Below are 72089 nucleotides of genomic sequence, written 5' to 3'. Positions count from 1 at the left end.
GGTTCAATTCCAGCCAGGGGCACGTATCTCGGTTGCAGGTTTGAATCCAGGCCCTGGTCGGGGCGCCTGCGTGAGGCAACCAATCAATGTGTCTCTCTCACATCGATGTCTCTCTCTCTCTCCCTTCCACTCTGCCTGAAAAACAATAGAAAAAATATCTTCGAGTGAGACAAAGAAATAAATAAATGAAGGAAGGCAGGAAGGGAGGCAGGGAGGGAGGGAGGGAGGGAGGGAGGGAGGGAGGGAGGGAGGGAGGGAGGGAGGGAGGGAGGGAGGGAAGAAGGAAGAGTGAGTTTCTCTTTCCTTTTAGTTGTAACAAAAGTCACGGATTGCACCTCCTTAGTCTGGTATGACTCATTGACCATCCATGAACCAGTCGCTGAGGCCCAGCAGGTAGAATGCTGTGATTGGTGAGACAAGGCTCGTATTCCCTTCCCTGAAATTGGTGGACTAGGATCGGTCTCATCTAATCACATGGATAAATATAGGATGGTGGCTCCTGAAGAGTGGGAGGTGTATGATGGACCTGCAGCCAGACTTCTAGCAGACCACTTAGATAGCATTAGTCATTCACCAGAGACATCGTTTTGAGAAAAATAATGAGATGAATTTTAGACACTGGGAGTGTATCATTTCAGATCTTCAAATCATGTCACAAAAAGTAACAAGTAGTTTACTTGGTGACTTTGAGAATAATATTATTTTTCCTGTTCTATAAGTAAGGAATCAAAGACAAGACAACAAAGTATTTAAGAACTTGACATGGTCTCCAGAATAAAATGAAGAGCCTTGTTTCAAAGGTTCTGACCATTATGGACCCAGCTTACATTTCCAGACTCCCCTCCCAGAGATTCCCAGCAAAACTACACATTCATTCTGCAGTTTCACTGTCTAAGCAGAATTGTTTGGTGTTGTTGGGGACTCTGGGTAAAACTCCCTGAAAACATTCTTTCTTGTTCAAATTCTGCCCTTCTTCTTACAGTCATAAAACCACTAAAGGAGAACAGATGAGCACAGCAGGAGAGAGAGAAATAATAACTACAATAAAGCTCCCCTCTCAAAATAAGAATGCACTCCAAATGCCACAATAATTTTAAAAATCTAATCAAGCCAAAATATAAATTCAATCAATTTTTGTAATTGTTCAAAAAGACCAAATTAAGTATAAGATGCTCATCAAGATAAATGCAAAAAGCTTTATTCTGAAATGAACACCTATAACTCTAAAATTATGTTGTAGATATATAACATAATCTGCTCAGAAACTGATATAACAAATAGACAAGATTAAGTCTTCACTTATTTTTCAAAGACTTTCTATCAAAGATATGAGCAATCAATATGAAATTGGATCTATTAAATATATTAAATGTATTAAATATATATTAGACTACGCATACACACACAGAGCCAATGAGGAATATATGCTTTTTGGGTACACATGGAACATTTATAAAAATAAACCATTTTAGGTTCTTGAAATAATCTCAATAAATTCTAGAAGCTCAATATATAATTCAGACTATTTGCTACAACTGTATTGCAATAAAATTAGAAATTAATGCCACAAATATAGCTATTAAGACATTTTAAATGTTTGAGAACCAAATAACATATGACCAAACAACCCACAGGGTTAAAAATAAATCCTAAAGGAAATTAAGGTCTACTTAGAACTGCATACAGATGAAACACAGCGCATGTAAAATTTTATTTGACATAGCTAAGAGAGTACTTAGAAAAAACTTACTGTTTTACATGCACTCCTTAGGAATTAAGAAAGGCTAAACATAGACATCTTTATTATTTCTTTCCTTTTTATCTCTTTGGATGTGCTTTGTTCCTCTTTTTCAACTCATTGAGTTAAATGCTGTGCTTAAATGACTAATAAGTATATGGAAAAAAAAGTGCTCAACCTCTTTAGCATTCAGAGATAAGTAAATGAAAATGAAAACAATGAGATACGAGGCTGGTTTGTTACATGCATCTGTTACTGTCGTATTTGCATTCCAGCCATCAGAAAAAGCAGCAAGGACACAGAGAAGAAAAGGCACCCCTTCCTTTTAAGAGGGCCTGGTCTGAAAGATGCATGCCTGACCACAGCTCGAGCCCCAAGGACCAGAACTCGGTCACGTGAGGACACCTCAGGGCTTTCAGTGTCTGGGGGGGGTGTACTTTGTTGCAAGACTCCCATGCACTGAGATGGAAACTGGGGTTTCTATTACCGTAAAAAGAAAAGAGAATGGATACTGAATGGATAGCCAGCATGCTCTGTCACATACGATAGGCTTCAGTCTTACACTTCTACGGAGGACCCAGCCCCCTAGTATGTTCTCAGACAGTTCATTTGATTGTGAAAAAGTCTTTGCTGCTCAGGATTTGGAATTTCAAAAATAGGCTAAAAGTAGCTTTGGAAAGAAAAAAAAAAGCATGCATGCAAACCTTTCTTTAGGAAACTCTTATTAACTTTATTAAGTTCAGTACTTAATTGAGACTTTAAAAGCATGTACCTTGCCATGGCTAGCTTGGTTCAGTGGTTAGCGTGTCGGCCGGTGGACTGAAGTGTCCTGGGTTCAATTCCAGCCAAGGGCACGTACCTCGGTTGCAGGTTGGATCCCCAGATCTGGTCAGGGCATGTGCAGGAGGCAACCAATCAGTGTGTCTGTCTCACATCAACGTTTCTCTCTCTCTCTCCCTCCCACTCTCTCTGAAAAGCAATGGAAAAAAATATCCTCAGGTAAGAATTAAAAATAAATAAATAAATACATAAATACATAAATAAATGAAAGCATGTACCTTTCTTGGAGCTTTTGCAATAATGCTATCTGTGGCCTTATAAAGTGGAAGTGATCAATAGTCAAACCCTGGGGGTGATGGCAGCTAAGTATTCATAGTTAAAAATCAGACTGTTTACATTCTGTTTATGATATTCCATGATTTACTAATAGTTTTATCTTTTCAATTCTTTACACACTCTAAGAGCTATAAGCAATAAATTATAAAAAGGAGCTTGAATATAAACCTCCTTGAATGCAGTGACATGGATTTTTAATATCTCTTGTATTGAGAGCACAATCTCTGGAAAATAAGTGAGCATTTGACAAATCAATTAATTTTTTAATTGAATTCAGAGTAGAATATTTTCTTTGGAAGAGACGACTTCTCCCAACTGATGAAATGTCATCATTTCTTCTTACAAAATAGTTCCAGTTATTTTTCAGGAAACAGGATGACCCAGGGTTATCGATTTATAAAAGCCTAATTTCTTTATTCAGAAATATTTTAGTCTCCAACCTTCAAGGCAAAATCAAAGTTCAGTCAAACACTGAAAGAATCAAGAGGCCTGTTGACACCTGATTCATGACAGAAGCAAGCAGGAGGAGAATGAATGGGGGGGGGGGGGAGTAAAAGCCAAGAGAGAGAGGGTTGTGATAAAAGGCAAAGAGCTGTTATGCTCCGGGTGCCAGTAGTAGAGTTTAAGATCATTGTAATCACTTCAAAGTTCATCAGGCCCAAGATCCTCACCCCACTGTCTGAACAGGGATGAAATGCAACTTTCTGCAACATCCCTTCCCTGCATCCCAACCACTCAAAGAAATGCAGTAAAATCAATCTAAAATGTATATTTGTTCAGAAAAATGTGCATAAAAGGTAGAAAAACAAAACGGGAGGTGGCAACACTGTCTTTACTGGGGTGTCATGGGCTGCTTGCCAGAGCCAATGCCCCGTGCCAGGGTATAGCCAATGGAAAGTAGCTTCTTTCAGATGACACATACACTCTCCTGTGTCCGAGCTCTGAAAGGTGTGTTAGTGTGCGTGCATGTCCCCCTCAGTTGTCCCCTCTCCCACTTCAGAAGTCTTGGGAGGGGTTAGGCAGGAATGCGCAGGTATGAGATGCGCAAAATGGAAAATGATTAAGAGGAGCTCTAACAAACAGTTATGCCTGTGGTAATTATATTGTGCCTTGTACTGGATTGAATAGCAACCCCCAAAGGTATGTCCCAGATCTAGGCCCTGCTACCCACCCTCTCTCACCACTTGTACCTGTGAAGGGGATCTTTTTTGGAAATAGGATCTTTACAGAAGTAATCAAGTAAAGATGAAGTCATACTAGATCAGAGTTGACCCTAAATCCAAATTTATAAGAGGGATATTTGGTGACACAGACACACAGACATTTGTAGGGGTGAAAAGGCCACGTGAAGACAGGGCAGAGTTTGGAGTCACCCAGCTACAAGCCAATGAACACCAAGGCTGGGGAAAGGCAAGGAAGGATTCCATGAGCCTTTAGAGAAAGTGTGGCCATGCAAACACCTTGATTTCAGACTTCTAACCTTAAGAACTATGTGAGGGTAAATCCCAATTGTTTTAAGCCACCCAGTTCATGGTAATTTGTTAGAGAAGCCTTAGGAAACTAATACAGATGAAAATTATATTTCTAAGTTATATTTTTATATTGCATCATCAGGAGTTAGTTGCAGGAAGTAGACCCCCAGGGAAATGGGGAAAAAATCTGGTCTTGGTTATTGGGCCTGAAGGCAGTGAAAACCATGTTAATGCTCGGAAATGAGACTTCAGCAGCCTGTAGCATGCTGCGGTGAGTCACCCAATTAAACTAATTCCTGGGCCACCTGGAACAAATTGACCTTTGAAGAAGATTTAGGGGAACTGAACTGTTCTCTGGCCATAGAATAATATGAATAGCACGAGGAATTCAGAATTGTGGGGTGGATGCTTCTAACAAAACCTGAAAGCTTAAATAGGAAGAAGTTCAATTCCTTAAGTTCTTTAGACTGGGACGAACTAAAGGCTGTTATTATTCAGCATCAAGGCTGAGTTAACTGAGGACCAAACTCCTTCAGGTTGTTGACAGCCTCATGATTTCTTACATGACAGTTATAGCATTTGTCACAAAGGAGTGGGATACCAAGAATTTAACGGACTATAGATAGCAGGATTTACAAGATTTGCACTACCCCAATCCTTCAAAACCCCCTGCCACACTCATGAACCTCCTCAGACAAATGAATCAGCCTCTCTGCTCCCCACCTTCTTAAGGACACTGTCACTCCCTTACATGAGTGAATCTCTTTGCCAAAGGAAGTCATTTCTCCACATATATCCCAATCTTTCCCTCCCTCCACTCCTCGTAGTCTTCAAATATTAACAGAGAGCCTGGCCAGGGTTGCTCAGTGGTTGAGCGTTGTTCCGTGCATGAGGTCACTGGTTAAATTCCTGGTCAGGGCATATGCTCAGGTTGTGCGCTTGATCCCCAGTAGGGGTCGTGCAGGAGGCAGCCCATCAATGTTTCTCTCTCATGGATGTTTCTCTCTTCCTCTCTCTGTAATCAATAAAAACATATTTTTAAAAATATATTAACTAGAGAAAGATACAGTATATGCTAGGGGACTAAACCCAAGAGGGAAAAGTGTAATTTAGTATGTGAGTTAAATTTCAGGAAAGATACTGTATCATGGTTGTTAAGAGCACAATACTAATGTAAGACTGCCTGGTTTCAAACCTCCCCTGTAACACTCACTGTGTGACCCTAGTCATGGTCCTTTACATATTTTGCCTGTTTCTTCATTTGTAAAATTATAATAATAGTTTTACCCTTAGGGTTTTTGCAATAATTAAAATGAGTCAATGTATATAACAAGGCTAGAACAGTTGGCACATAATAAGTACTATGTAAATCTTAGCAATTATTGCATGTTACATTAAACTACCTTGAAGATACAGACCACGTCAGCTCCCACCACAATCACGCCTTCCTGAAGTTAGACTCAGGCCCTTCCTATTACTCAGGCTCCACCCTGGTGTGTTTCACACCTTTGGATCACCGGTACCCCCAACACAGCACACAACCTTCTATCCTGAGCAGGTGTACATGGCTAAGGAAAGAAAGACAATGACAGAGCTGTATGTGCTGATACCAGATTCATTTTACATGGTCTGCGTCGTGGAAAAGAAGTAGAATTATACATGGAGACTGAAACCATGAGGCCCAGGCTATCGCTTCCCCTTTACATGTAACTGTCATTTACCAAGGATCTTTGGTGTGACAAACACTGCGCGCTTCCCACTTTACAGGCCGTTATGGACTAAACGTTTTTGTTCCCTCAAAATCTGTATGTTGAGGCCTAACACCCAACGTGATGGTATTTGGAAATGGGGTCTCCGGGAGGTAATTAGGGTTAGATGATGTCATGAGGGTGGAGCCCAGGATGGGATTAGTGTCCTGAACAGAGACAACAAAGAGCTCTTTCCTTTCTCCCTCCCCCCCTCCGTGTGTGTGTGTGTGTCTGTACACACACATGCATGCCTGCATTTGCCTTCACTTCTGCCCTCACCTGCTTCAAAATTCTTGGAAGAGGCTGGACCAGGAATCCCCAGTATCCTGAGGTGTGACCGTCTCGCACTGCTGAGTAAAGGCAGTTTCAGGACCAAGGACAGCGCCCGAGCCCCGCCTCTCCCACTGTTTTCTACCTACACTTAGGAAGCGGGTGATCCAATTTCCCCAAGTCACAGGTTAGGTCAGGTCTCTCACACATCACTCTAAGAAAATAATACTAATGATAAAATAATAGAAGCAACGCATGTGTTATTTTACTTAATTCTCATAGCAACCCTGTAAGGTAGGTATTTTTATTACCCCCAGCCTATAGTTGAGAAACAAATTCAGAAGGAGGTCAAGTGTCTTGCCCAAGAGCACATGCATAGTAAAAACCAGAGCCAGAACTAAAATCTCAATTAGGCATTTGCTATTTTGATTCCATTTGACATCTCTAGTTACATAACTGTTTGCCAAGATTATTGTTTCTCTGAACAATTTTTCTGTGATAAAGCACGATCAGAATTATGTGCACTTTACCATATGAACGCTGTTGATTAAAATGCAATTAATCTTGAGACATTGAGCTCCCATGAACCCAGGCAACAGGTGGAGTCCCCAGCAAGGAGTCATACTTTAAGACTGAGGCAGGATTCCCCACTTAATCACTGCCTTCGATCTTACCCTGTGAGTTACTGCCACCAGTAGGGAGGAATCCAGGAGGGGAATGATAGTGATGGAAAATTACTATCTTTCAGGGACTTTGCTAGGCATTTTTGCAATGTTTTAAAATTTAATATTTATTTTTTAAAATATTTTCCATTATAAATATATGTTCAAGAGAAAAATAAAGCCAAAAGGGAATATTCACTCATTTTCCAATACCCAAAGATAAACCACTCTTTCTATTTGTGTTTATTTAACCACAGTCATTTCAATAAGGTTAATTACAATAAGTGTGGGAGCAAGTGGGCCAAGATCCTGACCCCTTCCCCCCCCCCCCCATCCCTGCTTCAAACAGAGTTGTTAAGCATTGATCAGCTAAACATAGTGGGGCTCCAAGTAAACTCTCACTTGAAGAAAATAATCATTAGTTTTTTTAATTAAAGCTTTAAATTTTTATCAGGTAAGGATTTTAGATAAATTTGTGGGTATTTTCAAGTTGAGCTTCAATTATAAAGCATAAATATGTATAGCTGATCTAGAGACCCCCTAGAAAGAATCTCAAGTCTGAGGATTTCAGGAACTCTAATGTCAACTTGCTATCTACTTAAGCAACACTAGGTGGTACTAGGTGATTTTTCTTTTCTCTTCAAGTAGTAAAATCATCCTTTTTTCCTCCCTCAGGCCTGTCAAGAAGAGTGAAAAAAATGCAAATAGCTTGGGAGAAACTGGGGGGAGGGGTGGATAGAAAAGTTCTAAAATTGGATTGTGCTGATGGCTCACAAATTTAAATCAAAAACTTAGTAAAAAGCCTTGAATTATACCGAATAAAAGTATAAAAAGAAAAAAATGCTAAAATAAACTTTTCCATACATGGTATATCTTGACAGCATTGTTATGCTTTATATATTCAGAAGAAAGCTCTTCACTTAGCTACAAGTTAAAATTTTTAATTCGTTTATATAATCTGAAATGCTCCAACCATTGTACTTTATTTCTTTAATCTACATCTTTTCAAAGTTGCAGAAAGCCACCATAATGATGCAAGTAACTAATTAACCAGTATAATTAAACATATATTTAACATCTCTTTTCCTGGGTTATGTAGTACTATACAAATTGCAACAACCCCATTTTTAGCTCAGGCCTTTCAACATCTTTAACATGCGGAATATCTTCCTGAAGGGTAGGAGTAAACCCACATATTTAATTGTGATAATATTTCCAGCATCCAATTTGATTGCAGACGTTTTTCTACAAAGACAGTCCTTGGTGCAACACATTCTCACTAATCCTTTGTTTGGGAAGCAAGAAAATCTAGTGTGGTGGTGAAGCACCTTGGTCTCTTAGATCTAAGATGAACTTGTAATAAGCTCTATGTACTTGGACAAGTTACTGAAAGGTTAAGGTCGGTGGTGCTTAGGCAGGCTAAATAGCCATCTCAGGTGGTGAATAAAGAAAAATTGAACTTATTTAAGGAAAAGGGGATGGGGAATGGGGATATCCAAAGGGAAGGCTGCACAGCACTGAGCCAAAGGGTATTGGGTCCCTGATGGCAGCAAAAATATACCTAGGACAGTGGAACAAGGAAGGTTCATGGAAGAAGCAACAGGAGAGCCCGGGCTGGGCTGCTCTGGATCACTGAGGAGTGAGAGAGAAAAAGGGGACCTTGGAGACAGGTTCAGGGGGTAAGCCCAGGACAAGCTGCCACTGCCCATTGCTCCCCTGGTTTCAAGTCTTGTGGGGTCCCCTCGGAGGGAAGAAAGGGGAAGGAGATGGCACTGGCAGCTCCCCTAGTGGGGAGCGTGAGCTGGGTCCTTTGTCCTGAGCATGTTTATCTCTTCCTTGCAGGTGGAAATCTTAGGGGAGGGTCTCAGGGAAGGGTCTCAATATAATATTCATCAGTTTTCCAGGTTTGCTCTTTCCTGGTCATGGTCTCCACTGATTGGTCGGTGCCAGGCCAGGTCATTAGTCAATGTAGCTGGTCCTGAGGCAGCTACGGAGCCACTTGTCTGGTTTTGCTGCTTTTCTGGGCCTGGAGCTGAAACACAACTGAGGCCAAATGTTATCTTTAGGGAGGAACTGCTCAGGGGGTCTAAAACCACATGACCAGCCACATGCTGGGGGAGGATAGGTTACCCTGGGGACAAGGTTCTTGTTTTCCCAGTTTTGCCCCTTGCCAGGCATCCAGGGCTTTCTGCCCTGCTAAGTCTCTGTACCAGGGTTTCCGTACCTGGGTTTCTGTACCTGGACCCTCTAACAGTTACTTAACCTCCCTGGACCTTTACTTAATCTTTAAATTTGGAATAAAGCTTTCTCATAGAGATTTTGTGAAGATTAACTGGGTTTTATGTCAGTAACAGAAGAAAAAAATGTTACTAAAACTACCACAGCAATTATGCTTCTCAAAGAGTGGCTATCATAATTCACTTTAGTAAAACTAAATTTCTTTTCTCTGTTTACAGATGCTATTGGGAAAGAGGAAACTAAGTCTGAAAGCCTTGGCCAGTGATGTTAAGATTACAATCTGAAGTGGGCAAATAGCTTTTTTTTTTTTTTAATGTCTTTGATTTGAGAGAGAGGAAGGGAGAGGGAGAGAGAGATAGAAACAGCAATGATGAGAGTCATTGATCAGCTGCCTCCTGCATGCCCCCTACTGGGGATCGAGCCCACAATCCGGGCCTGTGCCCTGACAGGGAATCAAACCGAAATCTCCTGGATCCTAGGTTGATGCTCAACCACTGAGCCATGCCAGCCAGGCTAGCCTATTATTTTTAATAAAGATTCAGATACAGCAACTATTAAGAATTCCAGGAGCTCTGGTGGAGGGACTAAAGCACTCAAGTTTAAGACAAGGATGTTTCACATCCTACTCTAATTTGTTTGATACTGCATTGTAACCAAGCTTTCTATTCTCAAGCCTCCCCTGAAGTCTGCTATACAAACAAAAGCCCTGTGTGAGTAGTTTGAGAGAAAATCAAGGCAAAGAAGCTGAGTCCCACCCCTGGCTTTGTATGGAGCAGAAAGAGCAGCTGCAGAGACAAGATCAAAGTCCTAGAAGGACAATGAATTTGGGGCTAGTTCTTACAGAACACAAGCCCCTAGGATTTCACAGAAATCTTGGGAAGCACATTGAACTTCTTATGTAGGATATAAGATAGATGGTTTTGATCAATTATGTTTAGATCCCAAACTAAAAGAATTGGTTACAGATGGGATAATATGTAAATTATTCGTACAGTGTCTGACAACACACACACTATATGTATACAGCTGAGCCTAATTACTCATGGGTTCTATATTTGTGAATTCATCTATCACTAGAATTTATTTGTAGTCCCAAACAATACTTAAGGCATTTTGCAGTCACTTGCAGACATACACAGAGCAACAAAAAAATTGAGTCACCCAATGCATACATTTCTGGCTGAGGCTGATCACGGCAATGCTCTGCCTTCTTGTTTTAGCTCTCATAATATAAACTTCTTTTGCAGTTTATTTAGTGCTACGCTTTCCACATTTTTGTGCCTTTTTTGGTGATACTGCTGTTTAAAATGGCCCCCTAAGTGCAGTGCTGAAGTGTTCTCGAGTATACCTACGTGAAGAAGGCACAGGAGGTGGGACACAGAAAATACATGTTAGACAAGCTTTGTTCAGGTATGAGTGACAGTGCTGTTGGCCATAATTTCAATGTTAATGAAGCAACAATACATATTAACTAAGGTGTGTTTAAACAAAAACACACATTAAGATACTACAATTCTGACACTGACCACCCAGAGTTAGTATCAAGACTCCACCAGTTAAGAGGGCACAGTCCCCAACAACAAAGCCATTACCTCAAATACCAGCCACAAGTTTGGGGGGCTCTGGGCCATCCACACTTCTACTAACTGGTTACAAATTTAGGGGTTCAAATGACCCCTCAGGTTCAATAATTCACTAGAATGACTCACAGAACTCAGGAAAGCACTAAGGTCTGATTAGTTTTATTATAAAGAGAAACAAAGGGCAAGATCTGGGTGTATGTGTGAGAGGGAGAGAGGTGGGGGAGGGGAGGAGGGAGGGAGGGAAAGAGGGAGAGGGAGAGAGGGAGAGAGAGAGAGGGAGGGCCTAATTGGAGTGGATTAGCAGAGACTAGGAGGAGAATTGCAGGTAAATTGAGGGATTTGCTAAATAGAGACAAAGGGAATGGGTGGTAGATGAAGGAGCAGGGAAGAAGTCAGTAAGATGTTCAAGTAGGGCCATTACATGTATGGAAGAACTCACCTGTATAGTGACGGAAATAACACAGCAGAGAGCGACAAATTCAAGTTTCAGGAGGAGGCACAATTGCACCAGTGGAGTTTTCTAGTACATGTGTTAGATCTGAGGGCAACAGTAGAGGCGTTGACCTCAGAGAGAAATTGGCAGCGTTCATCCATTCTAGCAGTAGGGAAGGAAGGGTGTATGGGGCCTAGGAGGCAGGTTGATAAACTTGAGAGGAAAGTGAAATAAAATTTCTTCTAATTGCTACCACTTCCTTAGTGAAAAAGTAAAATCATGAGCTAAGAGCTGGGAGAGGAGGCATGGTGGTCGGCTGTCTGGAAGATGGCGGAGTGAACAGGCTGGGGAGGTGTAGGACTGAGCGCCTTGACAGTGTTGAGAGACACCTGGAGTTTGAAGTCACAGATTTCAAGTGGGACCAGTTAGATGGCTGTATTTTTCTCTAACCATTTTTAGCTCTAATGTACAGATACTGAGCTGGTGGAAACACTGAAGGCAACTGGTGCTGGGAATTAGCCAGGTAAATACGATGGGAGGGAACTGGGCTAGGGAGTTTCTGGCTGTGTGTATGGGAGTGTCCATAACGAAAGGGTTCTGGAATCCAAGTTGTGTAAGAATGAAACTGAGGACATGAAGATTACGGACAAGACAGGATCAATGCACCAGAGCTCCTAGTGGAAGAGAAAAAATAAAAAACAAGCAAAAACCAGTTGACCTAAATGTAGTAGAGAGAGGAGGTAGAGTGGGATAGCAATTAGTAATGTCTAGGGTATGCCCCTAACAATGAGTGGTGTCTGAAGTGGGGTGGAAAACAAAATCATTAGAAATGATCAGGGACAGAGAGGGCACATGGAAATCGCACCTATCACCTCCTGGCCTAAAGTTATTTAGGTATGGGGGGAAAAACAATCACCACTTGCCAAATACCATTTGGAACAGTTTAAAACCACTGTGATACTTAGAGCTATTTACAGGTTTTTGCTATGTGGACACTTCTAATATGTTTCAAAAGTAAATAAATATCATATTCAAACAGTCAAACACTTGAGCCCTTTTGTAAAAAGCAAGGTCTCTACAAAAGCTTTAACAAAAAATTAAAAATTAAACAGCCAGGAAAAGCTACACAGCATGTATTTGTGACGTTACTGAGCACATGTCTGATTCATGATCATCCTACTTGGGGTTACACAGAATGACCACAGACCTAGAAACTAGAAATTAGAGATAAACCCACTGACTGCTCTGGGTAAGTCCAGCCTGCTAGATGATTTCATTCTTAAAAGAAGACCTACTAATTTTATTTCCCCCAAGAAATATATTCAGAACAAATTAAAAGAGTATAAAACAGAATAGTATCTTCTTTGGGGAAAATGGAAATGCATAGGAAAGGGAAATTAAGAAGTAAACAATCTTCCTATGAATTTTCACCCTCACTTGTATATTATATACCAATAATAAGAACAAATAGGGAGAAAATGACAATTAATGGAGTAATGTGAAATCCTGATATAGGGAAACTAAAATCCAGCTAAACTAACAATAAAACAGCACATTCAAGTACAAGTAGTACTTTAGAATTAAGTAGTCCTTGTAGCTAAAAACTGAGCCAAAACTACTAGTTCAATGCAAAATTGTTGTTGTTTTTAATATATCTTTATTGATTTCAGAGAGAGGAAAGGAGACGGAGAGAAGGAGTTTAACATCAATGATGAGAGTCACAGATCGGCCGCCTCCTGCACGCCCCCAACTGGGGACTGAGCCCGCAACCCGGGCATGTGCCCTGACCGGGAATCGAACCCCGATCGCCTGGATCCTAGGTTAACGCTCAACCGCTGAGCCATGCTGGGCCAGGCAATGCAAAATTGTTTTTTAACATCAATTGGTGAACTGGCATCTATAATACATAATAGAAAGTACATGGCTTTGCATAATTTTTGTCATACAAACGTAAGTTTGTACACACTTGGAAAAAAATCAACTTTCAAGTTATCACCAAGGAAGCACATGAACAAGACGACTTAAGACACCAAACCACTCCGCAGATTATAACATAGTAGCATAAGTTGAAGATGGCAACACTGCAAAACTACCTGGGGAAGGGAAGGGGTGAAAACATGCATGACATTTTTTAAAAGATAAAGAGTAAGAAATTTTAAATTTTGCATATGCTGCTTGTCCTGCTGCCTCTGTTCTGATCAGCAGAATTAAATATCCACGGTCTCATTTGATCTGCCATGGCTGCCTGATTAACACATGACCATGACAAGCCAGGACTCAGTTTCCTGGTGCCCTATGCAAACTGGTCTGAGATTGGACATGTTGACTGCATTGCGGCCTCCTTGCATCATGCCCTTCTTCAGTGTCCTCCCACACTGACTCTGGATTGGGCAATAGTAGCAGCAGTTGACTCAAACAAGGTTGAAACCTGTTTGCATGTTCAAGAGTCTCCTCTTGGGCCTCTATTACCACTAGAGAAAATGCCTGGTCTAGCCTGCTGAAAGCATTTGAGACACATCACCCCAGCCATCCTGGACTAGCTCACGAACCCCATCCCCATACAGCTGACCTGCCAGCTTATCGTACAAACATAAGTAAGTCGAGCCAAGATCAACTGACTTACAGATCCACACAAATAATAAAGAATGGTTGTTAAGCCACTAACATTTGGGGTGTTATGAGCATTAACTGCTGACAGAGTGGTCATGCTAGCCCTTACTTTGATTGTCCTCTCTGCCTCTGGCATAACCTAGATGGGTTAGGGTCATCACAACAGAAAGTGGAAAATGGAAGCACCTGACCGGTGTGGCTCAGTTGGTTGGAGCGTCAGTGTATGGGTTCGATTCCCAGTCAGAGCACATACCTAGGTTGCGGGTTTGATCCCATCAGGGCATGTATAGGAGACAACCAATCTATGTTTCTCTCTCACATCGATGTTTCTCTATCTCCCTTCCTATCTCTCTTAAAAATAGTAAGTAAATAAATGAAAACGGAATCCAAGACTATGAAAACTAAAGTTATGGTACGGTTTCTTCATAAATTTATGAGAATAAGAATATTCTTTGAACTGGATCCAAGCCATATAAGCTACAAATTAAGCCTATTTACCTTAAGTTTACAATCTTCAAGATGTATGAAGTGATACTATTTATTCTTCCATGGACTAACAAGTATCCACATGATTTGATTTATTGCTGGCTGTCTTTTCTCACATTCTTAACCCATTTTTTTTCTCTCCTGGCTTTCAAATAGCTCTGGTTTCTTGGATCAAAGTGATCCAAATTCTACTGCAAACTCCACCCCCAAAGAACTTTTTAAAAATCTTACTAATCAAAGTGTGGTCCATGGACAAGGAGTGTCACAGACCCCCAACCAGGCCTGCTGAATCGGAACCTATATTTTTAACTAAATCCCCAAGTGATTATTTTCACTTTTTATTATTTCATTTCAGCTTTTATTTAGTTCTTACACTTAGCTATAAGTTGGAGACAATGGCAGAGGGATTTCAGCAGTTAGGCAGCCAGTCTTAAAAAGAGAAAAACTCCTTCCCATGGTGCACAGCAGCAGGTGCAAGAGTAAAGCCATACAACCTTCAGGAACCTTGCCTCACAATTGCTGTAGGCCATGAATCACTCCCTCTTTTCCTCTTGTATGCTATCAGACTGACTCCTTGCACACCCTGCTGTATACTGATAAACCAATCACAGCCCCAATTACATTTTATCCCATATTTACTTTTTTTTTTCTTTCTACCAGACAGTACCTATCTCGAGCACAGGTACTGAATCTGTTATCTTTTTTAAATTTCTGAAGCCAAATACAGTGCCTGGTCAAGGGTAGAATTTCGACAGTGCCCTCTCTTTTTAATGAATGAATGAAAATAACTTGGTTACTGATTAAGTAACTAATTCATGAAATTTCAAATACATGCAAAAATATCTTACCTACTTCTGAAGTTTTAAAATTATAGCATATGTTTTCACAGCCAAATTAATTTGTTTCTCCTAGAGTCCACTTCTGTTAGGTTAATTCCAAAGATTTCAGTCCATATAATAGGGGAAAAAATATTCAAATAAAGGTTTACACACTTTTTCATTTCCAATGCATACGCTCCTATTAACACTCTATCTTAACCATCTTTGAATCCCTAATGATTCTTATAGTTTCTGGTACCTAATATGCACTCAAATATTTGAATGAAGTTATTTTTAAACTACCATGAGTTAGTATATTACAATTAAAGAAAAAAAAAGCTCCAATGTAAAACATTTTAATAGGTTGTCAAATATACAGTTATTAGAATTATCTAAATATCACTTATAAAAATTGGTATATCACATTAGATGATTCTATAAAATAAAATCACACATTGACAATAACCCCTGCAGTCCAAGAACACCCCCCCATCAAGAGTACAAATTACAGACACATTAAAAAAGAGACATTTAAACCAATATAACTTTGACTAGACTAAATACATTCATTCATCAAGTACAATAAACTTAGCAGTCACTAATAACACAATTTTAGGTGCAATTTCACATGCTTTCATAAATCTTCCAGTATAGCTCCCATAGTAAAGTGTCTTTGTGCACACCATTTTCATTTATATGCAGGTGCATCATATCATACATCATACTTGAGACTATTTCACTTCATAATTAAACTTGTTAATATATATTGTAAGTGAACACCAGGCCAAAATTTAGGCGCGATGACAAAGTTTAACAATTAAAAAAATTCTTGAGAGTATATTTTAATTTGTTTAATCTCATGAATACTATTTCCTTTTACTAGATGCTATCAAAATTATAATTTAAATATTAACTCCTCAAAAACGGAAACTCCAACCTTCTTAAAATATTAACAAGCATTTTCAGTAACAATAAAATCATTCTGTAAGTCAAAAAGTAATTTCATGTTCCTTGCCAAATTTAAAATACCAGTGATTTGAAGATTGAGGCCTAAATCATTTGTACTATAAAATGCAATGTAAAAAATGTGCAGTAATTTGCTTGTGAAAATATAATGGCATGTTTTTCACAGTAATGTTATGTTAAAGCACTACTCTAAATGGTCAGTCTAAGTAAACGTACCTTTACCAGCAAGAAAACTGAAAACTTAAGGCCTTTTTATGCTACCCAAACTCTAAGTCAAATAGAGGTTACAATGCTGTGAAGTATTTTTAACCTCTCTAACATTGTTAGTTGCTTCATCACAACTTAATAATTACCTTATCTTTATACAAACTCAAATGCTAGTTAACTTTATCATCTTGAAATGAATATTTCTCTGTATCTCTATTTTAATTCAGTCCCCAACCCCACCCCATCTAGAAAGAATGCTGGAATAGGGCTCTGTCTGATTGGTTCACAACTACATATTCAGGGGCTAAAAATGCTTGGCACATGGTAGATATCCAGTAAGTATTTCTGAATAAACTAAGAAGCCTGGCCTCCATAGGCAACTCTACTTGTTTTCCCAGAGCATTAATAGACAACTTGCCTCTCTGCATGACCAAATTGACAATTTTTTAAAAGAAACTGATGTCTACGCTGTGATAACATAGAATGTAATGGAAGGACAACTGAAGGTACACATATATCAAATCAAGGTTAAAGGCACTGGATCAGAAAGATTATTACAAAGCATTGTAAACAATTTTTAAAGCAAATCAAGTTTTAAAGTATCAGACGGCGAACTGCCATGAGAAAATGGTACTAAAATGATGGCAATGCTTTAAAATAGTGGACGAAATTTCTGTAATTTCACAAATAAAATTCTTTCATTGTTTTACCATTTTCTTCCCCCCTTTCCAAAGCCTAGAAACAAATGTTTTCAGTTGCATGAAACAAGAAAAATGCAACTGAAATATCTCTGAAAATTAATTTCTTTTTCTTAAGTTATGTTATAAATTTGATAGAAATGATGTAAAGAACATCATCTTGAAAATCATTCAACAGTAAATTATACTGTCAAAATAAAATAAAAAGTTCTTATTCAGTTGAACACAATCTAAAGCCCCACAATAGCAAAATGTAGTGTAAGAGGCAGAGTAAGTACAATCTTTCCAGACACATAAAGAATAATGAATACTGAGTTGAAAATACCACAAGCTCCATGTTAGAGCTATTTAATATACACATTTTCACAACTGTTTCTTGAAAAACTATTTAGATAAAATATTTAGCATTTATCAATTTTTTATTTGAATCTATGCAACTTCCATCCATATTAAAATATCAATTAGTGTAAATACTTTATTATAAAACTATTATACAATTTAAATTTTTATTAGAGAAATGTATTATTCACTCTCCATAATTTCTTAAAATTCTTTTATGAGTGCATTCCATAAGAAATACACTAAAAACCATTGTGTTGCCTAGTGGAAAAAATTTTGATAATCTATCAATCCAAACTATATCCTTATTATGCTTACTTCTTAAACATTTACATGTTTAAATATGCTTGGTAAATAGTGATCATTCTATTCCCACAGTGGTAAATTTCAGCATAATGCTAAATGGCTGGAGTGGATAGTAAAATAGTCACATATAGATTACATACACAGATACTTATTCTGTTATATGTAAGCTTACTTATAAAGTAGCATAAAATGAACATCGGATAACAGTGATAAAAAATGTAAACAAACAGAATTAAATGTTAATCCCTTCCCTGAAAAACAAAAGATAAAAGCGCTTCTTGTTTTATTAAAATAAAACAAAACATGATCTATTGTATCAAAAAGGTAAGACACTGATTTTACAAAACTATATTTCCAAATATGAGTAAAGAAAATCTGAACAGTTTATTCACACTTTATTGAGCTAAAATGTGCAAAAAACCTGGTAATACTTAAATGTATTAAATTCATTTTACATAGGCTGATACCATCCCCTACAAAAAAAAAATTCTTGTTTTGTTCAGATTCAAAATAGTGTCCGATTATCTGAACTTAAAATTTATTGAACCACTATCCAAATAACAAGTCAATATTGTACGAAAAATCAAGTAAAACTAAAAAATTTCTATTAATTATGACTTGAATTCATCCCCATAAAAAAAGCAAAAGCCAATACCCACTTAGGCAGTAGAGAAAAATATGAATTCCCTATAGAAAACTTACAATGACTCTAAAGAAATTAAAAACAATCAAATTCTGCTCTAACAAAATGCATATGAATTTCAAAGTTATTCAGGTTTAATAGATTTATTAAGCTTATAATTCACAGAGCGTTTGGTACTTCTGTTTGTGCTCAGATATTTGCAAACTGCCCTCAGAGAAGGTTGGGAAGGTGACTTAAACATGAAATTGTGATACTTTCCTTCACACCCATAAAGGGTGCATGGATTTAAGATTAATTTGTAATTCTAGGGGAAACGGGGGGAGGAGGGAGGACACTTAACAATTCCCAACTCTCAACCATTTTCCAAGAATATGGCGAAACTGTTAACTACTTAGATGTGCTATTAGTGAATCAAATGCAAGCAATGAGAGCATAAACATCTAACCCATTTGCAAATTTAAAGTTTTAAATGTTTTCAATAATAACTGGATATTTTTTAAAAGGTGAATATGAAACACAGATAACACAGAATCTAATTTATACAGGAAAAATAGTGTTGTCCCCCCTCCATGAAATTAAATAATAATTTATCTCTTGAATATAAAACAATTTTGAGTAAGAATGAAACAGAAGTGTGGGTTTAGATATGCACCACTCTCTATGATGTACTAATTTACACAGCATTTTTGATAGCACAGTATTGGATGTTGTCCTTCACTGCATATTAGAATTCTGAGAAACACCATTTTTAGCAACATATATTTATACTACTTAGCTAAATGAACACATAAAAATATATAAACTTTTTAAAATTTTAAGGTATTTAAAGGAGAAATGAGACAAACCTTCATTCACCCACCTTTTTGAAGCTGCAGTTAGAGGAAAAAGTATTATACAGTTTATAACACTTTTCACAATGTAGTAAATATATATTCCAATTTGCCCATAAAAGATTTTAAAAGAAAAACATGTTCCTTCCAAGTAGCTTGTCTCTTCTTGCCCTAGCAAGAATAATTATTAGTGCTCTTAATTTCAAGATTTTGTTTTTGTCCAATTCAAATATCTTTTTCATGTATAACATGTTGAAATGTGAATAATAAAAATTAAAGGGAAAATCTGCTTTTAGAATGCAATACTTCAAAATCATTTCACTAAGAAGCACCTTTTGATATGCTGGTCTAAACTTTAATATAAAACCTAGACAGTACTTATTTCTGAAGTAGAATTTTCTCCAGTTTTAATAACTTCAAAAAGCAATACTAAGTACATCAACCTGTGCTTTCTAGATTTTTGAAAGTGTTCTCATAATGTAATGAGTTTAGATATGGCTCATTGTCAAGGTTGGGTGGACAGAGGTTTCATGATAAACTGACTACAGAAAACTAAACTCTTAATGACTGAATAATGGTTTGCATTTTGCTTAAGTCACACAGATGTTTAAATCATGTACCACCACATTCCCTGCTTAACATTCCAAAGTTTCTTTATTCTTCATAGTTTTCTAATGAACAAATAATTAGTTTTCCTGAGTAAGATTATAAAAAAGTTAACCCTCTACCAAAAGTATAAAGACAAATAAAATGTAGACTCACAATACAAATTGTTTACATAGCATTACAAGTGCAGAGATATTGACTGCTGCTCTTCACAATGATTGCCCCACCCCTTAAAAAGACTGCAGCAAAGGATTCAATTGTCTAAAATACTCTGCAGCACAGTAATTAAATTCTTCAGCCCATAAACATATCCCTCATCTATTGTGTTGCTAGGGAATACATGAGCAAAATCTATCATTCGCACTTCTACTTCCGCAATCTCTTGGCAACCAGTGGGAAGATGGTAGAAAACTTTTTCCAGTTGGGAAAGTACATTTCCATTTAAATGTTCCTGTGACAAGCTTTTCCACCCATTGTCTTGCTCTATATTTTCAACTTTCAATGAAGTCTGACTGTGATGCTTTTTTGAATACATTTTTCTGTGACGAGCATACATCTTGGACAAGCTTTTGCCTACTGAAGCCTCTATTTTTCCATTTGTTGTGGAACTTAACGCTCGAAAGTTATTATTGTACTCCAGTACGTCTGTGTCTGAGAGTTGTCCTTTGGACAATAACTTTTCTGCCAAAGTTCTGTCATTTGATTTTGTAGTAGTTGGCTGAGATGAACCTTCATAAACAAACAGTAATGAACTTGCATAAAAGTTAAGCTGCTTCTGGCCTTCAAACCACCGCAGAATACTCTCAATCTTCTGAATACTGGCAGCAACAGCATCTTTTCTTAAGCAGAATCCATTATGAAAAAACCTAGAAACTCCTATAAAAAGGAAAATATAATAACATTGTAATGTATTATTATGATTATAATACAATTATAAAACAGCTACCACTTGGGAAGTAAATTCATCTTAGATACCATTTTTTCCCATTATCCCTTGCAATTAACTGAACAGGGAAGAATTCTAGTCAGATATAGAAACAGGGACCTCACTTAATTTCTGGTGAAGATGCTTTTACTAGAAAACATTTAAGTGACACTTATGCAAAGTGAAACATCCTATTCAGACAAAAGTATTTATTACAGATAGACTGGTAGTTTAGTCCTCTCTACATATATTCTCTTCAGGAATGTATTCTAAGAATTGCTTCATTTGCTATTGTGAGGGATTTTATAGAAAAATTTCTCGTTTGTTAGAATCACATTTAAGAGCTAATTTAAAACCTAGAGTTAAATCATAATCATTATTTTTTTTAATCCTCACCTGAGGATATTTTTTCATTGATTTTTTAGGGAGAGTGAAGGGGAGGAAAGAGGGAGAGAAAGAGAGACAGTGATGTGACAGAAACACGTCAATTGGTTGCCTTCCACCCGCAGCCCGACCAGGGCCAGGGATCGAGCCTGCAACCAAGGTATGTGCCCTTCACCGGAATCGAACCCAGAACCCTTCGGTCCACAGGTCAAATCTCTAACCACTGAGCAAAACAGGCGAGGGCAAAATCATAACCATTTTTTAAAAATATGTTTTTGATTTTAGAGAGAGAGGGAGGGAGGGAGAGATAGAAACATCAATGATGAAAGAGAATCACTGATCAGCTGCCTCCTGCACACCCCCTACTGGGGATCGAGCCTGCAACCCAGGTATGTATCCTGACCGGGAATTGAACCCTGATCTCCTGGTTCATGGGTCAATGCTCAACCACAGAGCTATGCCGGCTGGGCAGATCATAACCATTTTTAATGGTGTCAACATCCCATTACTAAAATACCACGTTATAACTGTACTAAATTTTTCCTGTTCTCAATAATATTGATTAAATCAGTCTTTTCACAAAAGTTAAACTCACTTTAGAGATTAGCACTACTCTAGTTTGAGTATATTATCCAAAATTAAGACTTTTAAATGTTTTAACCTATCAGATTATTAGGTCTCTTAAAATTACTTATGCCTATTTTATCGTATTTGGAAATTTATGGGTACGTACGATTTGATTTCTGCCTTTAAATAGCTTGTTCCCCCACTCTGAGACAGAAACTTCTAAAAAATATATTCTGATTAGAGAAATATTTTAATAAAGAGCCAATCTGCATGTTATCTTGCTATTGGCCGAGGCAAATACTAATTGTTAAGATCACATTGTGGATGCCTGTTTTTTACACATAAAATAATAATTCTTCTTCAAACTCTTTACATTACACATAACCTGTTCCCTACCTGAGGTAGAGCTAAAAATAAACTTTCAATAGAATATTATTTCCAGAAATCTAGGATATTACTGCTTTTATCTTGTCCATAAATATTTTAGAAGCATATATGTTAACAGACTTTATTTAAACTACTTTTCATGCCACTTGTTCATTCATAATGTAGTTCTAGAAGCTAATAATATGCAGCTCAACTATAAAAGAGAAATTTAAATAAAAAAGAAATTACATGCTACAACACACACTTTAAAGTCTCTTATGTAACAGTTTTAAGATACCATGATCTATATACTATGATTTTTTAATGTTTTTATTAATTTTAGAGAGAGAAAGGGAGCAGGAGAGAAACACTGATGTGAGAGAGAAACATCAACTGGTTGCCTCCCGCATGCATACCGACCGGGGACTGAACCCAAAACCTGGACATGTTCCCTGACCAGGAATCGAACCAGTGACCTTTTGGTGCGTGGGATAATGCTCAACCAACTGAACCAAACTGGCCAGGGCTATATGCTATGATTTTAAAGACCACCTCTAGTTCCAGTACTTGGACTAGATAGTTGGTTCATAGATATTCATTTTTACTTAAGTATATTAATAAAAAAAAGAAATGAATGAGCCCTAGCTGGTCTGGCTCGGTAGTTAGAGTGTCAGCCTACAGGCTGAAGGATCCAGGGTTCGATTCTGGGCAAGGGCATGTACCTTGGTTGCAGGCTCGATCCCAGGCGCTGTCCGGGGTGTGTGTAAGAGCCAACCAATTGATGTGTCTCTCTCACATCGATGTTTCTCTCTCTCCCTCTCCTTCCTTCCCACTCTCTCTAAAAAGCAACAGAAAAAATAGCCTTGGGTGAGGATTAAAAAAAGAATTAAAATTTAAAATACACTCAAGGTTTTGGTATATATGAAGCAGGGATCAAGATTAATCCAATTGTGTGAATATAAGTTTCTTTTTTTTTTTTTTTTTTTTTATAATTGAGAAGTTTTGGAAATCTAATTGGGGCAAAATAAATTATGGTATGGTATATCCTGTAACAAAAGTTTAAGTTTACTTATTGTGAATTGAATCATACCAAAAGAGAATTAAAACCAAAATCACTTTGGAATTATTTTGATAACTGTGCAGTAATAAAAGCATTGAAATACGGTTTTTCAATCCTTACCATCCTTCAGAGTTTCTTTTGTTAAGCTTCTTCCATAGTGCTGGTTTTGTGTCTCATAACTATCAGAATGAACATGATAAACCTGTCAGAAAAAGCAGTGAATACTAAAAATGAATAGTCTTTGACTGTGTGGAATTTATCTCAGCAGTGGTTAAAGATGGAAAGATCTATTCATATGAGTCACTGTAATAGATTGAAGAAAAAAAAATAATGTCTTCATATCAATAGATTCTGAAAAGGCACTTAACAAATTTACATCCACTACCAATGAGAATTCTTTAAAAGGATAAATGAGTAGTTCCGATATGAAAAATTATCCACCTCAATCCACCAAGGGTTAGCCTCAAGTTTAAAGCTGGCCAAAAAAACTGCAAAGTAGCCTTTGGAAAAAGTCAGGAGAGTGTGTAGTATCACCCAACACAAAGAGGAATGTTTCAAGGAAAACCTAGTCAGCTTTGAAGGCTGCTTTTCAAAGTGAAGTAAGGTGAGTAATGAAAATGACATTTGGATTTAGTGACATGAAGATGTCATTAGGGACGTTAGTGAAGAGCCAATCTGGTGGCATGATGGAGTAAAAGCCAGATTGGAGGTTGAAAAATACTAAGTGGGAAGTAAGGAAATGGAAATAACTAGTTTGTTTGTGAAGGGGAGGCAAGTTAAACTCACAGTGGAACAAAGTAAAGGTGGGTTTTGATGTTTTTAAAAAATTGTGAAATGAAAAGACTCAGGAAAGAGACAGAAACTGAAGATATAAGACATGAGAGAGAATCAATAGTATTAGATTCCTGAAGAGGTGGAAGATGAGATCCAGAGGGCACAGGGAAGGGCTGTCCTTAGGATGGAAAATTTGTCAATGTGACAGGAAGGAATAAAGAGGGAATGAAAGCACTTGCAGGTTAGGTATGTACATCTATCTAAGGGAAATTAAAGGAAATCTTGTCTAATGGCTTTAATATTTTCTGAAGCAGAAGGCGAAGTCCTCTGATAAAAGTGAGAAGGAAAGTGGAAGAGTAAGATTTAAAAACAGTGATGGTTTAAATAGTTGCCCAGTCAGATTACTGTAGGATGTTTATTTCTTGTCTGTTTTAACATTATGCCATTAACCTTTTTCCCTTTTACTATATGCCCACGTTTAATTAGTTTTCTAAATGAAATAACTGCATCAACAATTTCTTTGATCAAAATACCAAATTCAACTGTGCTGTTATAACCATCACATTAACAATCCATCTATAATGCTTTCTATTTATTAACTCTCCTATTTAAAACTCAGAAGATCCATATGTCATCTTTTACAATGAATTTCAAAACCACTCCATTATGCTTACATAGGTGCACAACCACCTAGCAAGTTCAGCCTCCACACTTCCAACCTGCATCTCACTGGCCCTGCAGCCCCCACGCTCACCTTCTTGGAACGAGGCGCATGGAGGAGCCCCACCTAGCCTCCTGGAAGATGAAAAACTCCATGGGAAAGGCCCAAAGGAAAGTCAGAACAAATGACCACATGCACGCGTAAGGCCACTTCAGACCACCTAGACCCAGTCAAGCCATCAGATGGGTATGGCCACATGAAGCACTTGAGGTGAGATCGGCAGAACTGTCTATTGAGAGCAGCTCAAACTGCCCACCACAGAATCAACAAGCAAATAAAACAACTCTTTTTAGGCCACAGCGACCTAATTTTAGTTTCCCTTTTCTATTTCAAAAATATAGAAAAATTACAAAAAAAAAAAGAAAGAAAAATTACTGAGTATATAAACTTAGCACTTTCCTCATGGGAAAATCATAAATAATATAACATTTACTTACCATGTTATTTATATTACAGCTAAACTTAAAGCTTATTTAAATCAAATTTACCAGAGTCAGAGTCTTGAGGGTCAGTCATTCATTCATTAATCACATACTATCTGTCACAATCATTCCAGACACTGACCATATATCAGTGAGCAAAAAATAAAATCTCTGCCCACACTGGGGAGTTGTAGACAACTGAATTCCGAAATATATCATCTTATTATATATTAGTATTATAATGATATCAATAATTTTCAAGGAAAGAACATGTAAAGAAAAATGTATTATACTAATAATCACTCTTACCCTCATGCCAAGCACCAAGAACCCAATCTCTTCCATTAATGGGTACTTGCTGACCTGTTGCTGAATCTTCTCAGATGAGGCAAAAGGATCATAGCTTTTCTGCCCTATCTTTACATCCATTATACAGGGCTTATTAAACTTATGGGTCACATCTTCCAGTTTTAGGTATAAATCTGTTATTAAAGAAAATTTTAATTAGTGATGGGCAAACAATATTACCACTCAAGTAAGTTCCAAGGGAAACAAAATGAGGAAGAGTTAAAACTGAGAAAAAAGTTAAAACAACTCCAGAGTCAACAATTAGTATAGGTATCGCAGAGAAACTCTTGCAGGAGGTGGATTAAATAACATTCAACCATAAACAGAAGATATGAAGTAGGTAAGGTTTCCAAGGCATTAAAAAGGCACAATGAGAGTCCTAGCCAATGTGGCTCAGTTGGTAGAGTGTCAGCCAGTGCACCAAAAGATCACCAGTTCGATTCCCGGTCAGGGCACCTGCCCAGGTTGCGGGCTCGATCCTCAGTAGGGCGCATGTAGGAGGCAGAGGATCAATGTTTCTCTCATCAATTACTGAAGAATTTCTATAAACATTTAGACATATTTATTAGAAAGTCTGAGGGGCTATGAGGGAAATAGTTGTGGAGACAATAAAACAACCCCCTTCTAAACATTCTTTTAAAACTGAGTATTTAATTACAGTATCTAGACACCCAATCTAACACCATCCTCAGAAACCTTTGTTAATCTTTCAATGTCACTTTCTTGAGAAACAATGATTAAATTAAATCATGTTCTAAATTAAACATCAGTAGCAAAGTTAACTGAAATACAGATATCCTATATTACAATGGAAATCTCTATGATCATAATAATCTGTGAAATAATTTAAGCAACATACTGATCTGAATCAGAAACATATATTTGTGCCTGGCTGGGCGTGGCTCAGCGGTTGAGCATCAACCTAGGATCCAGGCGATTGGGGTTCGATTCCCGGTCAGGGCACATGCCCAGGTTGCGGGCTCGATCAATAACTTTCTCATCATTGATGTTTCTATCTCTCTCTCTCCCTCTCCTTTCTTCTCTGAAATCAATAAAGATATATTTAAAAAAAACAAAAAAACAAACATATATATTTGGGACTAAAAGACAAGAAGGGGGGAAGGGGAAGGGAGGGGAGAGGAAGGAAAAAGAGCCCAGGCTCACTTTTCCCCCCCCATCCAACTGAAGTACAGAAGAATCCTAAATACCCAGGGGAACCATCGATTTAGTATTACCTAACTGAGGATACTCACAGAAGAATACCATGATTCCCCATTAATGAAACCTGACAAACAGTCAATGAGTCAAAGGAAGACAAAGAACTGAGGAAAAGAACAAGCTAAAACTGAAGCCCCCTTCTTTCCGGTTCTCAAAATGTAGTTCAAGTACTATCTACATTTAAAAAGCTTGTAGCTTTTATTTAACAAGCATATCACTGAACTCCAACATAAATCTGCATAATCAGAATGTCTGGGCATTGAGCCTATTAATTTGCATTTTAACAAGCCTATGGGTTTTCTTAAACTCGGACAAATTTGAAACTTACCCCATTCACAAACCTTCTTCAACAGTTACACAGTCAAGCTGCTTGTTTAGTTAAATTCTGTCTGCTCAGTCAAAGGCCCTGAATTGGCAAGTACTGCTTCAAGGACTAACAAATATTAAGAGAGAGAAATGCTGTGTCCTTACATAGACCAGTTTGTCCTCTAACTATAGAACTTACTGGTATTTTTTAAAATACTGCAATTTAAAGCCCAGAGGTGGGGGATGAAGAAGTGGGACGGGAGACAGGGAGGAAGTTATGCAAAGAAAATATACTTCCTGATGTTTTTTCCTATTCAAAATGCAAAAGAGAAAACTGCCCATAAATTAGGAAAAAAGAATATCTGTAAATTAATACAGTATTAAGTATAGTACACATATTTTCATTCAATTATAACAGACTGATCATTAATTTGTATATGCCATTTAAGAAACTGTTATGAAAAGCAAAAGTATTAATAAGTTTTCTTTAATGAAGTAGAGAATGGTAAGAAAGAAAAACACACATGTATTCTGTTTTTATAATACTAGGCTTACTTTTATGTAAAGCCTTTTATAAAACCACTCTCCTGAATTAAGAATAAAAGATGAATTTTTAGGAAAAAATTACCATTTGGTGCAGTGGGAGGTGACCAGATGCCATAATACTTTGGCAAATATTTTCGTAGTTCTAAAAGAACACCATCAGTACAATCAGCAGCATAAACCTGAAACAGAGAAATATAACTTGCAGGTTAGTTTCTTATAATACTTTATAAGTATCCTACACATTTCTCAAATGAAATAATACTGTTAATCATAATTTATCTGGCGTGAGTTTTAACTGGAAGTAAATTTGGAATAAGAAAAAAAAAAGTATACTGTGTTTCCAATGAAAAGCTATACATTGTTAGAGCGTGTTCCTCTTGATTATCTAATTCTAGACTTTCACTGTCCTTGAACTATTTTACAATAAAGTAAGCCACAGATAACTCTTAGCAAATGCAAAATAATTCTTGTCCATATAGTTGCAAATAAATTCTGGCCAGAGAAGGTTTAATGGATTTCCCTCCACCCCCGATGGAAGTGGGGAGTTTAGTGAACATTTGTAAATTCATTTCAACTTCCCTTTAGTCCACATAAATTTGTGTTTTGACTTGACTTTTCTTTTGAACCAGTTTTAACATCTGCCTGGTTCCATCATTAAATAATAAGTTTAACAAAATCTTTAACACATATGTATTTGATATCTGTAAGGGAGTTGTGATTTTAACTTTAAAAAGAAAAAATCCTCTACCTCAATGTACCTCTAATCACTGCTCATTTAATTCCGTGATTTATAAGCAGTAATGGTTCTAGAAAATACTAGAAATATCTAGATAGTCTGGAACTAGATTCTTAATTTTCTTTCTTGAGGAGAAAAAGAAAATATTTTTGTTTTAAAACCAACTTGTAAGATATTTTATTTATTTCAAATATGGTCTACCTAATTATCTAAAACCACTAAAGCTCAATGCTGTAAAATGCTTATAAAATCATAGTATTAGAGTTCTCATATATGTGAAACCATATTCATGTCAAGTAGTTATATATAACACAATTCTACAGAATAAACTCAAGTGTGTCAGAGACTCATCAAATATCCATGTGATACATTATATTTCCCAGCCTCCCCTGGTAAAATGTGAGCAGAAGTGATAGCAGTCACTTCCAGGCCAAGGTAATTAAGAGCAGGGTATACTTTATTATCCCATTGTTCCTGGCATAGTGACAGTGAGGGCAGCGTTCATGATGATGTAACAAGATGAAGGACTCAAGTATATCTCTGTGTACTGACCTAAAGAAGTTCATGATACATTTATAAGTGAAAAACATAAAAGAACTAAAAGAGCAGAGATGTAAAATTTCTCTTCTTTTTAAACTTAGTAGTAGAACTGGAATTCACTACAACATGCCAGACAAGATAACCTAAAAAGCTTTCTACCTAGAAATATAGGATAAAATACAACAAATATTTTTTAAATGCATAGCTGAGCTCCTAAGGAAAAAAAGGAAATTCATAGGCATCTAAAATAGAGAGGACACCAAAAAGGTTAAGCTGAGCAGTGATGTTTGGGTTTCACAGAGGTCCACACTAAAGACTTGAATCAGCCCGGCTGGGTGTGGCTCAGCAGTTGAGCGTCGACCTAGGATCCAGGCCATCGGGGTTCGATTCCCGGTCAAGGCAAATGCCCAGGTTGTGGCCTCGATCAATGACTCTCTCATCATTGATGTTTCTATCTCTCTCTCTCCCTCTCCTTTCCTCTCTCTGAAATTAATAAAGATATATTTAAAAAAAAAAAAAAAAGACTTGAATCAAAGAATCTCTGAACTCAGGCATAGATGACGAGTGTCATATGGAAAAGAGGAGAACAAATAAAAGTCTAAATACTAAACAATTAAAGACACTAGCATTGTTCTCCCTTCCCCTACCACTATACTGCAAGAAAGCTGGCGGCCAACCTGAGTGAGAACGAGAGAAGCAGCAAATAACACGAGGAATAAAAAGGGAGTCACAACCAGATACAACAGACATTTAAAAAAAAAATACTGTATGAAAAACATTCCCAAGTGGGCAATTTTGTATAAAAATCTAATCTAACTATATTTTGCTAACTCATTAATAAAGACAAAATCAAGACATTGAAGAAACGGAATCACCGGTTAAGAATATATCCTTTCCAGGAATGAAGAAAAGAACAAAAGGGAAAAGAAGGATGGGAAGGAAGAAGAGAGACAAAGACAGGCAAAGGGTCTGATAAATTCACAGGTAAGTTCTGCCAAAGCTTTAAAGAACAAAATGCTTATGTGATACAAGTTCTTCCACAAAATACAACAAGCAATGCTCCTCAACTCATTTTATGAAGCTAAAGGAAACCTGATATCAAAATCAGACAAGGACAATATGTGAAGAAAATAGTTCAATCTCATTTATGAGCATAGTCGGAAAAAAATCTGAAATAAAAACTAGCAAACAAAATTCAGTAATGCCTATTATTAAAAATAAAAGGCATGTCCTAGTAGGTTTTAGTCCAAAAATAAAAGGTGGTGCAATATTAGGTATCTATTATGGCATTTATGACATTAAGAGATTAAAGGAAGAAGCTCATGATCATTTCAATAGATACAGGAAAGGTAGCTGAAAAACATTCAATACCTATTCATATCATATTTTAAACTGTTTCCTGAAATAAAAATAGAACGAATGCTGTATATCTCCCCTTTCCACTTCCACAATTTTCTATCCAAGAAACTGGCCTGAATCAAGTGCATGAATGGGATCCCTTGCCCTCTCGTCATTCTCTTACTGGTGCAGGAGAGTGGAGGGTAGAAAAGTGGAGGTCAGGTTATTTACTACTCTAGTTCCCTCCTTATCAGTTCACATCCTCTCATAAAGTTACCCTCCCCAGATCCCAGTAACCACTCCCTCTCCTTGCCCTTACAGGTCGAGGAATGGTAGGGTATCTCTTGCAGGTGGCCTTAACTCTGACCACACCTTTGTAAACAATCCCTTTATTAAAACTGACAGAGTGCACCATTTTGTTTCTTGACAGAACCTGGACTCACACAAGAGGCAATTTCCTTAACCTAAGAAGAAGTATCTACCAAAACCTTACAGAGAAAGCATATTTTAACAGGGAAATGTTAAAAGCACTTTTGTTATATGAGAGGCACATACCCCCATCATTGCTTCTACTGAGTCCTGAATTGGAAGTCCTTGTCAGAAGTATATGGATTCAAAAGGAACAAACAAAACTTTCAATCACAAAAGATGTAATTGTCTATATAGAAAATAATTAAAATTCTTAGAGAATCTCAGATAAATACGAGTTAAAAAGAGTTCAGCAAGGATACTAGACAAAGAACACTAGACAAATATCTATTTCATTCTTATGTATTAGCAATCATTGGAACACTTAATTCAAAAAATATGTTAACAATTGAAACGAAAAATAAGGTACCTAAAATAAACCCAACAAATTATGTACAAGACTTTTACAGAGTAAATATAAAATACTTTCTTCAAAAAAGAGGCATTATGTAGCAGCTAAAAACATATATTCTAGAGCCAGACTGCCTACGTTTAAATCCTGGGACCACCATTTACATTAGCATGATCATGATCAAACTGTTTACACTAATTATGCGTTAATGTACAGATGTATGAGGATAACAACAGTACCTAGTTCACAGGTAGTTATGAGAATTAAATGAGTTAACAGTGGTAAAGCATGTATAACAGTACTTGTTTTTTAACTTTAGCTTGTATTTTTTTTACTTGTTCCTAAACTTAAGAGCTAAAGCCATAAAATTTAGAAGAAAACATAAGCATAAATCTTCATGACTTTCGACATGACACCAAAAGCACAAGAGACAAAAGAAAAAACTGATACACTGAACTCCAATATTTAAAAACATTTGTGCTTCGAAGGACACTATGAAAAAAGTGAAACAAATACCCAAAGAATGGGAGAAAATATTTGCAAATCATGAATCTGATAAAGGCCTTGTATCTAGAATATGTAAAAAACTCCTACAACTAAGTAAAAAAGACAACCCAATAAAGAAATGAACAAAGGATCTAAACAAACATTACTCCAGAGAAGATTTAGACATGGTCAGTAAATACATGAAAAGATGTCCAACATCATTAGCCATTAGGGAAATATAAATTAACATAAACCACAATGAGGTAACACTTCACTTGGATGGCCATTAAGAAAGAAAAACTAACAAGTGTTGGTGAGGATGTAGAGAAATTAGAGCCCTCATAATATTGCTGGTGGAAATGAAAAGGGTGTAGCCACTTTGGGCAACACTTTGACAATTCCTCAAAAATTTAAATGTACAATTATCATATGACCCAGCAATTCCAGTCCTAGATATATCCCTCCCAAAATTGGAAACAGGTACTCAAACAAATACTTGTACATGAATGTTCATAGAAGCTCTACTTACAAGGCCAAAACATGGATACAACAAAATGTGGTAAGTATAATGGAATATTACTCAGCCATAAAAAAACACAAAGTATTAATGCATACTATAATGTAGGTGTGCCTTAAAAACATTAGACTAAAAAGCTAGAAACAAAAGGTCACATATCATATTAGCAGACTGGAGGTCGCCAGGGACTAGGAGGAGTGAGGTACAGGGCATCATGCCTTCAGAGTTACAGGGTTCCTTTGGGATGATGAAAATGTTTTGTAACTAGACAGAGGTAGTGGTTGCAAAACACTGTGAATGAACTAAAACTTCCTAGTCATGTGGTTAATTAAATATTAAGTCTGCCCCTTGCCCCCCACTTTGGAGATTCAGTGTGTATCAGCACTAGGCTAAGAAATCCTGTAGTGAAAACAGTTAAACTCAGCATTTCTGAGAAATACAAATAGTCTCTCAGTTAGGTGTTTTTCAAAATGTAGGTCACAACCCGTAATTAAAATCAATTTAGTGGATCAGAATAGAAAACACTAGGCTGTATCAGTAATGATAAGCATTGTATTTCATGAAGCTTTTGTTTCAGTCACACACACACATTATACTAAGACATGCTATCAAATATATCTTTTACTGCATGATCACCAGAAAACTGAAAAACACTTTGAATACAACAAACAAATCTTACCTCACTTACCATATTATAGAATTCTAGCTCTCTTGGACCCCTTGGAGGTGGCTGCAGCTGTTTCAAAACTGTGCCATCTGGATGTTGCAAGATACCTATAGAACAAAGATCAGATTTTTTTAATGTGTTATTTTTATTGATTTCAGAGAGAGGAAGGGAGAAGGAGAGAGAAGTAGAAACATCAATAATGAGAGAATCATCAATCAGCTGCCTCCTGCATGCCCCTACTGGGGATCAAGCTCACAACCCGGGCATGAGCCCTGACCAGGCATCAAAGTGTGATCTCCTGGTTCATGGGTCAACATTCAACCACTGAGCAACACTGGCTGGGCAAAAATCGGTTATTTTTAATGCTTTGATAATAATGTATCTTGCATCCTACAATAGATTTAGATTTGTTCCTTAAGGTACAGGTACACCACTTTCATAAATTTAAGGGCTTCCTTTTATTTACTTCAGAAATTTTAACATTCAACCAACATGTTTCAGTGCTTGTTATATGCAAAGCACCAGAACACAAATTTTAAATAGCTTGGATTTTTAAAAAATTTTTATTTTTTTAATATATCTTTATTGATTTCAGAGAGAGGACAGGAGAGGGAGAGGCAGATAGAAATATCAATGATGAGAAAGTCATCATTGATCGGCTGCCTCCTGCAGGCCCCTGTTTGGGGATCGAGCCCACAACCTGGGCCTGTGCCCTGATGGGAATAGAATCTCAATCTCCTGGATCGCAGGTCGATGCTCAACTGCTGAGCCACACCCGGCCGGGCCAAATAGCTTGGTTTTATTGTCTCCACAACTATTTCCTTAATAGCTCCTCAGACTTTCTAATAAATATGTGTAAATGTTTATAGAAATTCTTTAGTAACAAACTTTCCAGGAGATGTTAATTTATAGTTAAACAAGAAGCAAGTTAAAAGCAGTAGCAATAATTGATCTCACTTTTACAAAGAGGAAAAAAAAATGTTAACAGTGGTCCTATATGAATCTTCTACTTTGTAATTTTTTATGTCTCTCTCATCTGTTAAAAGAAAGCAAATAATTATTTTCCTGATTCAGATGCACTGTATATAGTTGTAGAGACAGAATGAAGGCACCTAGTCAATGAGAAAAATAGGGGCCCCAAGTCTAGAGTAGGAAGGGGCCACCTTTTTATAATCTGCAGAAAGAAGGAGCCTTTTTCTGAAGTCATTATGTATTATAAGCAGAGAGTCTCAATTTAGGACTAAAGTAATCAAGTTATTTGTTTTAATACCTAGATATAGAACAGGTAAATATTAATCCATGTGGATAAGACTGGATGGGAAGCAAAGGATTTTGGGACTTTAGTCTAATATAATTAAAAATTAGTGAAGAGAAATTCTAATTCTGAAGATTGGGATATATAGAACAAGAAAGACCTTCACTTCCATGGTAAGAGGCAATTTCTACCGACTAATGAAGAGTGGTGAATGAAAAGAAACCTTGACGAACTAAATTCCAGAAGGTGGAGAACACGAAGCATTCATAAATGAGAGAATCAATGGCAGCTTCTCTACCTCAGGGTAAGTACCTAGTCTACAGATAGGTGCACCTGCCATTGAACAAACTCATTAAGAGGCAAGCAAAAATCAGCTTGATCACAGAAAATAGTGTGAGGTAACAGGTTGGATTAGGCACAATAGTTTTAACAGACTGCTTGGTCCAGCAATTCTCCCACACTACTCACTCTGCAACAGACCCCATCTAAATTTTCCGAAAAGTAGCCATGGAAGAGATGGTAATCCCAGGCATTCTCCCTGTGAATGAATTCCAGGATCCAAAAGTAGACCAACAATATCTAAAACTGACAAATCCCTCCCAGCTGAAAAAGTGTCAAGATAAAAAAAAAAAAAAAAAAAAGGAAGCATCTTGGAAGACTGAGCCAATAACAGATATACTGCAGCTAGGATTGTAGCCCAGCATCAGATTAACTAAATTCTAGGAAGAACATGACTTATCAGCCTCTTACTCTAACAGAGGAAAAGACTGATACTCTATGTGGAAAAAAACAACAAAGCAAAAATTAGTCCACTTCATTCCCCACTGAATGTGAAAAAGCCAATAAAAAATTATACGATATATCAAAAATTCAACAAAATGTGATGCATAACCTAAAGAAAACAAAGTCAATTGACAAACACAGAAGCTGACAGATGACCAAGTAATTTTAATCAGCAAAGATGTCAAAACGATTATGAATGTAAAAAAATTATAGAAAAAATGATTCTATAATTTTTGTGTAAGTTGCTTTAGTCCTATAAATGCTGAACAGATGAGGTATTTCAGGAGAGAAGTAGAAATTCTAAGAGACCTAAAGCAGAGAGTTAAACAGGAATACTGGAAAAAAAAAAATCCTTTGGCAAATCAGCCTCACTCTAAACATAAGCTTGTAACAGAGGAATTTCAAGCCCATGATGTACTGAAAATATATCAGTCTGCTTAGACTTCCGTAACAAAACACTGCCGACATGTGGTTTAAACAAATGTTTATTTTTCTCACAGTTCTAGAGGCTAGAAGTCCAGATCAAGGTGCCAACCAATTTGGCTCCTGACGAGAGCTGTCTTCCTAACTTGTAGTCTCTTCATTTAGTCCTCACATTCTGGGGAAGAGACGGGAACGAGGGAGAGAGTGAATAGGAGGGGTGGGGGGCAGGGGAGAGAGTGAGTGAGTGAGAGAGACAGAGAGAACACTCCCATGCCTCTTTTTAGAAGAACTCTAATCCTACTGAATCATGCCCTCACCCTCGTGACCTCACTAATCTTAATTACCTGCATAAAAACCCTATCTACAAGTACAATCATATTGGGGGTTTTTTTAACATGAATTTTAGGGGATACAACATTCAGTCCATAATAGAAGGTAACCATAACGAAATTCAAACTTGGTTCTGACTAAATTGGCTCAATCACCAACATTAACAGCCTAACAGAAGAGGCATGTTAAACTTCAGGTAAAAATACTGTTTGTGTAAGTTGCTTTAGTCCTACACATCATGTCTAGAATTTAATAAAAAATTATAGGACATATGAAAAAGCAAGGAGAAAAAAAAAATCACTGTCAAGAGATAATGCAACAAATAGAACAGTTTGAGGTGACATGGATGTTGTAATTATCAAAGAAGCTTAAAATAACCATAATTAATATATTAAAGGTTATAACAGAAAAGGTAAACAAATGCATGGAAAGATGAGGAATTTCAGCAGAAATTTTGAGAGTCAAATGGAATATTAGAAATTTAAAAAGTGGCAACAGAGACAAAATTGCTTTCTATGGGCTCATTAGTAGACACAAAGTAGCAGAGGAAGGAATCAGTGAATTTGATGGCAGGTCAACAGAAATTATCCAAATTGAAACACGAAGAGAAAAAGAAAAAAGGAGAGTGGAAAAAATAAGAAGAAATCATCCAAGGTCTGTGGAATACCAGCCTGAGAAAACTATCATTAGAATCCTCCCTCCCAAAAAAGAGGTACACTCATGTTCTTTGAAGTCATTAACAATAGTCAAGAGGTGGAAGCAACCTAATGTCCATCTACAGATGAATGAATAAAAAAGAGAGGTATACAGCCCGCCGGCGTGACTCAACCTATAGGTTGAGCATCAACCTATAACCCAGAAGATCATGGTTTGATTCCCAGTCAGGGCACATGCCTGGGTTGCAGGCTTGATCCCCAGTAGGGGACATGGAGGAGGCAGCCAACTCATGTTCCCCTTTCATCAATGTTTCTATCTCTCTCTCCCTCTTCCTTCCTCTCCAAAATTCAATTTAAAAAAATATTTAAAAATAAGTAAAATAAAAGGGTACAATTTCCAGTAGGGAAAATTTGGTGAATACTATATATGACCTCTACACTGAAAACTATGACTAAGAGAAATTAAAGAAGGCCTAAATAAATAGAGATATACCATGTTCCAGTACTGGAAGACTAAGTATCATAAAAAAATCAACTGTCATAAAGAAACCAACTGTGCCCGGCCGGGCGTGGCTCAGCGGTTAAGCATCGACCTAGGTTCCAGGCGATCAGGGTTCAATTCCCGGTCAGGGCGCATGCCCGGGTTGCGGGCTGCAGCCGATCAATGACTCTCTCATCATTGATGTTTCCAGCTCTCTCTCTCCCTCTCCTTTCCTCTCTCTGAAATCAATAAAGATATATTTAAAAAAAAAAAAAGAAATCAACTGTCACCAAAGCAATATATAGATTCAAAGCAGATACAAAATCTTATCACGTTTCTTGGGGAAAATGACATGCTGATTTAAAATCTATAAGGAAATGCAAAGGGCCAGAAAAGGTCAAGACAACCTTGAAAAACAAAGTGGAATGCTTACTCTTTAGTACATCGAGGCTTATTCTAAAGCAACTTGAATTAAGACAGTGAGATATTGTTGCTAGGATAAACAAATAAATCAGTGAAAATAAAAGTCCAAAAGCAAATCCAGAGAACTGACTGAAAAATTCAGGGTATATATGCACCATGGAGTACAACCGAACTGTACAAATGAGAAAGCTCTCCATGAACTGGTATTACTAATTTCTAGGATATACTGTTAAGTTTTAAAAGCAAAATACAGAACAGATATACAGCACACTGCTCTTTTTGTGTCAGAAAGGGAAATGAAAAAACATACCTATCTGCTTATTTCTGCAACAAGAAACAGAAATGAAAAATCAAAAAACAATAAAACTGGTTACCTACAAGGGATGCTGAGGAATGGGGTAGAGTGATTGGAAATGCCACGACACTTCTGATATACCTTTCTGTAAAGTTTGACTTTTTTATAGGCATTCAAAAATACCTAAACAAACAAAAATGAAGAGAACAAATTTTAGACAGAAACAAATGAGTCCAACCGTACTTCAAAAGAATATTATCAGAGCCTGGCCGGGCGTGGCTCAGCAGTTGAGCATCAACCTAGGATCCAGGAGATCGGGGTTCGATTCCTGGTCAGGGCACATGCCCAGGTTGCGGGCTCAATCAATGACTCTCTTATCATTGATGTTTCTATCTCTCTCTCTCCCTCTCCTTTCTTCTCTCTGAAATCAATAAAGATATATTTTTTAAAAAGAAAAAAAAAAAAAAAGAATATTATCAGAGAAGGGAAGGGCTAAAAATAAACCCCTAGGAAGTTTTAAGAGTTTCCAATCACATACCCTCAGTATAAGAGAATTCTATCTTGAATTCCTCTTATAGGTTTGTTTTCTGCAGCAGTATGGGTACAGAATTTCTAAAAATTATAGGATTGAGCAGGAAATATATACATTAACATTGTTGGGAGCAAGGGTTCTCACTGAGATAGATGGAAAATACAAATTTGGAATCAGGACAGAACACTGTGGAGTTAGAATGAAATTGAAAGTATCAATAAAAAATTATAATAACTTAAAAATATTTAAACATACTTTGTAGTTATAGTCATTGAAAAGGCCTGGAAGCAATGGCACTCCAATAGCAACGAGCACACTTAGTGTCCAGATGTTGGTTTCTAACTACTATTTCCCACTAAAAATGAACCAAGACCCTTGGAGAACTGGCTGGTTCTAGAGTTGGAGATGAGTCTAAAATAATTTGAGATAGAAAGGAAGTACCACTGACCGTATCTGCAACAATTTGAACAGTAAAATAAGTTCTATAATGGGTTATGACATTTTATCAAGTAAGAATCCATGAGCCCAAACTGATCACAAATAAGGACATACATACATAGGAATAAAGGGAGGCCTATTTCTTATAACAGAATGCTGATTGTTAACATAGAGGGAGTGGTAGAATTGGAAGAAAATCATAATTTTTCCACTTTCAGAGTAAAGACTACTTCAGGCAACAATCATCAACAGATGCCAAATCTAGGGGTGACATACGATGAGGATCCAGAATATCTGTATGATCTTAAAATTAAAATGTCTCCCCATAGCCCTAGACGGTTTTGCTCAGTGGTTAGAGTGCTGGCTCATGGACTGAAGGGTCCCAGGTTCAATTCTGACCAAGGGCAGGTATCTCGGTTGCAGGCTCAATCCCCAGCCCTGGTTGGGGCATGTGCGAGAGGCAACCAATCGATGTGTCTCTCTCACATCAATGTTTCTCTCTCTGTCTCCCCCCCTTTCACTCTCTCTGAAAAGCAATGGAAAAAATATCCCTAGGTGAGGATTAAAAAAAAAAAAAAAAAAAAAAATGTCTCCCCACAGATACTTATTCATTGCAAGGAGAAAAATATTAACTATATACTGGAAAAGTCAGACCAAACTTGGGCCAGATGATCAAAATTAATAATGGGCAAATGGACATTGTGAGCCTTCAGATGTGATATCTTAAACAGGACACACTTAGCCCTGGCCAGTGTGGCTCAGTTGGTTGGGCACTGTCCCATGCACCAAAAGGTTGCTGGTATGATTCCCTATCACAGAACATGCCTGGGGGCATGCAGGAGGCAGCAGATGGATATCTCACTCTCACATCAATGTTTCTCTCTCTCTCTCTCTCTCTCCCCCCTCCCTTCCCCTCTCTCTAAAAATCAATATAAAATCTTTAAAAAATAAATAAAAAGGATACACTTGTATAATGTTCCAACCAGAAATGCATTACCTGAATTTCATCAGGAGAACCCATGAGAAATCCAAATTAAAGAATATCTCATAAAATAACCAGCCTATATTCTTCAAAAATGACAATGTGATAAGACAAAGAAAGGCCAAGGAACTGATACAAATTAGAGGACTCTAAGAGAAATGACAACTAAATGTAATAAATGATCCTGAATTAGATCCTGTGCCGAGGAAAACAATTATGATTAAAGACATTATTGGAACAGTTGACAAAATTAGAATATGGACTATAGATTAGATGGAACATTGTATCACTGTTATATTTCACATATTTTATAAATGTGCTGTGGTTACAGAAATATACACTGAACTATTAATGTATAAAGGGCCATACAACCTATTAAATAGTTCAGGGGGAAAAATAAATGAGTAATCAAAAACTCAGAAAAATGTTAAGTTCTCTGATTGTTCCTGTAACTTTTCTGTAAGCTTGAAATTATTTTCAGTCAATTTGTTTCAAAGGATATCTAGTAAAATAGACCAGTAAACAAAAAAGTTGTGGGTTTTCCCTCTCCAAACAGTATCAGTTTAAATCTCTTTTCAGTAGACTACCTCATTCTACATCCTAAATTGGATCAAGAGAAAAATACCAGATTTCAACTATCTGTTTAAATCTTTAAGGACTTTTGAAATAAATTAATGGTACATGTTGAATATTAAAACAAAAAGGATTTTATGCTAACTTAGGTGAATTTGGGGAATTTAAATTGCTAACAATTACACTTTTGTGAAACTTTCCTATAGAAAAAGTTATACAATGTACAAGGCATACTATAATATACCAGAATGTTTAATACATAACAAAAAATGATGAAAATCTAATAATCCAATACTAGAGAAATAAATTATAATACAACCACACTATAAAATACAATCGTTTTTTAAAAGAACGAAAGTATATTGTAAGTACAAAAATATGGATATACTACATGATATAATGCAGACCGGAAACAAAAAGTTGCTGATATATCTGTTTGTAAGAAAAGTCTCAATTGTGTTATGTGTTTATGTATGTGTCCAGGAACAAAGGCTTGAAAGAATACAGCAGAAATAGTTACCAGCTATTGCCCTTGAGAGAGAGTATGGGGAAGGGCACTACTATACTGTTTTACTCTTTGATTTTTTTTTCCCTAAAAGATCATGCACTACTTTTACAATTAAACAAAAAATAAAAACACTTTGTATTCTTAGAAATAAGATTTCAATGTACTTTGATGAAATATGATTTCAGTGAATAACATAAAACATAACTGATATCAGAACTATAACATATTCTTGTCACTTAACTATAACAAGATCTATTTTTCTCTTTAAGTACTGTTATGCTATTGGTTCTATATTTTTAATTTAACAAAGGCAATGTCGATGTAAGAAACATCCAAACCTGTAGAGAATTTTGATGTGTTTATTTCAGCCAAAACTGACAATTGTTGGGAAGCAAAATCTCAAATGCTCTGCAGAATGGCAGTATGCGCTTCCTTTTACCACTTGAAATTAAAGATTATGTCAAGGTGAAAGAAAGCAAGGAGAGAATTGAATTACAGTATAGTTAACAAGATTATGTGCTCTCTAGAGGTTGGTTATTTCAAAGATGTGTTAATCTTAGATGCAGAAAACAATGGACAGGGCTTGCGTAGGGCAAAGATAAATTTTTTACTAAAGTTATATACCTACCATGACCTGCCCAGTTAGGAATTAATGATCAGATCACCCTGTGAGGTTACTTTCCTGAACCCCTTTTTCGTCTACACCAACAACTCCTTTTTGGAAATAGGTAAGATATCAACCCTAAATTGAAAAACCCTGGTTACTTAATGATAGTAATAAAAATTTTAAAAACAAATATCCACACAATGTTTCTAAGAAAGTTTATTCTGAGAATGTCAGTTGACAGTCAAGCCAAACTGTGACCTACCTGATGTACTTTAAAACTATAAGTGGTTTTTTTTATAGTGGAGAGACATATAAATTCTTGAACTCTGAATTACTGAACATCTTGTTAGGCATTTTATGAATAGGGAAAATTATCATCATACAGTGTCCTTTCACTAACAATATAACCATGGTTGTGTAAATAACTGAGAATTAAATTCATCAACTACTTAGCAAATTGCTAGCACAATATGTTTGAGGCATTGTGCACTAGTGATACAGACAGTCCCTTAGTCTTACAAAAAAGTCTTACAAAATTGAAAAAAGTTTATTTTAAATTGAATGCAATGTAACTTAAGGACTCCTTCCTCTAGAATCTAAACGAATACCTTAATTAGGTAATTTGGGTGACAAATTCTTTTAGCCATCGTTTGCAAGGTAGTTTTAAGTCACATTCAAGGTACATTTGTAATGAGTCAGAGATAACTCTCTGAATAGGCTATTATATACTTTGATAAGCAGTAGTTACAGTCTTAAGTGACAATCATGGAGATTGTGCTTATGTTCCTTTTTGTTTATCTCTTCTCCTTTGACAGAAGTTGATCTCTAGTGACCCTTAGGAAACAATTCTTTATTCAGGCCTCTAGAATACTATTAGGAATATTACCGTCACAATTCACCAATATAAACCAATAGATATGCACATAAATCTATTAACAGTACTTAATTCCTTAAGCACTCTCAAATTATCATTACCTAAAAGTGACACTCAAGAATACATATATGCCACGCACCTTGAGAACATGGTTTCCTTACATCTATTCTAAAAACACCTTGAGAACTATACTTAGTTCCTTATCTGGTGTACTAAACGAACTGTCAATTTTCACTCTTACATTCCCCTTCTGGAGTTTAACTGAGCCCAACGTAGAAGGCTGTGGGGATAAACAGATTTGGTCTCTAACCTCAAGGAACTCACAATCTAGTGACAACATCATTAATGCCTAACTTTCAACAAAAGAAAAGTAGGTAAAGATTAAAGTAATGGGAAGTGTTGCTCTTCGAGAAATAACACACATTTAAACAAGTCCTCGTCAATTTTCAAAATCATTGTTTTGAGTTATCTTCAAGCAAAATACACAGTGGAAAAAAAGAGTCCTCTCAGGCAGGACTCTTGGTTTCCAGATTCTCACACACAGTAACTGCGTGACTTTAGGCTTGTCACTTAACCAGACTTGGCCTCAGTTATTTTGTCTAAAAATGTCAGTATTATCTAACCAGCCTAAACCCAAATCATCTTACCAGCATAAACCAAATGGTCTCTGGCGGCCTGGCCTCCAGGTCTAAGATCTGCTTTACTCACACACTCATTCATCAGACTCCCCAAATAACCATGGTCCAGGAAACCAGTGTAAGCTAGATGAGTTACAGTTCCTAAACTGAACTTTACATCAACAAGATAATAAACTGATACAGGCCCTGTACTGTGCGTTAAGCACTGTCAGCTCAAAAAATGTATTACACACGCGATGATACAGTCTTATATAAAGATGATCAAAGACTAACTGAATGACCTGTGTACCATTTTAGCACAACAGCAGGGTGCTGTTTCCTACCAAGAACCCGAGTTTCTGCTACTGGAACCACGCCTCCCGGAGAAAAGCACTACATAGCAGAAAAACCTCTCAAGGGGCAGGGAGGGATCGGGATAAGACAAGACAAGCTCTCAAAAAAAAAAAAAGAGAAAAGAAAAAAAAAGCCCTAGGTTTTTTCCTACCCTCCAGCTATGCACTGAAAAAGCACTAGATTCGCATCATCTGCATTTCATTCTATCTCTTTTGCAATAGCTACCCACTTATAATAAACAGACCTCGTGCTCCGGGGAGGATTTACTTCCCCGTCCAGTAAAATTGAAGTTCCGTATTTTCACTAACTAAGCCGCCTCCAATCAACACCCACCCTCCCCGGGGAGGACACCGGGCACTCCTCTCGCCGCCACCTCCGGCTGCAAGCCTGACGCCCCACACCCTAGAATCGCCCCACTTTTCGAGACCCTCCTGCTCGGGTCGCGAGGCTCCGGGGGAGAGCGGAAGAGGCCCGGGCCGAGCCCACAGGGGCGTCCAGCCCGGGCCGTGGAGCCCGGCTGCCGCCCCCGGCCCGGGGCTCACGGAGACGAAACGGGAGCGGCAAGCCCCACGCCACCCCCACTTACCCACTTTGTCCTTCCCGTACATGTGCCCGGCCACCTGATGCGAGAGGGGCACGCAGCCGTTGAGGAAGCGGAGCCTGCCGCCCGCCGGTTTCGGGGTGCTCTCGGAGACGGCATCGCTCGCCGGTGGGGGCCGCATATCTGGGGGGCTGGGCGACTCGAGCCGGAGGGGGGATGGCGGCTCCGTTGCCATAACGGGAAGCGAAGCCGTAGCCGCGGCGAGAGCAGGGGAAAAAAAAAAAAAAAATAGGGCGGAGGGACAGGACGCCGAGAACCCGGGGGTCGCTCAGGCTCCGCCGCGAGGAGGCCCGGGGGTTCCCGCGGCTGGTGCCCGCTGAGGCCCTGGGAGGGGGCCCATGACGCCGCGGAGGCGCGGGCGCTGCCCTGCCCAACTGCCGGCGGAGCGCGGCTCCCGGCTCCCGCAGCTCTGTCGCCGCGGCCACCAGCCCCGGCGCAGCCCCGGAGGCGGAACCGAGCTGAGGAGCGGCGGCGGCGGCGCCCGCGCTCCTCGGGGCCCTGACGGCGACGGCGGCCCCACCTCCCGCGCCCCCGCCCCCTCCCGCCGTCCTCCAGTCCCCACAGCTGCCGCGCGCGTCAGCACCGCCCGCACGGCCGCCGCCGCGAGCTTCCGACTGCGCGACCCGCGGCCGGGGCCGCTACTGAGCATGCCCACAGGCCGCCCGACGGGACCCCCAGGGGCGGGGCGGCGCGGGGGGGTGCGGGGCGGCGCGGGCGGGCCGCGACCCCGAGGGCGAGCGCTCGCGTCCTCACTCGCGGACCCCCGGCTAGCGTGGAGAGGCCCTCGGGCTGTTCCGCTCTCATTCATTCAGTGCGCGTTGCGGCGCTTCCCGGGGTCGCCTCAAAGGCGCCGGGGGCTCCCTGAAGTGCGGAGCGGTCAGTCACACGGTAGGAGGGCTAGGAGGCAGCTGCGGTGCCAGGGGTGGCTCGGGAGGCTGCCCCTAACTGCGGTCACTCCCTCCAGCCCCCAGACCACGTAGAAACAGAAGTAAAACCAGGCAGCTTCTTAGACGCATCTTCAAAACACCCTTCAAGTTAATCCTCGCCCCTAAACGTTTGCCTCTTATAAAAAAATAAAAACAACCACCAAAAAACTGGAACCCACACTGATTTCAGACTGTAGAAGACAGAGAATAATCTTAATTCTATTTTTTTGTGTGTGTGAGCACATTTTTTGGAGAAATTAGCTTCTCTCCCGCACCCCCCGACCCCTTAGCGCAAGCTCCAAGGTCCTCGACTAATGACTGACTGGGCAAAGGCAGAAGAAAGATGTTCACTGAGAGCAAGGGGAGACCTGGAATGGGACTGTACACTTGATTTCTGTGCCTCCCGCTGGCATCTTGTAAGAACGCTGGAACTGGCCTTGCAGGTACGGGACTGGACAGTAAGTGCTTAGGTAAGATCGTAAATACCTGATTATGACAACTGTCTTCAAAACACCCGTCCAGTGCCTCGGGAAACCTACCCACCTGGGGGAGAAGTAAAACCGGGCCTGGATTCCCTATTCCCTGGCTCCGGGCTCCAGGGCCCCGCCCCTCAAGCTTGCGCAAACTCAGTTGCTGCCTCTCTAGGTCCCTTCCTCCTCCCACCTCCTGCAGCTGTCAAAATCCGGAATCATGACTTCCTTGAGGCCCGGGCCGCAGCTCTGCGCATGCTCGGCATCCTCTAGGGTGGATGATACGCACGTGCTCACGGACCGCCGCGGCGCCTGCGCCGTAGCTGCCCGGAGTCGGTGCCCTTAGGACGCCTTTCGCACCTTGACTCCGTCTGTCCGTCCTAGCCCGCCTGGGTCCGTTTCCCGTGCACACGCCTTGCAAGCGCCGGCGCCATGATTCTGACTTCCAACGTACGAGGTGAAGTGGGGCCTGGGAGCGGGTGAGGCTGGCGGCCTGCGCACCGGTTGCAGCTCCGTCAGCGCCTTTCCCGGCTGTTACCGCTGCTCTGCGCGTCCGCCGGGCTTGTAACCTTGAGATGCACAAGGGCAAGCTCCTGGCGGGGGTGCTGGCTCCCTGGGCCGAACGGTGAAAGCGGTGTGGATTGGTGGTGTCCCCGGGCATGATTGGCGTGGGGACCGTGCCGGCGTCTCCCCGGGTCTGGATCAGGTTTCCGCTAACTAGCCAAACCCTAAAACCTAAAGATCCGGCCGCTAGCTCTCCCTGTGCTCCCTGGAGACCCGTCTGTGTTCTCAAGTCGTAGCGTTTGGAGAGAAGGAAAGGAAAAACGAAAAATCCTGTTCCCCCTTCTCACGTTTAAATCACCGTGGAGTCGGAACGCGTATTGCCCCAACCCTGAAGGGGATGCATGACTAATCACATCTCAGTTTTTGCACATTTTTTTAAGGGAAGAAACCCAATCCGCGGTCTTAAGTTTTCCCAGTTTTTCGTTATGCCTCTGGCATCTGGCGCTGCTTGGCAGTGGTCCAGGAGGGACGACTGAAAACCCAGCCTTGCTGCCCTTGTGCTAGTACCTAAGCGTTTGGAAGTGTCCCCTCGCAGAAGGTCCAATTAAAATGAAGAGACTTTCTAGAAGTCAGTTAATGTGAACTTCATTTCATAACCATTATTGGTGGTGGTATAGTTATTAATACTGTGCACCAGCTACGTGGTACATGTGATCTCTCTGCCCAGTGTAAAACGCCACTCCTCAAGGTCTGGTTACCTGTTAAGAGTAAAGGTAAAGAGATTGTCCAGAAGTTAATTAAATATAGCCCCATTGATTTATTTAGTAAATATCGAACACCTAGAGGGCTAGAATCTCTAAAAGGTTCGTACTGATTTGAGCCCTAATTTTGTAATAGACTCTATACATTGGAGAATTTCACTTCCGTTGTCAAAAGTTACTGGTAGAGTGAGGGTGACAACCCAGTCTTTAAGTTACTGATGAGGCATATAGGAGGTGATTATTTGCAAAACTTACTTCACAGGATACTCACCTCAAGTGTCAAATAGAGGCACCTTAGTGCACTTAAAGTAGGGAATGATTTTTGTTTGTGTTTGTGTTTTTTAAAAAACCAAACCTGTATTTTTTCGAGAATAAGATTATCGTGTAAAATAAGATATTCATGTGACTTGAGCCACTGGTAGTTTTTTAAGAAGACAGTTTGCACTTGCATGGTATGGATGGAAAGATTCAAAAATGTGTCTTTAAAATGTGGAGTCATTTTGTGTAAACGGGCACTAAACTCTAAGTAGCACACTACTGAAATTTGAAATAGGTGAACCCTAGGGCTTCTTAATACTACCTGCAGCCTAATCTTACTTGCAATCAAGACAGATTTGTTTTTTGTGTATTTTTTTCATCTAACCATAGGGGAATCTAAAGGTGACTTTCCCATTAGTTTGCAATTCCCTAAGGGATAAGAAATTGCTTGGTGAAGAAGGTTAACTTAAACTTGAAGTACTCAATTTTATTATGAGAAGTAGCTACTTTTTTATTTCACCTAGATGCAAAAAAGTTGTGAGGACTATGACAAAAGGCCCAAAGCCTTTGTAAATCTTTTCTACCAGCACCTTCTTTCTCAAATACAGTTGGGCAAGGTAGGGACAAGAGAATGTCTTGGGAATCCACCTTTTAATGATTAGAGTTCAAATTGTTCTCTAAATTTTTAAACCAAACCTATTAGTTTTTACAGATTGAAAATCATTTTAGATCCTTTGATTTGGGGGAAGATGACCATGTCTCCTCTTAGTTAAATAAGTTAATAAATTATAAAGGGCTTAGAATAGTATTTGACAATAGTAACCACTATATATGTTAGATAAAAAAAATAAAAGGGTATGTGTGTGTGCATACAAAATTCTTGTTTATATTCAGAAGAAAAATAATGGGTGGGTTATAAATTTAATAGGGATCAGGCCAGGACATTAATCTGGGAGAAGTAATGAGGATGAGTGATTAGAATTGATAACCAAAGATCTATGACACCAAAATTTTTTTTCTTATTGAGATGTAATTGACATACTTATACCAAACTCATTTTTAACTTGATACCAAATATTTTATTGTAGTTTATTATAGTTTCTAACCTTAAGTGGCTTTTACTACTACGGAGTCACTAATGACTCCTCCTCATACCTGATAGAAGACCTTTAGGAAGTTTACTAAACATTTTGCTCCTTGATACCTCCAAAAGTCATTGAATCTGCTTTCATCCTTAATTCCTTCCCTTTTATTTGCATGGATGGATTGAGGTCATTCTCCAAGTCTTCCAGATGTCATTTTCTCCTGCTTCCTTAAACTCTTGCCTCACTAATAATACCTATTGCTCCTCTCACTCACAGAGGTTTTCTTCTCTTCAGCCCAAAGTAACTCATAATTCACCCTCATCTTTAAAAAAAAAAAAAAAAGCCAATTTAACCAAATATTTTAAAAGGCCTTCCTTAATCTGCTACCCCCTCAAGTCACTTTTTTTTTCATATTTTGCTTTATCCTCAGGTTACAAAATAGGTGTTCATCTGTCTATCTTGCACTTTATCATTCATCCCAAACCTTGAACACTACAATGATGTGACCAAAACTAAGTTTCATAAATTCTTATTCTCTGTTATGTCCTTGTCTATTTTATTAAAACTAATCCATTTGGGTTCAGTAAATTCATTGAGTCATTTAAAGTAACTATTGAAGGGTTTGGTTTTTTTGAGAAAGAATGTGCAGATCTGACAATAAAGAAGAAGCTCCTATGGGTTATAAACAAACAACAAGGGAGGGGGTGGATATAGAGCAAACAAGGTTGTTGGTGAGTTGATACTTCTTGGAGCTGAGTAAATGAGAGTTCATTAGAGTATTCCCTGTGTATGTCTAAAACATTTCATAATAAATGTTTTTATTTTTAATCTCAGGAAAAATTTAAATTTCACACTTGATACAATAGGTTAAGATGAGGCCAAAGATAATTCATTTGGTGTAAGAGCAATGTGATGGTGTGATGGGCAGATGGAGCTGTAAATTCAAATTAGAAATCTATTATTTCTTTTTACACAATTTATATTGAACACCACCTATATGCCATACCTTGAGAGAAAACATTACCAGGCACAGCCTGCCAATCCGGGGGAAACCTAAGGGACGGAAAGATTTAAACACAGCTCCCTTCTCCCTATCCTGAGATGAAAAGTACATTCTGATTCTGTGGCAGTTGACACTGGACTGGAGAGGACAGTTTAGGGCAGAAAAGGAGCTAAAGGAAAAGAAATTGGGTGAGATTTCTGTGTAAATTGAAGCAAAAGAATCCCCACACTAGAGTTATAAACAAAGGTGTAGTATTTGGGAACAAGTTCATATTTTTTCTAACTGAATAATTCTAATAGAGAAAACCAGAGATTATACAATGGTAGGCCAAGGGAAGAGTAAGGATGGGAGGGATTATTTAGGAATGTGATTTCTGTATTCTGTTGTTTATACTGGCTTACTTATAGTACTGGTGTAGATAGAAAGCATTGCTAAGAAAGGTTGCATAAGCTGGGGTTTGATCTAACTGTAGGAATACTATACCTTGAAAGATGTCTATAGAAAATGGAAGTGAGTGTAAACCAGAAGAGACAGAAATAATGCTCAGGTTTTTTCTGGACTCCAGAAATGTCAAAAAGTTGTTAACTGAAATATCTTTTAAAATTAGGTTTTAGCCCTGGCCAAGTAGCTCAGTTGGTTAGAGTGCCCTCCCGATATGCCAAGGTTGTGGCTTCGATCCCCAGTCAGGACACCTACAAGAATCAACCAATGAATGCATAAAAAAGTGGAACAACGTTTCACTCTTTCTCCCTTCCTCTCTCTCTCTCCCCAAAATCAATAAATAAATAAGTAAATATTTTTTTAAATGGGCCTTGATAAAGCCCCTTGTTGCCTCTGAGATTGTGTCTGTTCTTAATAGGCATATATACTACCAAGGACTAATTGTACTGGATTTTTAATTCTTTTTCTTTTCTAATTGTTGACTTTTGAATTCACCAACATTCTCATCTATCTTCATATAGTTTCATTTTCCTTCTGTTCCCTAGTTGTCAGTGGCATCCACAGCTTTTTGCCAGAAAAGACTGGTTCAGGCTGCAGTAATGAAATGATGAACAGCATTTTTCTTGTTCTGGGAAATTTTGCATTTGTCTCTAATGAGATTAGAGAATTAGAATTCGAGGAGAGGGAAAAGAAGTGTAAATTCTTAAGACTATCTTTAGCTCTATAATTCTGAAAAACTCACTGCACCAAATACAAAGCCATTTTCCTAGCACCCTTGTGTGTGTGTGTGTGTGTGTGTGTGTGTGTGTGTGTGTGTGTGTGAAGTAGGATCACAGAGTGCCTGTTTTGACTCCCCATGAGGCAGCCACTCTTGGGTGATATCTAGAGTCAGTTCCCATTCCTTTCATTTGCTGTTGCCTCTTTTCTGTGTCAGTTATTCTGTCATTTCTCCCTTCATCAAAAAATCCAGAGGAGGTAAATGTTTAAATAAATAAATAAGGTTACCATATGGATTCTGTTGGTAATATAGAGAATAGAAGAATGTATTAATGGATAAAAAAAGATTCTTTTGGCCTATTACAAGTTTCAGGTAGAAATTCCTATTGGATTCTCTCTTATATCATGAAACATGTTAATACTAGCCAATTGGAGTTGTTCTTTGGGTCTCAGGCTTTTTTGTAATAGGTAGGCACCATTAAAGTAAATCTGTTAGAGATTGCTTCATAATTCACCTAAAAATAAGGTGCCACTAAGATCAACAGCATTTAAGGAATTGTGTTATTTTAGTCTTTCATGATATTCTCCCTTTTAAATTTCTTCTAAAGATAATATTCAACAAACATAATTGAACATATACTATACAAAACAATATTTTAGCCCATTTTGTGATAAATACATTAACTATTCAGAGTGGCTTTCCATTTTCCATTATCGAAGAAGTGGATTGCTGTAGCTCCTGACAAAATATTTCTCAAGGGAATTCCAAGGTAAATAATGCATCAAAAAGGAAGATCATGAGTCAAGCTAGAAATCAGAGCAAAGTTTCAGACCTGCTTGGAATTGCCACAGGGAAATACTATGAAGCAGCACTAAAATTCAAGACAAATCTATGCAAAATGTTCAGTAAAAAACATTCTTCAGTGAAGCCAAAGGTTTGAAGCTGTCAAATGACTTATTAACTTGTTTTCTTAGTCATGCAGCACCTGGGAAGGACATTAGCGTTAATGTTTATTTTATGGGATTATAGCAAGGAGGAATGGAAATGTTGGAGGAAGGAAAACAAACTAAATTACTTTGTAGAGAGAAATACTGTAGTTGAAAATAGAGTATGAGGAACATGCTAATTACAAACATTGATAAAACCTAAATTATTAAATGAGCTAAGAGAAGACCAAGATAAAAGGAACTGAGTGTGAGAATGTTTGTTTCTTTCCATTAGAGTTTTGTAAGAGTGAGCTCCAATTTTATGTAGGCACTCTCGAGTACAGTGGTTAATCACATTAGTGCAGTAAGAAATTTGACTCAGTAGTGCAAACTAAGCCATACAGTTAATTATTCATTGTATGTTTTTATTTGGCCTTGGAATGTGTTTTTTATACTTATCTCTCTGGGGCTTTATTTGATAGTCTGGGAACTTATTTCAAACACTGTGAAGATCTGACTCAGGAAGTGCTGGGAAGCAGTCCAGTGTGTTTATCCTGACCCCTGTTCAACTTTTTCCTGCAGCCCAGTCCGGGCTGGGAATAGACAACTCTCCTCTGTGGCTGAGGCTAACCAGACTATGCAGAACTTTCTCCTCTCCAACAGTCTCTGGAAATGGGGTAGTTGTCAAGTGCTTGGGTTTCTAAGGGTGCCTTGAAAAAGAGAAAGCTATGGCCCTGGCCAGTGTGGCACAATGGTTAGAGCATTGGCCCACACACCTAAAGGTTGTGGGTTCAATTCCTGGTTAAGGGCACGTACCTGGATTGCAGGTTCGATCCCTGGCCCTGGTTAGGGTACATGCGGGAGGCAGCAAATCGATGTATCTCTCTCACATCCATGTTTTTCTCTCTCTCTCTTCCCTCCCTCCATCCCTCTCTTCTACTTTCTCTAAAAATTCAATGGAAAAAATATCCTCAGATGAAGATTAACCAAAAAAAAAGAAAAAGAGAAAGCTATGTAGACAGAATAAGTAGGTGGCCTGTTAGTCAAGCAAATAAGTAAGTAGAAAAATGTGATTAAACTTATTTTTTTTATTTTTCAATTACAGTTGACATTCAATATTATTTTGTTAGTTTCAGTTGTACAGCATAGTGGTTAGACATTTATAAAATTTATGAAGTAATCCCCCCAATAATTCCAGTACTCACCTGGTATTATACATAGTTATTATTGACTGTATTCCCTATCCTGTACTTTATATCCTTGAGACTATTTTATAACTACCAATTTGTACTTCTTAATCCCCTTGCCTTTTTCACCCAGCTCCACAACCCCCAGAATGTTATTAAACTTAAAATGAAGTTTGCAGGGAATCCAGATAATCATCCACTGATGGATAATGGAAATTTATTAAATGAGAATATAACTGTAATTAGATTAATCATGTTTAATATGAAACTAGTTCATTCTGATTTTTATTGTAATGAGACAGCACTTTGAAATTCAAAAAAACAAACAAAACTTTTGAATGACTTTGAAGCCCAGAATCATGCCAGATGTGTTCCTTTGAATGTTTACTATCAAAGGTGGTTTGTTTTTGTTTGTTTTTTCTTTGGATACCAATTCTGTTTGTGGTTATGCGTTTTAAAACCACTAAAGGACCTACTATTTAAATGAACTCTGAGTCATTTTGTTAACATAATTACCTCCTGATTTGGGGGGGGGGCTGTCATCTTGTTAGTGGTCTGAATTTTTTTAATGTATTTTTTTAAGCAGTAGGTATCTGCAGGCTCACGTGTTATTTTAAATCTTTTTATGAACACTTTAAAAATACTATTAAGCCGTGTTCTTTTTCCATATATAAAATGATTTTAAGTTTCTCTCTTCTAGCTTAATTTAGCTGTCATCGCTCAATAGAAAATACACAGTTGCCTAACTATGGACTGGAGAAAGTCTTAACAAAGTCTTACACCAGTGTGTTCTGATCTTCAGTTAACATTAAAAATCAACATTGACTGTTGGGATGCTTAATATTAAAAAACTGGATTTCCTGAACATTCATGTTAGATTATTAGCGTGTATTTGGGTTCTGATCATTGTTCCTGATTTTCTTCCCTGCTCTAGTTGAATGGATCGCAGCAGTTACCGTTGCTGCTGGGACAGCTGCAATTGGTTATCTAGCTTACAAAAGATTTTATGCTAAAGATCATCGCAACAAAGCTATGGTTAACCTTCACATTCAGAAAGATAACCCCAAGGTCGTACATGCTTTTGACATGGAGGATTTGGGAGATAAAGCTGTGTACTGCCGTTGTTGGAGGTCCAAAAAGGTGAGGAAAACAAGTCCTTTATATTAGTAGCATCTTTAATGTAATATTTCTTTATAAACTAGTCTATCAAACAGGTATCACCAGATACTGTTAAGATATGCCTTTTTTTTAATTCTTTTTTTTAATGGATCCTGTCTTCTGTTTTCCTTATACTCCTTAGGAATATAGTTACTAAAATGTATAACCTCTATACAGTAAAATTATATCATATCCTCATCGAGTTCAGGTGAATGTACCATATCCTTAGTCAAAGAAGAGAGAGAAATTTCTTTATTTACTCTTAAGATTTCCTCCCTAAGTGGATCTTAGCTCTACTATCCCACAAAAGGAAGCATGCAGCCTAAACAGGGAAACAGAAGAGGTAAATTCCTTTATTGAGCATTCAAACTCTGGATTATAGGACCACTTTTAGAATTTCAAGAGAAAGTTTTGGAAAATTAGCCTTGAAGATTTTTTATCTGTTAAACATATTGACCTTGTATCCTAAGCTTTCTTTAAGCTGCAGCTCCTATAGTTAAATATCTAACATTGGATTTTTTAAAATCTTATTTTCTTTTGTGAGAATTGCATTTCATCAGTTTCCATTTGGAAGTGTCATCTGTGATACCTGCAGCTTTTAGAAAGTGATGACAGCTACTGATCTAAAGATGGTAAAATGCTCTTGTAAGTTCATCTTGAAAAGCTTCGTACACTGAATGACTGCAGAATTTCTGATGTGGTGAAAATACTGTATGTATTGCCACTGTTAGCATTTAAACAAAATGGATTTCACTAAAGATGACTCTATAAGGCCTCAGAAAATAGATAGTAAAAATGATATATCTATTTCTGAAACCACATTATGTGAAGGACCTCTTCCTGTACTGGAGAGCCATTATCACAAATCAGCGTATCACACACTAGGCACTGGGAAGCATATTACACTAACCCCCTTCTCCCAGCACAGGTGACGTTGTATAATTCAGTGATATAGTGCTTACATTATGTCATTGTGTCTAAACAATGCTTGATGAACATATGGAATATGAACCAAAAATTAATAGTGCCATTACAGCAAGTTGTATTGTGAGAAGAACACTGTTTATTTGGAATGTGGGACTGTTCAGAAGTACTAGTGGGGTTGCTAGAAAATGATCCTCAATAATATTCTATAGACTAGATCTAGTTTGTTTTTTAAAATTATGCCTATAATAGGTTTCATTCTCTTGTTGTTCACCAAAATATAGACAGTAATACCCTTAGAAACTAAGGAATTTCTAAGTCAAAGTTGTAATAGTTAATAATTTATTTTAAATAGTTAATTTAATGTCTTCTATATATATATGCATGCATGACAAAAGTTAGGTAGTAAGATAGAAGGTATCATAGATGTGTACAGTGGATACAGTACAAGGGCTTTAAATAAAAAGGAGAGTTTACACTGTGGGCTAGAATTTTCTGGGAAGTCATAGTGATGCATATGGGAGTTAAATTGTCCCAGAAATATTGGTGGCATTTGAATAAACTAGTAAGTATTGGAGACTTTCTCAAAATCTGCTGGAAAGGACTCACACGAGCAAAGATGGGACCAATGAAGAATCTAGTCTGATCCTTGCACCTGTCTCTCCCACCCCCCCACCCCACCCCATCTGGAAATAAGTCCAAATTGAAGAGAGTCTCCAGACATGGGAGGGATGGGGGGAGCTCCTTGTCAGGGATTTCAGACATAAAGTTAAAATACTTATACCAGGGTGCTGGCTGTGGGAATGGAGAATAATGAATAAATACATGAAACATTTTGAGGGGAGGATCAGCAGAATGCAGTGATGATTGCTGTCAAAGATTGGGGGGAAACTAATGTTCACTGAAGTATCTAAGCCTGTAGGATTAGAAGAGGTGGTCACATTAACAGCAATAAGGAATTCAGGGTGAACAGCTGATTTCCTGGGACAGTGATAAGGAGTTCCGTTTCAAAGAACGAATTAACGGTGACAGTTGAATGGAAATGTACAGCAGTCAGTGTGAAATGTGGGACTAAAGTTGAGACATCAGGGTTAGCGATAGAGATCAGCAAAACTGATGAGTCAAGCGTAGGAATGCAACCAACAAATCCTTGATACAGATAAAAATCAAGGGCTAAGTATGAACTCTTGGAGAATTTTCTGCATTTTGGAAAGAGAAATAAGAGCCAACAAAGGAGCTAACTTAAATGGGCCAAGTTAGAAGTAAACTAAGAATATCATGGCTTCACAGTAGACAGGGGGAAAGTTTCAAAGATTTGGTTGTCAACATTTGTGCAAAGTCAACCTGGTGGGTAGACTATTATAGTGAGACTGTTGGATTAAACAATTAGTCAATTGACCTTTTGGTGTCATTTCAACAGAATAGTTAAAATAGAAGCTGCATCCAAGTGGGTTAAAGTGTGAATTACGAATAAAGAAATGCTAGAAGTCAAATGCTCAGTAAATGTGACAGTGAACGGAAAGGAAAAGAAGCAACAGTTTTACTGAACTGTAAAGCTTAGCTTTGAGGTCAAGTAAAGTGTGTTTACTTTAGTTGGGTTTTCCCAGAAAGTAAAGGGTCAATAAAGCAAATATGTTCTTTCATGGACTAAGATCTCAAGTATTTCAGGAAAATCACAAATGGACAGAAGCTAGTGATTTAAATGTTTGTTTATTAGACTTTATAGTTCAACATAACATTCCAGGATTATTCTTGCATCATACAATTTAGAGTTTCCAGATGGTTAAACTAAGGATTATCATTTCCCATGGGTAGACTTTAAGGAAAGGAATGCCAAACCAATCATTGTGTTTTTAATTTTCTCAGTCTTTATTTTTTTTTTAATATGTTTTTATTGATTTCAGGGAGAGGAAACAAGAGGGAGAGAGAGATAGAAACATTGATGAGAGAGAAACATCTGTGGGCCTCCTGCTGCACACCCTCCACCAGGGATCAAGCCCGAAACCCAGGCGTGTGCCCTGAGTGGGAATTGAACCAGTGACCTCCCAGTACACAGGGTGACACTCAACCAACTGAGCCACATCAGCAGGTCTCTCAGTCTTTTTTGTTGGATTTATCTTTTATGCCATTAGTGATCCTCTTTGCATCTAGGATTTGTCACTTTTGAATTTTCACTGAATCTTGGGTACTTTTTATTCCCAAGTGAATTAAGAGTTCGCTTTGAATATTGCTCAAGTTAATGGATGTTCTTATCCTTCAGGCATCTTTGGACACTCCCTACATTTTTTAGGTTCCTAAGGTTATCACACAGATGCCAAGTCACACACTTACATGTCAATGCATGAAAGACTTGTAATTAATACCTTTGATTAGATAGCTGTATCGAACTTATATTCAGTAATTTTTTTCCTTATACAACCCAATTGTGTTTATAATAAAACTTAAATGCCTCTTTTATCTATTTCCAAAAGAAGTTATATGCAATATAAATGCTAATCCTAATTCATTCTTAAGGCACAATTGCTGGTTTGTTGTGTGCATCTAACATGAGCAATTTTCCCAGACCTAATGAATCAAATCTCTTAGTAACGTGTAGAAATTCATTTTTTAACACACCCCATTCTCCCTCTTCCCTCTAGGATTGGTATGCCCTCCGCTGTTTCAGGAACTGGCCTGTTTAATAATATTTCACCAAAGGGCTATCCATATGTAAAGTGAGAAGGAAAGGAGCCAATAGAGAGGAAGTGATTAAAGCAACTACAGAGAAAGATACTGTTTGAGACCTTGGTGTCTTGAAAGAGGGTGGAAGGAAATGAGACTAAGCACAGATATGAAACTCAGCCTTAAAAAGGAAGAAGATAAGGGAAAGTTGATGTAAGAGAGAAGAGTACGCAACATAGTCTTCCTAGCTTCCCACCCCACCCACCCCCATTCACCTCAGGTTAGTTAACATCACTTGCTGAGTTGTGCGGTGGGCACCTGGAAGGCAGGAGAGACTGAACAAGGACTCACCTCAGGTAGGTTAGTTAACATCACTTGCTGAGTTGTGTGGTGGGCACCTGGAAGGCAGGAGAGACTGAACAAGGACAGCAGAAGAATGCAGACTAAGAAACAGAGGAAAGCCCCACCAGTTAACATCAGGAGCACAACTGAAACTGAAATGCAATGCAATTGGACATACTACGTAGAATCATTTTCTTTTATTTACAACTTCAGGGGTTAAGTTGGGGTTTTTTTTGTTAGTGGTGGGCTTGTGTTTGTTTTGGGGTGTGTGTGTGTTATAGAAAGTCTCCATCTGTTGATGGTTTGGAAGTGAGTTGCACTGAGTCCATTTTTTCATAGAAACAGTATTTAACAAATAAAATAGGATATTTTCTGAATGTTGGTCAATCCACATTAGGACAGTCTTGTAAAATCTTAATTCTGTTTATACATTTTCCTATTATATCTACTATCTTATGTTTACCAAAGTAAGTACATAAGAATGGTATAAAATGTCATATTCTTTCCGGAAGTTTCAAACATCTCACTGCATTTGTTTTCTTTCTCAACCAGAGCAATCATGTTTCTCAGAGTAGTTTATGGTAATGAGCCAAAATGGCCCCGGGCAACTTCCTTGGGAAATATAATCTGAACTGTCATTAAAAATACAAAGTTTGGAGAAGGGAAGATAAAAAATTTTCTTAAGTTGTTGCAGATAGAAGAGATAATTCAAGGAGGAGTGTATATTTATTTCCAATTTGAATCACCATAAAAACAGAAACATCATAACTTGAGATACAGGGCCATCAAAAAGAAACAAATCTTGCCTAGCCAGTGTGGCTCAGTGGTTGACCTTCAACCCATGAACCAAGAGGTCACTGGTTCAGTTCCCCTGCACGTGCTCAGGTTTCAGGATGGATCCCCAGCAGGGGGTGTGCAGGAGGTAGCCCATCAATATTTCTCACATTGATGTTTCTATCTCTCTGTCCCTCTCCCTTCCTCTCTCTAAAATCAATAAAAACATATTTTTTTTAAAAAAAGAAACAAACAAATCTTGTGTTTTTTATGAAGACCCTGATAATGTTGCTGATTTTCCAACTGGAGAACAAGGATCCTGGTGTTTTTTGTCTCCTAAACATTTATTTCAACCTCTTTTCCAGAACTCTTTCTTCCCTAGTTTTAAAGATATTTGAGATTAGTATATTTTTAATTGGTTTAACAAACATAATAGGTTATTTTCTGGACATACAGGAAATTTTTAAGTATTGATACTACATGAACTGGATTAAATAACACCCTTTGTGTTTTTATAATTTCAGCTCTTGGCTTGACAAATTTAACAAATTTCAAAATTTTAAATGAAAGAGGTTTAATAATATTTTTGTGTTTTCATTACATCATTATTTAATGCAAAAACTATTATACCTAGAGTATGTTTGGAAGCACTTACCTATCACTCATTTTCTTTCTCCTGAATGAAAAGCTTAAAAATAAAGTAAGACACTTTCTGAAAAACATATTATGTAACTTACTATTTGAATTTTAATACCAAGTAATTACCATTCATTCATTTATACTATATTAAGGATCATGAAGTAATTTCAATAAATATATCCCATTGACATGGACAAAGCATTCCTAAGAAATTGCTAATCTTACTCGGAAATAACTCATTTTAGCTTTTGGTTGAAAATAAAATGTTTAGTTGTTCATAACTTAAAATGAGAAATCCCTAATGCCTAAATAAAATGAGAATACTTAACCTTCACATGAAGTTTGGGAGATGATTCTGACTTAAGTCAATAAGTAATTCCTGTGGGTAATCGATAATAGAAAGTACTATTAAAAGATATTAGTACCTAAGAGATATTAGGCATAAAAGCTTTATACACACTTTAAAAGCATGAAAGTTTAAGAAATAAACAGAATCTGCTACTCTACTTTTTAAAGAAATATTTTAATTTTTACTTGTTTGCTTCTAAGAACATGATGAAACGTGAATTTCAGTTTTTAGGCAGAAACAGATTATTGTAAAAAGTGTATTCTGTCTCCCTTTTTTTTTTAATCCTCACCTGAGGACATGCTCAGAGAGAGGAAGAGGGGGAGAGAGAGAGAAAAACATCAATTGGTTGCCTCCCGTACACCCCCAATCAGGGATTGAACCCCAACCCAGGTATGTGCCTTGACCAAAACTGAACCAGCAACCTTTTGGTGCACAGGAAGGCGCTCCACCAACTGAGCCACTCCTCCCAGGCTATATTCTCATTTTTTATGTATGTCTTTCTTAGTTTTTTATAAGATTTTATTTCTCTATAGATTTCTTTCCTGATCTTTATTCTATATATGGAAAAAAGTAATTTGGGAAAAATGAATTAGTTTTCTAGTAGTTTTTTTTTTTTTAATTTCAGAGAGAGGAAGGAAGGGGGAGAGAGAGAGAGGAACATCAATGATGAAAGAGTCATTGATCGGCTACCTTCTGCAATATTTTGTTTTTCAGAAATACATTTTATAACCTGTGTGCATAAAACTTTACAGTGACATGCTTTGTGGGGACTGTTTATAAAAATGGAGTCTTTTACAATGTAAACTTTTATTCTCACTCTAAAATCATGTGTTTGGGCCCAGCCGGGTGTGGCTCAGCAGTTGAGCATGGACCTAGGATCCAGGAGATCACGGTTTTGATTCCTGGTCAGGGCACATGCCCGGGTTGCAGGCTCGATCCCCAGTTAGGGGGCGTGCAGGAGGCAGTCGATCAATGATGACTTTCCCATCATTGATGATTCTTTCTCTCCTTTTCCCTCTCCCTTCCTCTCTCTGAAATCAATAAAGATATATTTTAAAATAAATAAATAAAACCATGTTTGTTTGTCAAACATATGTCACTTTGAAAAAGCTGTTCTTTGCTGTAGGATACATTTTAGTTTGATTTTTTTTTTTGATGGCCTCTCCTCATCTATGCCAAAAACCTGAAAGCTTGGGTTCATGTTTTTGCTGCAAGGACTTGTTTTTAATATGAATAAACAGTGTACCATATCTTATTGACCTAAAAAAAGAAATAATGTAAGCTTTATATACATTGCATTTATATTGCCATTTATATTACCCCAAGGTGAAATTTATACCTGGATATATAAGATAGTCTGAAAACCTTTAAGTTTTCCGTAATTTTTAACTAATTTACTGCCTCTCAGAATTACATACAGATAGTAAAATTAAAATTGAATTTATTTAACATCAGCCAAATATTATTTTAACTTTAGAATAGACACTTCTGATAGTGAAGTTTAAGATTATATACCATCATTGTCTAGTTGCAGGTATCCAGAATTATACTCCCATTCACTGTGAGTCATCAGGCGATTTTACTCTTAAAGCCAAGACTCTTGTTCCTTTACTCTTCTAAATAGGCTCCTTCAGTGCAATGGTGTACCTTATACTAACATGAAACTCTAAATTCTGGAGTGTAGGTACATCCCAGGCATCAAAAATAAAGGTGCTAGCTATCATTGAATGACATGAAATAGAAATAAAAGCTATAAGTACAGAAGGAAAGAAACAAAATAATTTAGTGATAATTGGACTAAGTGTAAATTGCTGATGAGACACCTAAAACACTGTTGACTTCTTATTTTTATTGTTTAACAGTAAGATGGATATATTTGCAAAAACCATTAAGACATATATATATGTGATACATATATATGTGTGTGTGTCTATATATGTGTGTGTGTCTATATATATTGGGGGGTCACTTATGAAAATATACCTAATTATAATAACCAAAGAACATATAAAACAAGTAATCTTGTCAGAATATACATTAGACCTGAGAATGAAAACTACAAGAATAAAATAGGATTTGGCAAAAAAATTCTGATGTTTATGAAGAAGAATAAATAGGTAAAGTTTAAATAGAGTTAAGTAAAGGGTAAACACGAAAGGTTTAATGAAAAATAATGTGGCCTGGCCGGCGTGGCTCAGCGGTTGAGCATTGACCTATGAACCAGGAGGTCACGGTTCGATCCCAGTCAGGGCACATGCCCGGGTTGCGGGCTCAAGTGCAGCCAATCAAGGATTCTCTGTCGTCATTGATGTTTCTCTCTCTCCCTTTCCTTTCCTCTCTCTGAAATCAATGAAAACATTAAAAAAGAAGAAAAATGTGGAGGGAAACTAGCCCAATTTTAAGCATTTTATATCATATTTTGATAAAATTATGAACAAAGGTATAACAATTTAGGAAGCAACCTCTAATAACGTTGAAGCAACAAGATCTAGAACTGCGCTTTGTGATGTGTACTCGATAGAACGCCGAGATAATGGATAGAGGTGAAGGCGCCCGCAGCCGAGAGAGCTTCGAAGAGCTTGGGTTGAAAGACAGGTTTTTTATAGCAGGACCCTTGTAAAATAATGTATATTGTAAATCAAAACAGCTCTGTATGTTTTTTAAACACAGAATGAAACCATATCAGAATATATCGGAGCACTTTGGCGCACTCTGGGAAGCCACTGTTGAAAATTTAGTTTTGTCTCTTTTCCTCCCACTGGACACCAAAATGTCAGTTATATGAAAAAGGTGAAATCATGAAAAGGAATATAAATCTAGCATATTTCTAGATAAAGAAGCCTCCGTAAAGGATATTAAAAAGAGACATGTATGAAAGGAAATATATGATGTTAAAAAGGCCTATTTGTATGAAAGTGGAAAAAATTAAGGGGATGAAAAAATAAGCAAAATAAAAAGGGTTAGGGAAAAAATTATACAAAGGTGATCAACTAAAGGGATAATATACAAATTGATTTTAAACAAATAAACTTAGGCTCTTACAAACAAATAGGCAATGGACATAGCCAGTTCACTAAAAAGGAAATGTAACTAGTGTATAAACACAGAAAGGGTTTTCAAAATCCATAATCGGATATCACAAATGGAAATGCTATTTTATATTGAGTTATCCCAATACATACGTGAATTGAACGTCACCCCCACTCTGCCAAACATAACACTGATTCTGTAATCAGACGTTTCACGTTGGCTCTTTCTCTCCCCAGTTCCCATTCTGTGATGGAGCTCACACAAAACACAACGAGGAGACTGGAGACAACGTGGGACCTCTGATCATCAAGAGGAAAGAAACTTAGATCCACAGTTTTGATGCTGCAAACCAACTTGTCCTGGTTGTTTAATTAGAATGGCTACCACTTCTGTCTAATTCACCTTCTCTGGGTTCTAGATGTGGTATATTACAAACTGCAGCTTCCATACTCATGTCATTTGCCTTACTTGTTGAACCATCGTGGTGCACATTTGTTTTAGCAAAAAAAAAGGGAAAGGTGAAACCAATCTCATGGCCTGTGGGTTATTTTGGTTTTGTAAGGATCCGTTTCTTTGCATTTAATGTAATTACATTGGAATGCAGTTGTATGTTGAAGTTAACATATTAAATTATTCTCAAAATCATGTCTATGCAGATTTACTTATATTTTTCAAGAAAAAATGATCACCTTTTATTACTTAGTTAACCTAGAAAGTAAACTAGGTGTGATTAAGCTACGCTAATCTCTTAACACAATCGAGGAAAACCCCTGTTATGACCTTGGTTTTCTTCTCGACAGAGAAAATACGGCTTCTGTGTTTTCCCAGTTTTTAATCAAAATGAACTTTGAATGTTGTCCTGCTTATTTAGAAGTGGGCCATGTCAATAATAAAGGGGTAGCCCTACCTGGTTTGGCTCACTGGTTAGAGCGTCGGCCGTGGACTGAAGCGTCTCGGGTTCGATTGCAGTCAAGGGCACGTACCTTGGTTGCAGGCTGGATCCCTGGCCCCAGTCAGGAGGCAACCAACCAATGAGTCTCTCTCACATCAATGTTTTCCTCTCTCCCTTCCACTCCCTCTGAAAAGCAATGGAAAAAATATATCCTTGGGTAAGATTAAAAAATAAATAAAAATAATAATAAAGGGGTGGTCACTTTTGTACTCATCTTCATGGATATTTAATTGATCCATTAAAGTAACCAATAGTGGCTATTTAGATCACGGAATAGATTTAAAGTAGACATGAAGGATGTCTTAAAATATAATATTCCAGAATTTTATCCCATGCTCTTGAACTAGAATTTCTTTGGATATTAAAACATTTTCATGTTCCTTAATCTAAAAACTCAAGTGGGTGTGGTTAAGTTAATGTGAGATGTTTTCACACAAAAGTTGTGTGCAATTGTTTTTCTCATTTAAGTACCCTAAAGCTTCTAATTTTTCATTTGATTGGGAACCTAGGCTGAGCTGCTTTGGCTCACTGAGAAGTTGGGGCAGAGAGAGAAGGAGGCCTTGGAAACAGGTCCAGGGACCTTGGAGACAGGTTCAGGGGGTAAGCCTAGGATGAGCTGCCACTGCCCATTGCTTCGTTGGTTGCAAGTCTTGTGGGGTCCCCTCAGAGGGATGGAGATGGCGCTGGCAGCTCCCCGGGTGGGAAGCATGAACTGGGTCCTTTGTCCTGAGTGTATTTATCTCTTTCTTGCAGGCAGGAATCTTAGAGGAGGGTCTCAGGGGAGGGTCTCAACAGAATATTCATCAGCTTTCCAGAATATTCATCATGTGTGCTTTCAGGGTCATGGCCTCCACTGATTGGTTGGTGCCAGGGCAGGAGGGTCATTAGTCAGTGCACCTGGTCCTGAGGCAGCCATGGAGTCACTTGTCTGGTTTTGCTGTTTTCTGGGCCTGGAGCTGAAATACAGCTGAGGCCGAGATGTTATCTTTAGGGAAGAACTGCTCAGGGGGTCTAAACCACATGACCAGCCACATGCTGGGGGAGAAGAGATTACCCTGGGGACAAGGTTCTTGTTTTCCAGTTTTGCCCCTTGCTAGGCTTCCTGCCCTGGTGAGTTCCTGTACCTGAATTTCTGTACCTGGCCCATCTAACACCAAGGTTCTATATAAAGTTCTCGGGCTGCCCAGCCGGCGTGGCTCAGTGGTTGAGCAGCAACCTGTGAACCAGGAGGTCATTGTTGGATTCCGCGTCAGGGCAAATGCCCAAGTTTCTTGCTCGATCCCCAGAGAGGGCTTGCAGGAGGCAGCCGAACAATGACTCATCATTGATGTTTCTATCTCTCTCTCCCTCTCCCTTCCTCTCTCTGAAATCAATAAAAACATTTAAAAATTTTTTTAAATTAAGTTCTCAGGCTTATTATTTTATTAAGATATTAAAATAACAGTTTGATTTTGGTACTTAGTTTTATATGTGAACGTTCTCATATATGATTATTAACACAATGCATTGAGACTTCATGCATTAAAAAATGGTTTTTAATTCACTTTACCATCGTGGATCCAAACTAAGGATAGTGCCCATCTGTCCTAATCCCTTCACAACCTATGACTTCAACTTGGAGATATGCCAAGGACTATTGTTAAACTACACATCTGCCTTTCCTGCAAAAAGTCCGTATTTTTTCTGGATTTAAGTGAAGAACTATTTCATAAAAGAGTTGCTTATGTTAACTGAAGTTGCCAGGAATCCTGCCAAAGGGGAAAGACTGGCAATAAAATTTTAATCAGTAAATGAGTGAATGATTAAGATTATAAATTGGGAGTGTTGATAGAGTCACCCCTTAGGTCTATGGACAACAAAAAAGGCAGTTCGGCCTCAAACATGGAACAAAAGAGTGCCGAGCTGAGAGTGTTGTCAAGGAGGCATTGTGTAAACTACATGTTCTCCACTTTCAGTAATAACCTTTATGTCTGAGGATAGTCTTTCTTTCTAGTTCTTCCAACCTGTCACAGGTAAGCAGAAGTCAATTTCTGTCAAGACCTGGATCTTCAAGTGCTATTTCACAAGTTGTTTTCCTTTGTAAGTATACAGAGTTGTATAGATTCCCAGCTTTATTTTACATTTAAGATAATTTTGAACATTGCCCACCTACCTACATGCTCATTACAGTAAGATAATTTTTTTTTTTTTTTTTGCTGGTAATACTGCCAACCAACACTTTCATTGTTGGCTTAAGCAGTGGGTCATCTAACTCCATTTACAAGATAGATATGAGAGATGATGTCTCTTATGGCTCTGTCACTCATTAAACTTAGAGCTAAGTCTGTTAAATTTATTTCAGAATCTCCCAACTATGAAAGGTAGGGTTCCATTTATGTACTCCGTCTGCAGAGCAATCCTCTTTCTGTATCGTAAACTTTCTTGACACAGGCTCCCCCCACTCATTCTGCACAGTGAGGCTGTGTGTTCACCTCAATACCATTAAATTTTTAAAAATTTCTCAGCCTTCATCTTTCTAACTTGCAGTCTGCCCTGCAGCTATCACATGAATCTTTTTCTTATCTCTTCACCTCTGCATCCATTCCAACAAAGAGCATTTTGTTCATCACTTAAAGCAAGTGCATCCCTTTCTCTTTAAGGATCCCGTGGAAAGCTGCCCCTAGCACAAAGCTAAAATAACAAACATTGTCTGGTTACTACTTCCATCCTGACCCTGGACGCCACCTAGTGTAGAATCTATGATAATAAAATTGTTAAACCATAAAATATAATTCTTAGTATGCCCTTGAGTTATGTCCCTGATCCTGAAGTACCTTTGTACCCCCAAAACTCTGGTCACCTACAGCAGTTTACAGTTCTGTGACTCCCTTATGCTTATAGCATCTGGTTTCCCAAGTCATTGGTAATGCCACAGGACTCACTTTTTTTAAATCCCTAAGAAAGAAAGTGTTTCAAACTTTGATCTTTACAATATATTCAGTACTCAAAATAGTTACAAGTACATAGCATGTGCTCAATAAATACTTGTTTTAATTATTAAGAGATTTGAATGTAATTTTAAAAGAATGCAAAAGTAATTGCCAAAAAGTATTTTGGTCTTGTTCTACCCCCAAACCCTGATTATCTTGTTTTCAAGTTTGTTCCTCTGCATCCAGTATTATGGACTTTTGAACATGCTTATTAGGAAAATTTACTGTATAACTAACTTATCTTGACAAGAGTGGCTATAATTTAGTCTAATACTTCTGTGCCTAAACTTTTAGTGTAAAAGCCAGCAAACAAATACTCCTACTATTCAGATCAGCTTGTTTTAGACAGTATGCACAGTGATGCATTATACCTAGGGTGGGAGGGCAAATGTGGCATTTAGGATGTTTAAAATCTGTATATATTGCTTTGGGAGAAGAGAAAGCTGCTATGAAAAAGACCAAGAAACTTCTGGTTTGTCAATCTAGAAGGCTTTCTAATTGCATTTATTACCTCTTTGGGGGCAGTGGGGTACCGGTACAACAATAATGGGCTTCTAAATCATGCTTCAGTTCAAATCCCTGCTCTGCTGCTAATTAATTGAGACCTCAAAGAAATAATTTTCTGTGGGCCTCTGATGGTTAATTTTATGTACACTTGACTGGGCCACAGAGTGCCTACATATTTGGGCAAACATTTTTTAAATGTATCTGTGAGGGTGGGGTTTTGTTTGTTTGTTTTTTATTTCACAGAGAGGAAGGGAGAGGGAGACAGAGAGAGAAACATCAATGATGAGAGAGAATCATTGATCGGCTGCCTCCTGCACGCCCCCTACTGGGGATGGAGCCTGAAACTCAGGCTTGTGCCCTCCCTGGGAATCGAACTGTGACCTCCTGGATCATAGGTCGATGCTCAACCACTGAGCCACACCAGCTGTGCTGCGGGGAGCTTTTCTTACTTTCAGTTAGAATTAGGTGCCCCTTCTTTGCAGCCCACAGAACTCTGCTTATTTTTATCCGAGTACTTGTTATCCTTATTACCAGTCTTTTCACTCAAGCTATGAAGTTTTTTCTGTTTCCCTGCTATCTAACATTTATTGAGTGAATGAATGAATGAATGAATGAATGAATGAATGAACATACACTTGTTAAGTATCAGAACCTCTAGTAGGCCTGGGGGGGACGTGATAAAACATAATCCTTGCTCTTGAATCTGAAGTCCAGCTAAGTCATAAGCTAAGTCATAGGCGGTATATCAGTGACTGATGACAGAGGGAGGAGAAGGGGACACGGGGGTTGTAGGAGCCACTGGCTGGACTGGAGGGAGTTGACAAGGAGACAGATTCCTTTTATGTGCCCCAACACCTACTAACACAAAGACTGAAAACTGGTAGACCCCTGGCCAAAAAAGCCACAGGAAGGTTTTGTTTGTCCCTTTAAGCTAACATTAAAGAAATCAGATTTTATATAACATGATGGATTTCTGGCTTCCTTTGGGTAATCTGGGAATATGGAATTGCATTCTCAGGGCATTAACTTTGTTTGCATTTATCAATTTTTATATTAAACAAACTTCAGTTAAGAAATGAATCACTTTAAAGAAAAACATAAGGTAAATAACTGTGCAGGGAGTACTTGGATATGGCCTAAAAAGTGAGGGTGGTGCTTAAATGATGGTTCACGGTCCCGGAAAACAGCACAAGGGCCTCCAGATTCTCTATCACTGCCACCCCTAGCCTCACCTGCCACTTCCAACAATTTTGGTCAAATTGTACATATAAGTTAGGCATATCTGTAAGACCTCCATCTGATAGTGCATCTTCATAAAATGTTATCTTTGCAATTATTTTCCAGAATTTAATCTCATATTAATATCACAACCCCTACTCTCTTTTATTTGTATTTTCCCAGAATATATTTATTTATTCTTGTATTTTCAAATTTTTAAAGTAATTTTAATTTAATGTTCTTTTTATGTAAGGAATATACAATGTAGAATGTTCTATCTTTTATAATTCAATCAGAACCCTCTATTTCTTGTTTTCTTTTTATAAATTTTATTTTTTATTTTATTTTTTAAATATATCTTTATTGATTTCAGAAAGAGGAAGGGAAAGGGAGAGAGAGAGATAGAAACATCAATGATGAGGGAGTTGTCATTGATCGGCTGCCTTCTGCATACCCCCGACTAAGGATCGAGCCCACAACCCAGGCATGAGCCCTGACCGGGAATCAAACCTCGATCTCCTGGATCCTAGGTCGATGCTCAACTGCTGAGCCACACCCGGTGGGCTAAATTTATTTTTAAATTACAGCTTACATTAAATATTATTTTGTATTAGTTTCAGGTGTACAGCATAGTGGTTAGACAATCGTATACATTACAAAGTGTTCCCCCCAATATTTCCAGTGCCCACCTGGCAGGTACATAGATAGTTACCACAATATTATTGACTGTATTCCATATGCTGAACTTACATCCTTGTGACTGTTCTGTAACTGCCAATTTGCACTCGTTAATCCCTTCACCTTTTTCACCCAGCCCCCAACCCTCCTCCCCTCTGGCAACCATCTGTCTGTTCTCTGTGCAGAAGCCTTTTTTAAAATAGGTAAGTTTTAGCATATTTATATTTGTGGATACCATAGTTAGATGAGTCTTAATTCTATCATCTTTAGTGATTTCTTATTTTTAGCTTTTTAAAAAGAATAAATTTTCACTATGTGTTCTATGCTTGCTTTGTGTCGGTATGTGTGTTTCTTCAGACACCTTGGGAAGTTCGAATTTTTGTTTTTGTTTTGTTAACTTTATTATGAAATATACTCTATCTTCTATTTGTTTAGATTGTGTCCAATTACTGCCTATTCAGAAACTATGGCAACAGCATATTTGTACTTCTTTCTTCCTTTCTTCCCCTTCTGCCACCAACCTAAACAGATATCAGAGGAAAGAAGCTGTATGTGGCAGAACAGCAAGTGTAAAGGCCTGGGGTAAATTACGCTCCTTTTTTGTTTATGTGTTTGTTTCAAAAATAGCAAGGAGGCCCTCGGGGGCAGGAGGGAGTGGAAGGGGAAGGTCAGAGAAGTCATTGGGGCTGGGTGAGTGTTTGTTTTTCACTCTAAGATCTAGTGCTGCTGGAGGGTTTTTGAGCAGGAGGCTGACATGTGATTTACACTTAACCTAGACTTCTGTACAAAGATTAACTGTAGGGACACCAAGCACAAAAACAAGGAAACAGTGGGAAGCTATTGCAATGATGCAGATGAGAGAAATGATGGCAGCTTCGTCCAGAATTGGGTGATAGAAAATTGTTCAGATTCAGAGTATGGGTTGTTTGTTTGTTTAAATTTTTTTAATACTCACCCAAGGATATGTTTATTGATTTTGAGAGAGAGAGAGAGAGAGAGAGAGAGAGAGAGGGAGAGAGGGAGAGAGGGAGAGAGAGAGAAACATCGATGTAAGAGAGAAACGTTAACTGGTTGCCACCCACATGTGCCTCAACCTAGGATCGAACCTACAACCTAGACATGTGCCCTGACTGGGAATTGAACTCACCACCTCCTGGTGTGCTGGATAACGGTCCAACCAACTGAGCTACCCAGCCAGGGCCAGAATATGTTCTGAAGGTAGAATGGATAGGATGTGCTGATGGATTGGATGTAATATATGAGAGAAAGAGAATTACTGCAAGGCTTTTGACCTGAGCATTTACTGAGATGTTCCCCAGATTGCTGTAGGAAGATAGCAAAGCCTGTTATTAAACCCCAAATTAGCAACCTCAGATAGTTAAACCTATTATTAAGCTACAATAATAATTGAAGTGATGTGATAATGGAACATGAATTTATACCAAAAAAACAAAAACAAAAAAAAAAACTGTGAAAAAGAATAGAAGCTTAGAAAGAGCCTTAATAAAATGAGAATTTAAAATAAAAGTGGCATTTCTAATAATAATAATAATAATAAAAAGAATAAATAATTCAAAGTATTGTGCTGAAAGAACTAAATAGCCAACTGGGAACAAAGAATAATGTTGAATACCTACCACTCCCTGATATCTTGTAATAACTGATAATCTTCCCCAAAAGTATAAAGACAGTGAGAGACTGTAAAGTTCTGGAAGAAAAGGCAGGACAATATCTTTTAACTCTTGAAGTGGGAAAGACTTTTACAACACAAAACTCAGAAGTCACTTTTGACTTCCTTTTTACAAAATCAAAAAGTTTCTGCGTGACAAACGCCCATAAATATCAAAAGATAACAAGAAATTGGAGGGGGAGGCTATATTAGCAAGTATCACAGACATATGATGTTATTTGTCAACTTTTCTATGTTAATAAAATTTATTTTTAAAAATCATAATAAAAATATTAAGAAGAAAAACAGACTTCTACAGAGATTCTGGAATTGGGGTAGCTGAACATGGGGGAAGGGGTATGGCATTTTCTAGAAGAAATCAATGTAACTCAGGAAGTTCTGCTAGGCCCACACTGCCCTTTGGGGTACCCCAAATGGATTTTATGCACTTACCCTCAGCTAAGCTGTTCTCACTGGTTATTGTCCATATGTTTAGTGGATGGACTAAATGCTATCCAATTAGACATGACAATGCCACAACTGTGGTTAACAAACCAATAACTGAGATTATTTCCCATTGTGGCAATCCTTTATGGATTGAATCAGACCAAGGCACTCATTTTATAGCAGAGATAGATCACTTGCTTGCAAAAACTCTGGTGTGCTCCTTAAAATTACACACCCCATACCACCCTCAATCATCAGGGCAGATGGAATATAGAAATCTAGACAGAAGAAGGACTTTAGAAAAGATGTTAAGAAACTGGACTTCGTTATTATTTTATTTTGGTCTAAGACATGAGGGATTTTATTTTATTTTTATTATTTTTTTAATATGTCTTTATTGATTTCAGAGAGAAGAAGGGAGAGGGAGAGAGAGAAATAGAAACATCGATGATGAGAGGCATTGATCAGTTGCCTCCTGCACACCCCCTACTGGGGATCAAGCCTGTAACCCAGGCATGTGCCCTGACCCAGAATAGAACCTCGGTCTCCTGGATCATAGGGGGATGCTCAACCGCTGAGCCACACTGGCAGAGCAAGAAGCTGGACTTTAAATTCTAGAAGCTTTGTCCTTGGCCCTTACAAAGATTCAGAATACTCCAAATAGGAGACATTGGGTTAACTCCTTTTGAAATAGTATTTGAACACCCAATGCCTTCTAGCTTCTCTAAACTTTCCATTACTGGATTAAGCAAACATTATGAAAATTTACTGAACAACTTGATGCTGTGACTAGCTATATAAAAGAACTAACTAGTATGCTTGAAGCATATCACCATCAGGTAAAAAAGCCACGGCCTCCATCAATTGACAAGCTTCGCCATCCCTTTTGACCAAGAGACTGTGTGTACATCAAGGTCTTTAGAAGAAAAGCCATGCTGTCACCTTGAAGGGAAGGGCCTTATGAGGCACTGCTGACCACCTATGCTGCCATCAAAAAATTTTTTAAAACCCTCCTGGATCCATGCAAGTCATGTCAAAATAGACCCATATCATAGCGTTCAAGACAACTGGGAGGCAGTTCCTACAAGTGACCTAAAACTAAGGATTTCCAGGGTTAATTTTCAGGCCCCAAAGCAGAGAGCACTGTGAAGTAGACAGCTTTTCCCAAGATCATGAATCACCTACCTCTTCCCAACCCAGCCCCTGCTTTTAAGACTCCTTAAATACAGACATTTTTAAAAATCACCCACACACCTCCTCTTATCAATGAACACTCATCCCCCCACATAATTTATTAGTCTTTTGGTTTTTTAGAAAACTGACTGGAGAGTGGTAATCCTCTATCTACTTTCTCTTTTTCTCTAAGTTTCCACTATGGGTTCCGTTTCAAGCTGTGTCTTGCTCTTACTAACTCTCTTTTCCAACAGGCCAGGCACAGACCAAACACCCCTTTATGTGAACACCTGGTGGACTGAGTATGGAAGATGGGTGAGCAACAGAGTATGGTATCTACAGATCCACAACAAGACAAACATCAGTCTGCTTCTTCTGGTGAGTCATTCGGGCCCTGGAAAACCTCTATAGAAGCTCCAGGACTGTCCCTTGCCCGATAAAGACAGGGAACAGCCCTTTGCATTGAAAACAGACACAATATTGGACCTTCCTGGGTGACATATCAGGACAATATCTCAGTCAAACGCTGTGGTTAGATTTCAGAGAAGGTATTTTTAAACCTCTCAAGGCAATTGTAAGTGACTCTAGCACTACTTTTTTTGGCACAAACATCTGCCAAAAAATGTTCTGGATGGCTCACAAGCCACCCTTCTACAACTTGGGGTATTGCAGCTGCACTCCTGGTTAAGTTGCCCAATACCACAAACTATATATGGGTGGATGAGAAACCTGGACTTACTTGGTTAAGTGACAGAACCAAGCTTTACAATTGCCAAAAACAGACTACAGGCCCCCATACCAGCTATTTCGCAATCTGTTTTGCTCTCACAGATTGACAGGAGCACATGGAAAACTGAGGTGTGTGAATGCTAACAGTATCAGCAGCAAAGGCCAGAGAATACTCCAGAGCCCGGTAATTACAGATTCTACTTTCACCTTGTCTGTAAGCCACACTGGTCTTTTCATCTTATGTGGTGACAAGGTATACAAAGGTTCCCACCTACATAGTCAAGATGATGTGGACTTGGATACCTCACTCCTTCGATCACCAAACACTCCATCCTAAATGCCAGCCAAT

The 72089-nt window shown here is 38.1% G+C and overlaps 2 protein-coding genes across 3 annotated transcripts; one reads left to right on the top strand and one right to left on the bottom strand.

Moving 5' to 3' along the window:
* Positions 1–14726: 14726 nt before the first annotated feature.
* IPMK (inositol polyphosphate multikinase) lies at positions 14727–43748 on the bottom strand. Of its 2 annotated transcripts, none has more exons than XM_081158910.1 (6): positions 43228–43748; positions 32523–32617; positions 27489–27585; positions 25298–25470; positions 23192–23273; positions 14727–20645 (listed from the first exon to the last, which is right to left on the bottom strand). In XM_081158910.1, exons 1-6 carry the CDS (start codon positions 43415–43417, stop codon positions 20023–20025), a joined length of 1260 nt encoding a protein of 419 aa, XP_081015036.1. In that variant the 5' UTR covers positions 43418–43748; the 3' UTR covers positions 14727–20022. The 2 variants fall into 2 exon arrangements, with proteins under 2 accessions (XP_081015036.1, XP_081015037.1); XM_081158911.1 differs by having other exon boundaries at positions 32532–32617.
* Positions 43749–44589: 841 nt separating this feature from the next.
* On the top strand, positions 44590–62043 carry CISD1 (CDGSH iron sulfur domain 1). The gene is made up of 3 exons (XM_081158912.1): positions 44590–45095; positions 52456–52661; positions 61635–62043. Exons 1-3 carry the CDS (start codon positions 45071–45073, stop codon positions 61722–61724), a joined length of 321 nt encoding a protein of 106 aa, XP_081015038.1. The 5' UTR covers positions 44590–45070; the 3' UTR covers positions 61725–62043.
* Positions 62044–72089: the final 10046 nt, after the last annotated feature.

Source organism: Miniopterus schreibersii, assembly GCF_964146895.1.
Source record: "Miniopterus schreibersii genome assembly, chromosome: 14".
In the NCBI taxonomy this organism is placed as follows: Eukaryota; Metazoa; Chordata; class Mammalia; order Chiroptera; family Miniopteridae; genus Miniopterus; species Miniopterus schreibersii.
Note: the sequence above shows the minus strand (reverse complement) of the source record. Positions and strands in the feature narration are given on the sequence as shown.

Coding starts and splice junctions, on each gene's coding strand:
- IPMK (XM_081158910.1), bottom strand. CDS start 43,417: ATGGCAACGGAGCCGCCATCCCCCCTCCGGCTCGAGTCGCCCAGCCCC. Junction 27,586..32,522: donor TCTATAATATGGTAAGTGAG/GTAAGATTTGTT, acceptor TCTCTGTTTCAG/GTTTATGCTGCTGATTGTAC. Junction 25,471..27,488: donor ACCTCCCACTGCACCAAATG/GTAATTTTTTCC, acceptor CTTTAATAACAG/ATTTATACCTAAAACTGGAA.
- CISD1 (XM_081158912.1), top strand. CDS start 45,071: ATGATTCTGACTTCCAACGTACGAG. Junction 45,096..52,455: donor TCTGACTTCCAACGTACGAG/GTGAAGTGGGGC, acceptor TCCCTGCTCTAG/TTGAATGGATCGCAGCAGTT. Junction 52,662..61,634: donor GTTGTTGGAGGTCCAAAAAG/GTGAGGAAAACA, acceptor TTCTCTCCCCAG/TTCCCATTCTGTGATGGAGC.